Consider the following 63,176-nt stretch of genomic DNA (forward strand, 5'->3'; position numbering starts at 1 on the left):
ATGGTCCTCTCATGGAGGGAGCAGCCCAAGACCACAAGAGTCAAAGCCTGGGGAGAAAATGATAGATGGGGGAGAAAATGATAGATTCCGGGAAGAAAATGATAGATATGGGGAGAAATGATAGATTCCGGGGTGAAAATGATAGATATGAGGAGAAATGATAGATATGGGGAGAAATGATAAATTCCGGGGTGAAAATGATAGATATGGGGAGAAAATGATAGATATGGGGAGAAAATGATAGATATGGGGAGAAAATGATAGATTCCGGGGAGAAAATGATAGATATGGGGAGAAAATGATAGATTCCGGGGAGAAAATGATAGCTATGGGGAGAAATGATAAATTCCGGGGTGAAAATGATAGATATGGGGAGAAAATGATAGATTCCGGGGTGAAAATGATAGATATGGGGAGAAAATGATAGATATGGGGAGAAATGATAGATTCTGGGGAGAAAATTATAAATTTGATGTATCCTCACTGTGTAAGAAAAGCACAGAACTGAGACCTACCCCACTATTCCTGATGCTGAAACCATCTACCTGCCATCCATACTCTGAACTAGAGGGAGGTTTAGACTTCATCAGCAAACAGGAACTCCAAGGCAAAAACAAAACAAATTCCAGTTCTGGGTTAAGTCTCTGTATTTCACAATACTGCTAGTTTATCTGCCTGAAATCTTTACATGGTCTTCCTGCAGAAATCAGAACGGGGAGTTATGCAATCAGGCAGCACTGCACAATCTGGATGTTTTCAGGCACTGGGAGCTGAATGCTGTTTGGGGTGGAGAGGAGGAGGAGGGCACTGTGAGGACCTCAGCAGTGAAGCCAATTCATTGTCCAATGGGAAGGCAGCTGTATTCCTATTTCTGGTTCAGATCTGAAGCTGCCTTTGTCATCTGGCCAGCTTGCCAATGGGAAAACAAGTCAGCATCACCACAGTGGGCGGTTCAGTGTGCAGAAACAAGGAGGGGACACAGAAGGCTGACGCAGGATTCGGTGATGTCACTTGTATGATCATGCGATGTCAGAGGTGTACAAAACAAGACAGTCTCTATACAACTAGCAATCCTTTGGCAGGTAAAGCCATTAAAAGCTGATCATGGTGAGGGAAGCCGGTGATGCCAGAACATTCAGTCCACATCCATCGGGGATCATTTGGCTTCTATTTTCTCAACCCTTCTGGGTTCTAGAGCTACAAGAATGGACAGCTCCTGGAACGGGGAATACATTTCTATTTCCTCTTTATAGTTGTTCTCATTATAGGGGAGCTGCCCTCGTCTTTGCATAATGTGGAGAACAATTTAGTCCTTGCTGGTAACAGAAATCGTTGTCCTCTATGGGCAGGTATCAGAGGGCTGCGATTGGCACTGACCAGAGAAGAGTGCAACCAATGGCTGCCTATGTTCTACACTGCCCTACAGAGAACACACCTACATGCATTGTAGGAGATTGGGGATTGCTTGCCTATTGCAGGTTTGATTTTTGTCATGTGCACTTTGCTTTAAGAAGAGGGATTGGGGGAGGATTGTGGCTCTTTAGATGTCTATTTCAACTATTACCAGCGGTCTCCATTACTGATGCTGGGAGGAGTACTAGTATACAAATCAGCCAATCTCCTGATGACGGCTATGGCATGCAGAGGAGGGGAAACAACCACACACAGGTCCTACCTCCCCCTACATCACGGTAAAAGCTGAACTCCAGGAAAACGAAAGGTCCTCCCTTATGGAGTGGTAGTAACACTGCTTAGCTATGTCTAGGGGGACCGGTGCAGCGGATTTACTTACCTGACCCTTCATGCTTTAAGACCAGTCCCTGAAAGCTTTTCTTCCCTACATCCCACCAGTCTAAGGTCCTCTAACCTCATCAAGATCGATGCAGGGACTATACTATAGCCTGGGACTGGACATGAGGATGAGGGACAGTCCACTGCAGGAGTATTGGCTTTCCCATCCCCCGGTCAGAAAGGAGCAGCTAACCCTTGGGCTGTAAAGGACGCATCAGGAATGTTCTTTATATTACATGATATGTTGTGTTTCACTGGGGTTATGGTAGGAGGCCGGCCCGTGAAGAGGTAACGGCTGCTTGGAGGTTTTTGGGAGAAACACTGAGGCTGCAGGTGCAGACTTCATTCTAACATGCTGGTTGCTAGGCTGTCACATGCCAGTGCTCTTGCTTTATTACCTGGAGTCATTAATCTGGTGTGAACATACAGATAAATACTGCTGGCGTGGCTGTGACCATCCTGAACAGTTGTTCCAGGTCAGCGACAACGTACTGGCAGAGGATCAGCGTAATAACCGGGCAATAGCAACACCTATCATTCTTCCTACAGTGAACACTAATATTCAGATGGAGGACCAGTCCACTTACGGCCCTTCATGGAAAGCACATCTATTTGTGAATGGCACTGTTCATACTGGACCTGTATGGGGGAAAATATACCACAAAAGCACAGTAAAAGGGCATCCTCAGATCCTTTTTCATTGTTTTCAGGACATGCTAAAACGCATGGCTCATTCAAACCAAGATGGAGCCTTCTGTAACTAGGAAAAAGGCCTTCCTATCAAATACTCCGCCCAGAGAGTGAAATGTGTCAGAGAAAACATGCTGTAAAGGAAAAGACGTGGACCATTCGGCAAACTTTTGTGAAGGAGGAGCAGGGAACGAATAAATCCTACATAGACTGCACAAACAGCCACACCAAATCACAATCAACATTTTCACAACGTATCAAAATAAACCACATGATGCAAACAAATGCACGTTTGTTCGTAGTAAACATTTGGCATGGCCGTTACTTCAGTCTACATGGGTTTTCCTTTTCATTGGCTCCACCGCCTACGGTTGGCCCAGCTCTATTCTGGCATCATGGGGGGGGGGTTTGCTTTGTGCACATGACTGCTACCCAATCAGATTATTACAAATAAAGGTTGCCTGAAAGTCTTTTTAATGTTTACTATATATATGAAATATGTGTTCAGATGTCAAGACAGCAGTTATTTACAGAGGAAATTTAACCTGAAAGCAATGCAAAAATATGTTGCTGATATTAACTGGGGGACCAGGCCAGCCTATTACTGATCTGTAAAGGTGTTACTAAAGACTACGAAGCATAGACAAAGCAAATGTAAACCTAGAATATCCAAATCCACTGAAAGTGCACACAACTGTCTGCATCATCTTACCCATCTAGTAACACTAGGAAGACTTGTATGTAATCATTTGTACCTGGGCCTCCTTATTCCACTTTTATATATAACAAAAAAAGAAAAAAAAAATATATAGCAACCCACAAATATTCACAGACTCAATATGGACCCCGTGTCCTCCCCACCCCCCAAACACCCAGCAGTCCTGCTCCTCTGTCCCCACAGACTGCAGCTACAAGACAGGCTGGTTCACACTGTTCCTGCTGTAAAAGATTCATAAGTGTTGGCTGTAAGACATGGACGCTGCAGCCAGAAGACATCGAAGAAACACCTTTCAGCAATCCCCTCCCTTCCCTCGCCAAACGCCCTGGACAGTCTAGTCTGCTTTACTAATACTTTCACATTGTATTGATTTTTTTTTTTTTTGTTTAAAATTGCAAATAAATAAAATGTCAGTAAGTTACCAAAAGTCATTTCTCATTGAGATGCTGGCACATATTAAAAAAATAACATACATCTGTCTACCCATTTCTACACTGTGGGACAAGGACGGGCACGTCGGCAGCTAACATCTACTCTGCGGCCCAGCCATGGACAGGCAGGTAGTACTGCTAGTCCTGAAGTGCCCCAACCCTGCTTAGACACACATTTAAAAGGAAAAACATCATAAGGACCTTAAAATACTGACTCAACACACATTCCTCCTCCAAGCCCCCTCCAAGCTCTGTGGCCAGGTCATCAAAAGGAAGGATTTTTTTTTTTTTGGTACATCACACTGGAGAGTTTTGGAGAAGAGGGGAATCTTCTGTTTGTGGACAGCTGTGTTGGCCCCCTCTCCCTGGCTCCACATTTACATTTGCAGAAGGAGGAGCGCTCCGAAGCTCAGTGTCCACACATACACCTCAAGGAAATCATAAAAAATAAAATAAAGACTGATATCTATGCTTGCTGTGGAGGCTGCTGCAGGCACACACTGGTGTAAAGAGAGTAAAGATTTGATTCTATTTGTCACTTGGCATGGTGCTGGCATGAAACGCCAGCTCACACGTGGAACACACAGAATAAAAGGTTGATTGGCAAAACTCCAGTGCTTACGCCCCTGTCCTGGGATGGTTCTGATCCTGTACGGCCCAGGAAGCGGTCAGACGCGCTTTGTCTTTTCATAGTACCCTCGGTCACAGGACAGCAGGTCACTTAGTCTCTTCTGCCTGGGTGCAGTTCTGGACTGGTGAAGGGAAGGAGACTGTGGCTGGCTTGGGGTCGGGAGGGGGGCTGTTGGCAGTAGCACTGCAGTCCTGGCTGTGGTTGGGGGTCACCTCTGAGTTGACAGGTTTGGTGAGGTCGATATCCTGAATGAGCCGGATAAGACGTTTCACTTTGTCCAAAGAGCTGTGCATGTCTTTTTGCCGGGACAAGATGCTGTTCTTCATTTCTATGCATTTCTGGAAAACACAAAAGAAGCTGTAAAAACCTTGTGGAGACTAAGAGGCCGAATTATGAACACAGGAGCTAAAGAAGAACTGTAGGATCCAGGTCCAGACGTGCCTGTTTATACTTGCAGCAGCTTTCAGTATCCTCGCCCTCACACAAATGCTGAGCTGGCTGTGACAGGCAAAACGCCAATACTTGTGGGCGGTACCAGAGCTTGATGTAAAGCCCCTTCCATTCCTACTGGCCCATCATTAGGATGAGCTGCCTCACTGACCTGTAGGAATGTGTGGAAGGAGGGAGCCGAACTCTTAGCATTCTGGGTACTGAAAGTGGCAGCAGGTTGAACCAGTTTTTATTAGTCTGTATTCCTACTGGGGAGATTGTGCAGCACTGTAAAAGGAAGTGGAGGAAAGACAAAACAGGAAATGATAGGTAAAGCCAGCCATCCAAGGAACAGAACTGTTAGCTGTGCTTACACTGGCTTCTGTTCACCCAACAAATAAAAAAAATCATACAATGCCCATTCCACAACTATGCCCCATGCTACATCACCAACCCGATCTCAATATATTACTCATCCGTCTTCTCCACTTCTTCCACGTCCTCCTGCGCTCTAGTCACCGGAGCCTCTGTTCCCCTATGGAACTCCCCATCCACCGATTTTCTGCTTAATCTGTCTTTAGGTGATCCAAGAAAGCTCATTTCCAGAGAAGTTATCCCTCCTCCACCCAAAAACTGACCTTTTACTTTCACCATCAGCAAAGCCCTTACATCAGGGGTGTCCAACCTTTTGACTTTCCTAGGCCACATTAGAAGAAGGGGAGCGGTCTTGGGCCACGCATAAAATACACTAACAATAAGGACTGCCGGTGAGCAGAAAGTCGGTCAGATCACAACGATCGGTGATATAGATAATATACCTGAGTAATAAAACTTAATTTTGTTTGTAATATTTTTTATTATAAAAGTAAAACAAGGCAACATAAAACTAATCCGCTATTTGCTACAGTGTTTGATAAACTAAAGCATCAATATCTGGTTGGATGGATGCAGCAATTCTCCATGAATTCTCAGATTTTTTGGTTCTAATTTGCCCTTCGTGTGCTTCATCCTGGAAGATAGTTGCTCACAAATATAGGTGCTGCCGAAAACTGATGACATGAATAAGGTGTGATTGTGAGGAGTGGGAGATTTTTCTATGGGAAGACAGAACTTAGAAAAGTCCAGTAAAGAGACAATATCAAATTCAACATTTTTAAATATATTTAGTTTTGTGCTCGGCCGCGTTCATAGCTGTCTTCGGCTGTATGGGGCCGCAGGCTGGACACCTCTGCCTTACAGTTTTTACACTTTTCTTTTAGATTGTAATCTCTGGCAATCAGGGCCCTCCCTTTCCTCTTGTATTAAACTGCATTTTAACTCTATGGTCTCCCTTTATATTGTAAGGCACTGCCCAAACTGTGGTCACTATATAAATCCTGTATAATACTAGCAACCCGCACATCCTTGCAGATCCTCTATTATTATTACTACAGGTACTTATACAGCATCATCAATCTATGCAGAGCTTTACATATATATAATACAGTATTTATATAGCGCCAAAGGGTATGCTCAGCGCTGTACAGTAGCAAGGGGGACAGAACATGAGACAAGACAGTAACAATACACTACACGAGGGGTTCGAGGGCTCTGCTCTTTCGAGCTTACAATCTAGGATATATGGTACATTCAAATCAGTGACTGCCCTCAAGAGCTTACAATCCAAATTCCCTAACTCACATTCGTACATATACATACTAGGGCCAATTAACCTAATAGCATGTCTTTGGAGTGTGGGTTTCCTCCAGGTGCTCCGGTTTCCTCTCACACAGGCAGAACATACAAACTCCAGGCAGGCAGTGCTGTGGTTGGCATTCGAATCAACAACCCTGGTGTTGTCAGGCTAGCGAAAAGATGCTAGTGGAAAGATCAGTATTTCTTCAATTCTGAACCTAAAATACTCGCAGTTTGATATGGATCTAAATTTCTTTTTATTCCCTAAATATTATTGAAAATAAAAATTGTAACTAATTTAATGCAACAGTATGTGGGAATATGAATAATGCAAACCTAAAGCAAGCACTGGTCAAAAAGGACTGATAAACTGCTGGACTAGTTACAACACAGGCAGAGTCGATACTGTCCCTGGAAAAGTAGTAATTATGTCATGAGGGATTCCTAGTCCCGTATCCTCAGAAGCGGGGATGCCAGCGACAGCTGTAAGCATGGATCTTTATTAATGGGTTAATCCAATTTCCTGGCCGCTTACCGTTATGGAGCTGCTGAGTTGTTTCACTTTCTGCTCTAGTTGCTCTCGCTCCTGTTTCAGCTCTGAGCTCCACTTGAGTAATTTTTGCTTCTCTTCTTCTTTTGCTTTTAAGAAAAATGTTAAATGTTGAATAACAGGACAGTCTCTACAGTGAGAAAACACATACACACAGTAATCAGGATGATGTACACAAGACCTTTTGCCTTGCCAGCTGCCCAGTGTATGCGCTTCTGAGACCAAGAAGCATGCATGAGGGTACATGGCAGCTTACTTATCATGGGAGCTACTACTGCTGGTTTTGTAGAAGTCCAGGTTCCATGGTGGGCAGCCTGATTATTATTATTATACAGTATTTATAAAGCGCCAATGGTTTGCTCAGCGCTGTACATTACAAAGGGGGACAGAACATGTGACAGAACAATACCAATACAATGCAAAACATGAGGGGATCGAGGGCCCTGCTCTTTCGATCTTACAATCTAGGAGGGAGGGGGTGGTGGCACAGGAGGAGATAGCTGTGGGGGATGGAGTGGTAGGAAGAGTGGAGGAGGTCGGCAAGTTAGCAGGGGGTAGGGTAGGCTTCCCTGAAGAGATGGGTTTTCAGGGTGCGCCTAAAGGAGAGGAGAGTAGGTGATAATCTGATGGGTTGGGGCAGGGAGTTCCAGAGGATGGGTGACACCCTGGAGAAGTCCTGGAGGCGGGCATGGGAGGAGGAGACCAGGGAACTAGAGAGAAGGAGGTCTTGTGAGGAGCGGAGTGTGCGTGCTGGGCGGTACTTGGATATTAGGTCAGTGATGTAGTTCGGGGCAGTATGGTGGACAGCTTTGTACGTCAGTGTTAGGATTTTGAATTTGATCCGTTGCGCTATCGGAAGCCAGTGGAGGGATTGGCAGAGGGGGGTGGCGGAGATGGAGCGGTTGGAAAGGTGAATGAGTCTGGCAGCCGTATTCAGGATGGACTGAAGCGGGGATAGCCAGCGGCGAGGCAGGCCAGTGAGGAGGGAGTTGCAGTAGTCCAGTCGTGATATGATGAGGGAGTGGATGAGCTGTTTAGTGGTTTCTGGAGTTAGGAACGTGCGGATTTTGGCGATGTTGCGGAGGTGGAGTCTGCACGAGTTTGTTAAAGATTGGACTTGGGGCTGGAAGGATAGGTTGGAGTCCAGAATGACACCAAGCACTCTGGCCTGCGGGGCGGGTTTGGCCCGATTCTGGCTTACTGTTAATACTTAGTGATTCACTCACCTAGGACAACTATGCATGTAAGTGAAGTGTAAAACTTATGTCCAGCATACTTGTTTTCAAGTCAATGCTTGACTAGGTAGTGCAGCCAGAATGAGGGTGGCGGAAACTACAGTTACTAAACCAAGTTAGCAATGGCAGCTCCAATACATATAGATAACAGGTCCCCTTTATCAACATCTGTGGCATACAGGTTCCCATGATTCTGTCAGCCTCTTACCCAGACACTGAGCTTGTGTAATTTATAGGCATCAGCAACTCAAGGGACAACCCGGCCACAAAGTGATTATAGCCAGCAATAAGGAAAGGGCATGCCCCACTAGTTGATAATCTATCCAGTACATGAGCACATCTATACAAATTGGAAAATGTACGTCTCACTTCTATGTTTTATTACTATAACTGGAAACGACATCTGAAGTGTCAGCTTGTGGGGAAAACAGATACAGTGATGGATTTACTGAAGGTAAATAGTACTTTACAACTGCAGTTGTTCCAAAGCCAAGTAATGAGGCGAAACGCCATTTTGCAAATACCCAATCAAATGCAAGGAAAAAAAAAAAAGAAAACCACATTTTTTCTTGTACATGATTGGATGATGGAAGTCAGCAGAGCTTCCCCTCATTTACTAAGCGCTGGAGAAGCACTTCCAAAGTGTAACGTCTATTTACCTTTAAGTAACTCCACTCCACTGTGTCAATAGCTAAAGACCTCCAAACTTCAAGTGTAGAGAGCTTCATGGGTTTCCATGGCTGAGCAGCTGCATCCAAGCCTGACATCACCAAGTGCAATGCAAGGCATCTGATGCCGTGGTGGAAAGCACGCCGCCACAGGACTCTAGAGCAGTGGAGACGTGTTCTCTGGAGTGACCAATCATGCTTCTCTGTCTGACAATCTGTTGGACGTGTCTGGGTTTGGCGGTTGCCAGGAGAATGGAACTTACCTGACAGCATTGTGCCAATTGTAAAGTTTGGTGGAGGGGGGATTATGATGTGGGGTTGTTTTTTCGTGGGTTGGGCTTGGCCCCCTAGTTCCAGTGAAGGGAACTCTTAAGGCATCAGCATACCAAGACATTTTGGCCAATTTCATGCTCCAAGCTTTATGGGAACAGTTTGGGGATGGCTCCTTCCTGGTCCAACATGACTGCACACCAGTGCACAAAGCAAGGTCCATAAAGACATGGATGAGCGAGTTTGGGGTGGAGGAACTTGACTGGCCTGCACAGAGTCCTGACCTCAACCCCATAGAACACCTTTGGGATGAATTAGAGCGGAGACTGTGAGCCAGGCCTTCTCGTCTGACATCAGTGCCTGACCTCACAAATATGCTTCTGGAAGAATGGTCAAACCTTCCCATAGACACCCTCCTAAACCTTGTGGACGGCCTTCCCAGAAGAGTTGAAGCTGTTATAGCTGCAAAGGGACCCTACGGACTAAGACTGGGATGGGAGTAAAGTTCATGTGCGTGTAAAGGCCGGTCGACCAATACTTTTGGCAATATAGAGAAGGTCTTTAGGCTCCATGCTCACTAGTGCTTTAAGCTTAAAAACCACTGGATAAAAAACGTTGGTAATAGTGTGCTTTAGTAGCATTTAGGAGCCTTAGCTTTTTTGTAGATTTTTTTTTCCTACATGTACTATAAAAATGCTGTTAGGAGAGTTTTAGTAGTGTTTTTTTCCACCAGAAAAACTCCCAAAATGTCTACAAAAACAAATTTCTCTGCTGCTAAACGCTGAAGCTTGAAAAACGCTACTAGCCTAAAATAGTGTGCATGGAGACATAAGACAACACTATTCGCTTCTAGGAGCAGAAAAAAAAATACTGATAACAGCTTTATGACCTTAACAAAATGCTAGTGTGCATGGAGCCTAAACTGGCACAGGGGTCCCATTTTTATTTCAGAGAAGGTTGTAGGAGGTGGGGAACACTTTTTTACATAATGCACAGGTCACTGGAACTCTTACAAGGCTGGTGAACTAGAAGCATGCATGCTGAACCTATTTTTCGTCTTGGCATAAAACAAGAACCACTACAATGGGCTTGATCCTGCTGTGATTTTATGGCCAATGTAGTAACACTCAGGTGAGGATCAGGATATTTAGGAGTAACCCTAGAAATTGATAATAATCATTTTGAAATTATAAATGCACTTAACACACAGAGGTTTTCCAACCTCAAAAGACCAGAAGGTGTTTACTGCTCCAGTTGGTTTAGGCTGCATATCTTAGAAGACCTCTCATAGTTGGACTGATGTTTCCTAAGGCCATGCTTCAGTATGGTTAGAGGTCTGCTGTTTATTACCTCCTATGGGGTCCTCATGCACAAGCTTTGAAGTATGACAGAGAAGACCTCATACCCACCTGCTTTATATGCAATATATGAGTGAACAATAGCCAACGTTCCAGGCCAGGGAATTGCTTCCTCTTTTTTGAGCATCTGGAAGAAAGAACAGTTTTAAAAAGGATGCTGCAAATATCATTTTCAAGAAATCAGATCTGCATAGGAAGCAAACTTGTCTACAGGATTACAAAAAAAAAAAAACAAATAATGAAAAGACTTAAAATCAATGTTAGACAAATGTGCAACAGATTTACTCATTATCATCAATCTAAAGTCCTTTGCAGCTTTAATTATTGACTTCCTGCAGTTACCAACACATACACAAACAACACCTGGCCAAACCTATTTCATCCAAGCCATAGGTGACCTGCTCTGAAATGAGCTCTTTTCTTCCAATACATTTACTGGTTTTAGAGTGGAAAAGGATTAAAATACCTGTCAGGTTTTTATTGCTGTCTGTACCCTCATTAACGAGATTCACCCTCTCTAGTTGTCCTGTTTACCATTCTCACCGAGAGAGAAAGTAAACCCAAAGGGTTGTCCCCAAAACAGTAATAGAGGGGAATCTTCCAAAGCGGAAACTAGTTCTGGTGGCAAATATGAATTCCTCAAAGTGATTTCCTCACTTCCTGTTTTGGCAATGGAACAGGAAGTGAAGTGAAAACTACCCAAATGGGACACAGAGGCAAAAGCAACAAAACCACAAAAAAGTGACAGAAGTTATATCCCTTGCTTACCCTTCTACTTTAAAGCGGATATTCACACCCTCGTTCTTGGCCAAAGTTGGAACATATATATATAATTTTTTGGGTTGGGGGCGGTTTGGGAGCAGGTACCTGGTTTTGACAGGTACCCGTTCCCTCTTCCACACAGATTGTCTAGTCCCCCATCCAAAACCTTCTGGGACATGTCACATGTCCCAGAAGGCTGCAGGACTAATCACACACCGTAGTGCAGCTCTCTGTCTGCGAAGCCACAAGCAGTCACAACCGGCACTGGGGACCCGAAGACCAGTGAGGAAACTGGCCTGGATGAGGATGGTGTTGGATCCTTGAACAGGTCTTTTTATTAAAAGTCAGCAGCTACAGTTTTTGTAGCTGCTGACTTTTTATTTTTGCTGAACTGACTGAAGAACCTGTTTAATATTCAGTTTTGAATGACTGCAATCACGCCCCTTCCCCACAAAAAATGAAATTTGTATATTTAAGAACATTTTTCCATCCTGCTCCTTTGTTCATCTTCAACTGAAGTGACGAGATAATTCAAACTAAATTTTTCAAATAAACGTCTACTTTATAGCCAAATTCTGTGATAATGCCCAAGATGGATGATTATGTTGGCAATAGTTGCCCCCCCCAAACTGTAAAAGTAAACATTGTTCTTTCCATCAAGTAATTCTGCTTTTTCATGTGTAAGGTGTAATATTTCCCAAAGTACAGCGTATTGCACAGTGCCCCATCTGAGAAGGCCTAATTGTGCTAAAAGGCCTAATCTTATTTGTGAATACTTTGCACAATTGACCTCACATATTTGGTGTTCCATTACAGTCAATGGCATGGGAACATCATGGAGATGATGCAGAGATGAAACCGGTCTCAATATTTAGAATGCAGCAGAACTCATGTTGCACACATTTACAGCACCAAAGCTGCACAAGTGCAAAACAGGACCTTGCTATCCAATCACACCCATGTGTATGCATTATTGTACCAAGTAGTGCATGCTATCATGCGTCTATACAGCACTTTCCATATGCTTTTTGTGTGTTTACCAGAGAAGGGACCCATCTCCATACCACAAAAGCACATGGTATATCACATAGGCTGAGTGCGCCCAAAGGTTTTTCCTTGCTGCCTAGCAGAGGGGGTGACATGGCTGCACACACTGCACAGTTTTCGGTCAACTAAAGTCTTCACGTTTTCGAAATATTTTCTTTCTTTGCATAATCTTGAGGGAGCTTGGCTACAAACATCCAGTTCTAAGGAAATCCCAGGCTAATTTTTTTTACATTATAGCTTGCAACCATGGCGGGTGCAATACAACTTATTCATGTCCTTTAGACAGAGTGACCAGCAGTTAAAATCAATGGTCCGATGCTTCGGACTCGGCACTTTAAAGCCAAGAGCCAGTGGGAAAGGAATCCCCTGTAGGAAGTCCCCCTAAAAACAACCCAGCTACAGGTTGTCTGAGGAAGAACACTTTAGAACCGTACTTTAATGAACCACTCCCCACTCTATAGCAGAAGTACTGCTACAGGGTTGCAGGGATGCACAAAATCATGTATATATAAGTGATTTGCATTTCTGGGTAGGGGGCGCACCCATGCCGCTATTGGCTGACGAACATGTCAATCACTGCGTCCTTGCTGGCAATTCTCAGGCGGGACTCGGGGATCGTCTGCAGAGCTGAAAGGGAAGAGACCTGTGTGTAAACAACACGGGTCTCTCTCCTGTCACCATAGACATGCCGCTTTGCATTTCTCTGCACAGCAGAGAAATACAAAGCAGCATGTCTCCCTAGTAAAACACAACACAGCACATAGCATAAAACACACACAGCACACAGTTAACCCTTTGATCACTCCAGATGTTAACCCCTTCCTGCCCAGTGTCATTAGTACAGTGTCAGTGCTTTTTATTAGCACTGATCACTGTATTAGTGTCACTGGAGATGTCAGTGACAGTTAGTCAGTTCCCCCCCAGTGTCAGAATGCCCGCCGCAGTCGTGCTATAAGTCGCTGATCGCCGCCGTTACTAGTATAAAAAAAATATAAACATAAAAATTTCAGGATATATACTGCCATTTGTAGACGCTATAACTTTCACGAAAACCAATTAATATACAGGTGTTGGGATTTTTTTTTTTTACCAAAGACATGTAAGCAGAATACATTTTGGCCTAAATTTATGAAGAAATTTTATTTTTTCAAATTTTTTTTACTCGGTATGTTTTATAGCAAAAAGTAAAAAATAACTGGGTTTTTTGTTTTTTTTTTAATTATCGGTCTTTTTTGCTTATAGCGCAGAAAATAAAAGCCACAGACATGATCAAATACCGCCGAAAGAAAGCTCTATTTCTGGGGGAAAAAAATTACAATTTGTATTTACGTACAGCATTGCATAACTGCACAATTGTCAGTTAAAGTAACACAGCGCCATATCGCAAAAAACGGCCTGGTCAGAAAGGGGGGTAAATCGTTTGGAGGGCAAGTGGTTCATAACCAGATAACCAGTGGGGATCGAAAGTTTGGGCACCCCAGCTAAAAATTTGTATTAATGTGCATAAAGAAGCCAAGGAAAGATGGAAAAATCTTCAAAAGGCATCAAATTACAGATTAGACATTCTTATAATATGTCAACAAAAGTTAGATTTTATTTCCATCATTTACACTTTCAAAATAACAGAAAACAAAAAAATGGCGTCTGCAAAAGTTTGGGCACCCTGCAGAGTTAATATCTTGTACTGCCCCCTTTGGCAAGTATCTCAGCTTGTAAACGCTTTTTGTAGCCAGCCAAGAATCTTTCAATTCTTGTTTGAGGTATCTTTGCCCATTCTTCCTTACAAAAGTCTTCCAGTTCTTTAAGATCTCTGGGCTGTCTGTCACGCACTGCTCTTTTAAGGTCTATCCATAGATTTTCAATTATGTTGAGGTCAGGAGATTGTGAAGGCCGTGGCAAAACCTTCAGTTTACGCCTCTTGATGTAATCCCCCATGGATTTCGAGGTGTGTTTAGGATCATTATCCATTTGTAGAAGCCATCCTCTCTTTAACTTCAGCTTTTTCACAGATGGCATCAAGTTACCATCCAAAATTTGCTGAAATTTTATTGAATCCATTTTTCCTTCTACTCGTGAGATGTTCCCTGTGCCACTGGCTGCAACACAACCCCAAAGCATGATTGATCCAACCCCATGCTTAACAGTTGGACAGAGGTTCTTTTCATTAAATTCTGTGCCCCTTCTTCTCCAAACGTACCTTTGCTCATTCCGGCCAAAAAGTTCAATTTTAACCTCATCGGTCCACAGAACTTGTTTCCAAAATGCATCAGGCTTGTCTATATGTTCATTTGCAAAGTTCAAACGATGATTTTTGTGGTGAGGACGTAGAAGAGGTTTTCTTCTGATGACTCTTCCATGAAGACCATATTTGTACAAGTATCTCTTTATAGTGGAATAGTGTACCACAACTCCAGTGTCTGCCAGATCTTTCTGGAGGGATCGTGCAGTCAAACGTGGATTTTGAATTTTTTTTCTCACAATCCTGCGAGCTGTTCTGTCTGATATTTTTCTTGGTCTTCCAGATCTTGCTTTAACTTCCACTGTTCCTGATGACTGCCATTTCTTAATTACATTCCGAACAGAGGATATTGACATCTGAAAACGCTTTGCTATCTTCTTATAGCCTTCTCCAGCTTTGTGAGCATCAACTATTTTCAGATTCAGTTTTCTAGACAACTGCTTAGAAGAACCCATGGTGCTGATTGTTGGGGCAAGGTCAGATGAGTCTGGGCATTTAAAACCTTTTAGATTGACATAACCTGGTCTTCCCAGACGATGATTGAGAACGATCCATGACACTGGCAGGTCTCAGCTTTGCAAAGGGGGCAGTGCATGCTATAAATTCTGCAGGGTGCCCAAACATTTGCAGACGCCATTTTTTTGTTTTCTGTTATTTTGAAAGTGTCAATGATGGAAATAAAATCTAACTTTTGTTGACATATTATAAGAATGTCTAATCTGTAATTTGATGCCTTTTGGAGATTTTTCCATCTTTCCTTGGCTTCTTTATGCACATTAATACAAATTTTTAGCTGGGGTGCCCAAACTTTCGATCCCCACTGTATATACTCTTGAGGATAAGGTCCCAACATGTAAAATGTACCACACAACTAAGCAGAACAATGTTTTTGATCTTCCAAAGTATATGTGCCTAGAATCTGCAAGCCATCATACAAGGAGACCACCACTTCACCGTACTGCACACCCAACATGGCTCACATGTCTAACGGTGCACAAAACTAGGAATTGCTTTCTTCTATGTTATTGTTACTTGGATTCATACTGAGCTAAAACCACGGTAATTCAAATTATTTATCAAGTTTTCCATTTAAAGGCACCTCCTTTAACCAAAAAATGTAAAAAGAGTACTACACACTGCCATGTAACCCATACACAAGCAGCAGTATAATGCTACAGACAGAACACAGTGTTTACAAAGCATTCTGTTCTGCAATACATATTTTCTATAAAGCTAATAGGGAAACAATCAGCCCCACTTCAATGAAATCAGGTCTTTTATCCGGCTTTATTAAAACCAGACATAGGACTCTGCTGAAGCCTGTGTGTGAGCATGTTACAGTGGGGCGCTCCCAGGCAGGAATATTAGGTCGCTGGAGGCACTTACTTACTCCTGGAGTAATTGCTGTTTGACGCTCCCTCCAGTGATGACCAATTAACCAAAAGCCCAGGCATTTGGCCACAGGATATCTGCTCAAGTGAAGCATTGGCTTAATCTGAGGTTCTATGCTCTTCAACAGAAATCAAATGCCTAGGCTTTACGTTTTGTGATCAGCACTGAAGGAAGCCTTTCGTAGAATTTCCTGCAGAAAAGATACATATAACAGCCTTTCCTCTCACGTGTTGGTTTGCCATCCCACGCTATTAACACAGCTTTACATAACAATTATAGGTTTAGTGCTAGCCATACACATTGATTTTTTTTTTTTTTTTTTATTCTGTCCACCAATATTCACCTGGAGAAAAAAAAAGTTACTTTTGGATGGATTGACTCTTTACCACTTTAAAATTAATGCTTATAAGCATGGCTCTGGTCATTTAAAATGATGAATTTTAGCAGCATTCAGATTAACAGGCCATGCCTGGCTGTGGTACTGTGAAGCAATGTGTGGTCTGGGATGTGGAGTAACACTTGGCTGCCATATTACAGTGCTGCTCGTCAGTCAGACCTGAAGAGACAATTCTGCAGTGCGATAAGACTGGGGGATTGGGCAAAGCTCATAGGAGATCTAGCAATCCATAGGGCTATTCAGTGCTCCCTGTATCTGTCTATCACACGGTACCTGGTCTTGGCATTTGGGACATATCCACATGCCCTTGGGAATGGATTTCAGAGGAGGCTCCAAACAGTCCAGGTGGTATACACGTGAACATGTGTCGCACATCAGTAGCTGTCCGCTCTTTCTGCAGACGCTGCAAAAATCCTCATGGATATCAGCCTAAAGGAGTCACAGGAGAGAGAGGAGGCGAAAAGAGGGGTCAGCCCAAAAATCTGACAACTGCCCTTCTTTACTGTTTTATGAGCTGCAATTAGTATCTACTGATCTAGGGGGGAGGAAGGGAAGGGGTTCTTCCAGAATAGACAGATAGAAGGGACACAGAAGGGACTAGTGCACTGCAGAGCAAAGCAATGAGCGGGAGAGTATTGGACAGCAAGGTAGTAGAGATAAAAGAGCTGATGGAGTAGTATAAAGCACACTGGCGTGAAGAAAGTTTACCACCACCAAGAAAATCAGGGTATTATTCTGAATGCCACAATACATCTATAATCACTATTAGTATCTAAAGCAGAATGTAGCACAGGTCCTTCAGAAGTTAGAGAAAGGTGTAGTATAAAGTTCAGAGAGAAAAGTTCTAGATAGAAAGTTAGTTCTCTAATCCTCATCATAGAAACTTCGGGGAGCGTTTATTAAGTGACGCAGGCTGAAAACTTTTATGTGTCTCAGGACAAAATGGCAATTTTGCTATTGACAACTTTACAAAATAATTATAAAGTGTGCAAAAATCAAATCAGTGCGTGATTTAGAGAACAAATGTTACCACTTTGGTGAAATAGCAGATATTGTCCATTTTCAGCATACGCTAGTTTTATAAAAGCCCCTCCTATATGTGAGATACAAATACAGGAAAAACGCAGATATTCGCCAATGTATAAAGGTAAATAAAGACAACTGATGATTACAAAACACCATCATTGCTGATTTACTTACTAAGCACATTTTAGTTTATTTGTTGGCTGGGATGAGGCCCTGTCACTAACACATTTCCAACCCATCTGCTAATTTCCCTCCTACTGTACAAGGTTTAACCCAGGGGTGCTCAACCTTTTGAAGAGCGAAGGTCACAATAAAATGAAATGGATCAGAATTTCACATTTTTTCTTTTGAATAGCAAAATAAAAACATTTTCCTCCTGCGACCGCTTAATGCTGGGGGGGAGTGAAAGGAGGAAAAGCCAGCTTTCATCAGTCACAGGAGGGAAGTGGAGTAGATCGGTTCCTCTAAATGCCACCCCTGTTGCCCCTCCTTCCAAAACAGAATGTGACAGGTAGGCCGCACGGGCCCCCTGCAGTGGGATAACCATTGGGACCCCTGGCACTAAAGCAATGGTTGGGGGGTGGGGGGATTTGTGTTAAAAACATGTCTCAATTATGGGGTTTTACTGCCCCCAATCCACAAATGTAAAGAAACCCTTACTGTCCTGAGCCCCCCTAAGGCTACTTTCACACTAATACTCTGCTGTTTACCAGCGAGTGCAGCAGAGTGTACCTGCGGCTTTCCTGGAGGTTTTCTGTATTTTGCCATATACAGAAAGCGCACCAAACCTGCAGGATATATTAGAAGTCTATGGCTCGGTGCAGCTAACCAGTAGGAAAGCCGCAGTTGCACTGCATTGAACCCACAGATCAGTGTGAAAGCAGCCCAATAGCTGTTAATCCTTTTATAGGTGCCAATATGCCTACTTCAAAAGTGCAGTGTGTGTGTTTAATACACTGACCTTTTCCTCTTCCAGCTTCTGATGGTCCCAGGCGAAGTGCAATCGTTATCACTCCTCCTGGGACAGAAGCCGTGGCTACAGAGGAAGCATCAGCTTATGTGGATCCTGCTCCCTCTGCGGCTGCCTGCTTCTTCTGTTGCTGGGGCCATTTCGATGCACTCTGATGATCTGGGAAGGCGGGTCGGCAAGCCCAGATAAAAATAAATGAGTTGCCGACCCTGGGAAAGCATTTCCCTAGGTTGAGGTCAGGGGCCACATCAGGGCGCTACATGGGCCTCGGGGGTTGAGCACCCCTAGTTTACCAGTCAACAGGCCTGATTTGAACATTTTGATTCTGTCTTGTGGCCGGCTGAGACCACAGATGACAAAACAAAGAGAAATTCTATTATCTGGAAAACAGAAACCAACATCTAAAAGTAGAACCAATTTTATTTCCCAGTAGATGGAAAAAAAAAAAATTCCAAAAGGCTCGTTGACCCCACTTCGTTTCAGCTGTGTTGATCAGCACAAAGGCTCAATGCCAGGACACACAGAAAACAATATGTTTCTATGTGCTCTGTTCACACAACACTGCCTTGAGGTGGGATGTAGTGCATACCATCTTCACTGGCTTCAGCCGCCAAGTGCTTTGTGCAGGCAGTCCATTTAAGTGCATGGGGACACAACCACTTGTCCTAATTTGACAGGTGTGCAAGTGAGGGGCCCTGAAAGCATACAGTGCGAGTTTGGAGCCACACACCTGCAACTGTCAAATTGAGATGAGTGGCTGCATATGTGCAGCTGCTGCATCCCCATACACACATGGGCTACCTGCTCAAGCTGCAGAAACACAGCAGTACATTTACAGTCTATGGGCCTTGATGCCTGTGTAAATGAGGCCTCTTCCATTCCACGCCCAACCAGGTTTGGTGCACTTCAATTCCTGTTTTTATTCACTAAGGCATGATGTGTTAGGTGGCCACCAACCATTTTAAATGGGCTATGAATGCACCTAAAGCACAAAAAATAGGTCCCGTATTCACATTTACATCTGTGCACTACTGCAGATGCCGTACTATACATCTGTGTACTATATACAGAAAATAATGATTTGATCCCCTGCAGATTTTGTAAGTTTGCCCACTTAGAGGGCACATATCATATGTGTATTTTAAATGATAGACAGAATATCTACAGAAAAAACACGATACAAATGTTGTAAATTGAGTTGCGGTTCAGTGAGTAAAATAAGTATTTGATCCCCAAGCAAAACACGACTTAGTACTTGGTGGAGAAACCCTTGTTGGCAAGCAAAGAGGTAAGACGTTTCTTGTAGTTGTTTACCGGGTTTTACATCTCAGGAGGGATTTTGGTCCACTCCTATTTACAGATCTTCTCTAAAGCCTTAAGGTTTCTTAGCGATCACTTGGCAACTCGAAGTTCCAACTCCTTCCATACATTTTCCATAGGATTAAGGTCTGGAGACTGGCTAGGCCACTCTAGGACTTTAACGTGCGTCTTCCTGAGCCACTCCTTTGTTGCCTTGGTGGTATGTTTTGGGTCATTGGCATGCTGGAAGACCCATCCACGACCCGTCTTCAGTGTTCTGGCTGAGGGAAGTAGGTTCTCATCCAAGATTTTACAATACATGGGGCCGTCCATTAGCCCCTCAGTGTAGAAAAGTCAGCCTGTACCTTTAGCAGAGAAACAGCCCCAAAGCCTATTGTATCTACCTCCATGCTTGACTGTAGTGATAGTGTTCTAAGGGTCAGAGTCAGCATTTTTTTTCCTTCAAACCCAGCAAGTCAATGCCAAAGAGCTCAATTTTGATCTCATCTGACCACAAGAGTTTTTCTCAATCCTTCTCTGAATCATTTAGATGTTAATTGGCAATCTTTAGACGGGCCTGCACATGTGCCTTCTTGAGGAGGGGGACCTTGTGGGTGCTGCAGGACTTCAACCCATGGCAGCGTATTACCAATGGTTTGTTCGGTGACTGTGGTCCCAACTGCCTTGAGATCAGTCACAAGCTCCTCCTGTGTATTTCTGGGCTGATCTCTCAATTTTCTCATGATCATCCTTACCCCATGAGGTGAAATCTTGCATGGAGCTCAAGACCGAGGGCGATTGATGGTTATTTTGTATTTCCATTTGCGAATAAGCGCTCCAACAGTTGTTTCCTTTTCACCAAGTTTATTGCTGATGGTCTTGTAGCCCATTCCAGCCTTGTGTAGGTCTACAATCTTGTCCCTGACATCCTTTGAAAGCTCTTTGGTCTTTCCCAATGATGGTGAGGTTTGAATGGAAGAAAGAGATTCTGGGGACAGGTGTCTCTTATACACATAAATGTGTTGTCGTTTGGGACACCTCCATAAATTGACAGGACTAATCTGTGTACTACATGAGCTCATAGCCAGGCTGTGGGAGCCAGAATTATTGTTGGTTGGTAGGGGATCAAATACTTATTTTACTCAGTGAATGGCAACTCAATTTATAAAATTTGTATCATGTATTTTTCTTGATTTTTGGTTGATATTCTGTCTCTATCATTTAAAATACACCTATGATAAAAAGTATAGACCCTTCATTTCTTTGTAAGTGGGCAAACGTACAAAATCTGCAGTGATCAAATAATGATTTTCCCCACTGTATCTTCACAAAAGTTTGCCTTTACCAATGAACGGCAATGTACCAAAACACTTAAATAAAATGCATTGCAGTAACAAGTGTTAAACATGCACTGCGCTATAAAGGGGCCTTTAGGATTTAAAAAAAAAAAAAAGAAAAAGAAAAAAATGAATTCCTGAAAGGAAAATCATCCCGATATCACAGGACGTGTGATACAAAGAAAGTTACAGGATAATACAGAGAAAGACTACTAAATAGGACAGCCACTGAACAAACTCCACAGAACCTCCACAGAATAATAACTACTCTACTGAAACAGCCAGCGATGCCACGATGATCAATATTGAAAAGGACTGCAGGAGGTCAGTGATTAGGAGGTTAGTAAACAGAGGAGACAAGAATTAAACAGCAAGCAATAGACAATCTTGTAAAGCATCCGTCAACCTAAAAGTGATATTTCAGGTATAGATGTACTTTGGTCAGCCATGTCAGTCATGAGATCCCAATTCCATAGTTTATGGCCCCATTTCTTTACAGCTCGGGGCAGAGAGGGATCATGTATGTTTTTGCCATGCGCTAAAGCATGTTATATGTTGCATTAAGGCAGCCAATTTAAAATAATGGGCTGCCAGTATACCCAAACATCTCTAAAAAAATAAATCTGACATGTCACAAAATGTTGTAATGTAACACACTGATGCGTTGCCTTAGTGTTTTGGGAGTGCCAATCAGAATGAATGTCACTGCAGTAAACAAATATGTGTTGCCACAAAACGGTAGTTTCAACGTGGCCTAAGTGTTCATGACTGTCTTCTTTTGCAGTCTTCTAATATAAAGAAGAATGGGATATTCTTGTCATTTTTATAACAGGAGTGCAGATTGGGGAAATCAAGAGCAGAGCTCTCACCACCAGAGCTCCAGAGATATAGAAGAAGCCGTTAGGCACCTTTTAAAATCATGGCTCCAGACCAAACTCGAGACATGAAAACAAAGGAAAAACTAGTGGCATAAATGGAAACAAGGGAAAGGTGAAGCAATGAAGAAGGCTGTTTATTACTGTTTAGTGATGATAAGGAAGTAAAGTGATATACACAAGAGAACATTATCTCCAATTTATATTTTTACATCATTTTCTTCCAGAAACCAGAGCAGCAAATCTACTGCCCCACATCAGATGTTGTGAACCCAGCCTTTATGTTGCAGCCCCAAATGCCAGTGTACCATTTGCTGGGACCCAAAACTGTCAAGTCAAATACCGAAAGCCTACAATTACACCAAGTTAGGGGAGAAAAAAAATCCCTTGTATGGGGCCCCCCTCCTCATTCCTGCACTGCAAGTGTTTATTGCTCATTTGGTATAGGTGTAAAGGAATAGGCTGTAATATTTACTCTAATCTTCACACCCTCCTCTTCTGGGCTGTGGGGAAAGGCCCTCACCACCCTCACGTACAAGGCAGGATTATTGCTCCTGCATTGATTTGATGACATCAGTGTGCGACTGCCGACTGGAGGCTTTGTGGAACCTGTCACACAGATGGAGGAAGCTTGCCAGTGCAAGAAATAAGGTAAGTATTACCACCTTATCCTTCTGCCCCTAGATAAAATGACCATTAAACCCTTGCAGTAAAGGGGTGTTAAATGCTTTAATTCCTGAAGTTCAGCTTTAAAAGATTTTGCAACGCTAAAACTACATTTAAAAAAAAAAGAAAAAAAGGAAAGCTGGATTGTGGTGAGTAAGAAGGAAAGACGACAATTTGCTATTCACATGACAGGTGCAGACCATGAAAGAAAGGTTACTTCACAAGAAAAGAACATTGTACAATTTAGATGAGGTAGAAGGCAGAGCAGAGAGCAGTTTAGGAAGAGAACATAGCACAGAATCTAGCAGAACCTAAAGAAGTAGAAGATGACATTCAAATTACACTGCAGGTAACAAATTTATTGAATTTTTCAGAAAACTAGGCAATGGTGACACTAGTAGTCAGGTTTAGAAAGATCCTAAACAACTAGAGAAGACCTTTTCTCCATTTTTGAACTGAATAATTTTGGGGAAACACATTTACAAAGTTAAAGAATGAACACTAATCTGCAAAGTCTCTGAGAATAACTCACATAGTTCTAAATGAAAGCAGTCATGTATCCATTAACATTAATTTAAACATAAATAACATTTGTACGTTTAGATCATATCACACACTCCACATAAGCAGCATTAATATGTATAACAGGCTGTTCGGGAAGCATGCATGGCCAGGGTTGGTTACAGGAGATCCCCAAAATCCACTCTGCCTGTACACATGCTGCTGCTGTCTATACCAGGACAAAGGGTCTTTCAGCTCGCCACACATTAGGACCCTTCTGGATTTACAGTCCCTTTCGTATTTGGAGTTACTTACGTCCGTGGAAATAGGATTAGGCAAGGACACAGGCAGGATGCTTGCAGGGAAACTACATGTGATCTGGGTCTTTTCGCTTTCAGGGGAATCAGGATGACTGGATGGAGGGGAGGTGGGTGGCAGGGCGCTCAAACCCAGGGCCGTGTTGTATTTGGGAGGACGACCTATATGTTAATAAACACAAACAAAACAAAAAAAAAAAAAAAAGAAACAAAAATGGGGGGATTTACATACCTTTGGCCAGTGTTCCTCATTGGCTAGCATGGAAAAGGAAATTATGCAGATGAGGAAAACCAATATAATATTACAGAAGTGGAAAGGATAGTCGTTATGACAATTAAAAAGAAAAATTGGTAGACCGGCAGGAGAAAAAGCAGTAGTCAATCACACAGAGAACATGCATGTAGCAGAATATTAAGTAACTTCAAACGTTGGATTGAGCATCCAAAAGGCAGACACTTGCAACAGGTGACACATTACAGATATGTTACTGGATGCTACTGCTATTGGATAAAGATGACCTGAACGCAAAAAGTGAAAGTGTTGTTTGTGTCTAAGCTGTACCTTGAAGAAAAAAAAAAAAAATACCCTCTGGGATTATTGCTGAGAAATAACTGTGCACTCCCTGGTATGGGAGGGTACCCAAGCATTCCTGTGCCTCCAGCCTCATAGCTGTACTGTATATTCTGCAGTGTAAGATCTAAGGCACTGCTGCCTCTGACTGCTATTGCCAAGAGATTTGGTGATGTCACTACTGTTCTGTTCACTGTTCTGCTTGCTGGTAGCTCTGACAAGAACCAAAGTCTTATCAAGATGGCCACCTCCACACAGGCAGCGAAGAACAAGGCATGGAAAGTCAGTAATGGAGAAAGATCAGCTGCAGGGAGATCAGGTAATAATGATAGGACTGGTAAAAGTAATAAAGAGCAAGAGGATGAGCAGTTACACATGAAAGAGACTGAATGATTGAATAACAGTCTAACAAGGTAAAGGATGAAAAGGTGTTGTATAATTTAAATAAATAAACCTTCCAATAACAAACACCCTTTATGTAGTAGTAGTAGTAGTAGTAGTAGTCACATTGAACTGGACTTGCTCTATAATGTTGAAGACCTATCAATACAAAGCCAAGCAGCCTAAATTCTAATGAGCATCATGAACATACCCAATAACCACGCTGGATCATGACACTTATTAGCAGTAATGAGGCTACGTAGATAACTAGAAAAACATTAATTATGTTCAACTGGACTTGTTCTGAAATGTTTAACTACCCATATTATGACCTAGGTAAAGGAGAAGTCTCAAAAGACACCCATTAAGCAGCACTTTGTGAATCGTGCAACTGAGGTTTACTTGCTAGATTTTTGTTCAGTATATGAAGATGTGGCACATTTGGAACTTGCAGAGAACAGTGTGACCAGCAGACAGACTGGTAAACTAGTGGAGAAGCAGGGTGCTGACATCACGATCTGCGCCTCATCCAATCAAAGAACTCTTTCCATTCATTGAGAGAATGCAGGCTGTTCTCTAAATGGCACCTGTGCTAAGCGATCAATCCCCTCTATTCACTAAGCAGCACAGCAGACGCTCAGCACAGGACCTAGAAGCTTGCGGCAATAGCAGTATTAGCGGGGCTTGCTACAGGGACTTCCAGAGATGCAGCCGCTGTGTATAACCTGTATGTGGCATCGGCTATATACAGTATACAGAGCGGTGTTTCAGTAGTGGGATGGGGACTTCCTGTCCCTTTACTAGAACAAATTTGAGTCGGGCTGAATGCTGCTCAGCCATTCACATTAAGTTTTGTATTTTCTGAATACAAGGCTTCCTATAATTGGCTGAGGTGGAAACTGTGACATCTCTCTGCCCTAGCCAATCAGAGGAAGCCTTGTATTCATTCATCTGCATGTGTTATTGAAAGAAACTGTTAATTTCAACCAGGCTTGTCCAAACAAACTATTTAACCACTTGAAGACCGGGCAATAGCCATATGATGGCTACAGCGTGGCCGTCCAGTTCTGGGAGGGCGTCATATGACATCCTCCCAGAACTGTGCCTCCAGCGCACCCCCGCAGCACGCTCCGTGATCGCTGTGTCCGGCGGACATTTGTGCAGAATCATCAGCACCCATTAGTGCAGCCAAAATATTACCTGTTTGCAAAATATTATAATAGAAACTAAGGGGAAAAAACTTTTTTTTTTTTTCTTACCTAAAACGCACTGACACTAAAACCAATTTTAAAAAAAACCATCCTGACCCTTGACCCTGACCCAAACACTTATCCTGGCACTGAACTAGATCAAGCCTAGGTATTTATTTATTTTTAATATTTATCTTTTTTTTCTTTACAGTTTTTTTTTCTCTCTGCAAAGAGATAGAGAGATACAATGTATCTCTCGGCTCCATTCAGAAAGAAAAAAAAAACAGAAGGCGGGCTTCACAGTGACTGATCACTGTGATAGCCAATCAGAGGCTATCACAATGATGTGACCTGGAATCAGGAGTCCTGGATACTGATTGTTAGAACGGGACCAGGGGCTCTCAGTGACACCCGGTCTTTGTGCTGGGAGCGCACTGTGCGACATGCTCCCAGCACAAAGACAGGTACGCAAATCTGCAGCCCCACGGGAAAAAAAAGCCCAGTTCTGTGAGGCCGCATATTTGTGTGATGTCGGGGGGAAGGGGTAAAGGAAGGAAAAAGTTGGGATGGGATACTTGGAATACAATCAATACTGAACAACCAAGAAAATCTATTCTGATAAATTCATTCGCAAGAGGAATTGATCAATAGAATTCAGGGGAGTTCAGAGACCCTCCAGATCCAACGGTTTCTCAATCCAGTCACAAGTGGATGATCATTTTATGTCTGTTGGCATCTTTTAATTGGTAATTTAAAGTGGGTCGAAAAACTGGGCAAAACAGATAAATCCCTTTATACAGTGGAGTCTGTGTTGACGTTATTTTAAATCAGACTTTACACTATTTGATGGATATAAATTGTGACATAGAAAAGTATCTGTGCTACCTGTAAAAATTCACTCTCTAATATGTGCTGTTGATGCGCATAAATGGATTCCCTGCAGTTTTAAAAAATTAGTCTAGTTTACTAAAGTAAAATTAGACTCCCTCATGATCACTTGGGTATAGATTGAAAAAGGTAATCCAGAAGACTTACATATTCAGCGTGGGGTGCGGACATTTGGCTAATAAGAATAAGGGATGAGATACAGAACAAATGGAAAACAGCAGGTGCACAGTCTATTCAGAAAGAAAAAAATGGACACAAAGATTCTGCAATCTGCTGAGACTGAGATAGAGAAGCATTTTATCCAACACTAACTGGCAGCAAGTCCTGAAAAGCAAATATGGACAATAAAACACTTAGGAGAAACACCTGCTGTTTTGTTCCTGTGTGAGTGAGCTCACCTACTCGCAGAGAAAACTGCCCTCCCTAAATATGCTGCTGACAAAGTAAAATTGCAGAACAATGACACAGACAACACACAATCAAAACTCAGAGTGCACCTGCAGTTCAGGGAAAGTTCTGCAAAAGCAGGATATTTAGGATAAAATTATGTCAGGTTTAAAAAATAAATGTCATGTTTATGTACTTTTCTAGAATTTCCCAACCAGAGCCACTGACAGGAGCTGATCCAAAGGATGAACGCGCACTCAAAAATCACAAGCACCATACAACCAACATTTGTAGTGGATTCTTGACCTTCACACCCATTTCAACTTGGGACATCCTAATCAAAAGTTGTGAGCATTAATATGGTGCTGCACCTCCCTTTTCTGGACAACTACACTCTTATTGAATGGCTTTCCCCAGATTTGAGTGGTGTCTGTGGGAATTGGTACCCATTCAGCCAAAACGGTTACTGCAAGGTCAGGTACTGATGTTGGAACAGTAGACCTGGCTCACTATCTACATTCCAATTCACCTCAATGTGTCCAGTAGGGTTGAGGTCAGGGGTCAGTCCAGTGTTCCTCATGTTCCTCCACAGCAAACTCAAACCATGGGAGAGATATACTAAAATTGGAGCACTCAGAATCCGGTGCAGCTGTGCATGGTAGCCAATCAGCTCCTAACTTCAGTTTGTTCAATTAAGCTTTGGCAATAAATGCTGGAAGCGGACTGGTTTCTCTGCAGAGCTGCACCAGATTTTGCACTCTCCAGGTTTAGGCTTGGTTGCGGGTGAAGGAATCGCACCTGTTTCCGCAACCACTTGAAGCTGAATCGTTCTGAATGGCACTCCCTTCGGATCTCACCCCACAGCATGATCGCAGGTGTGGGAACCAAAGGGAAACCGCATGGTGAAAAATACAATGCGGTTTCCTTGCGAACGAGTTTTTGAAAAAGGTATATGCACCTTTTTCTTACATGAAACACGGGCACAGCAGTCTATTCAAACGAATAGGCTGCCATGCCTGTGCAAACACGGGCCGTGTTCACACTAGTGTGAATCTGGCCTTAGTAAATAACCCCTCATGTCTTTAAAAAGCTGGCTTTGTGTATGGACACAGTCATGCCAGAATAGAAAAGACACTTTCCCAAATTATTACCATGAAGCTGGAAGAGAACAATCATCTAAAATATCTTTGTTTGCTTCAATGGAAAAACATTCAATAATTTGGAGAAGTGTTCACTAAACTCTGGCCATATAGAACAAGTGTTTATATCCACTTAATGGAGGGGAGAGGGAAGAAAAATAGCAGCAACTGGATAAAATATACCAACTCAGACAAAGGATCATAATAAAAAAGTCAGCCTACAGGTATCACGTGGCCCCCACATGGATTTTTCTAGGTACCTTAACTGCTTCCCGAGCGCCCTATAGCAGAAATACTTCTACAGGGCGGCACGGGTGCGCAAAATCACGTATATATACACGTGATTTGGCATTTCTGGGTAGGGGTCCTGGCCGGTGATTACTCGCCGGCGCGCGGTGATTGGCGAGGATCACTGACGGGGAGAACTGCACAGCACAGCCATACAAAGCAGTGTGCTTACAGTAAAGCACAAACACACGGCCCCATAGTAAAACACTCCCTGCATCACCCCTCATATTAACCCCTTCCTACCCAGCGCCATTAGTACAGTGTCAGTGTTTGTTTGTTTTTTTTAGCACTGATCACTGTATTGGTGTCACTGGGGGTGTCAGGGAGTCACTTCCCCGCAGTCCCGCTATAAGTTGCTGATCACCGTCATTAAAAAGTATATATACCACCATTTGTAAACACTAGAACTTTCACGTAAACCAATTAATTTACACGTATTGGGATTTTTTTTTTAGCAAAGACATGGAGCAGAATACATTTTGGCCTAAAATTGACAAAAAAATTTTTTTTTTCACTGGACATTTTTAATAGCAAAAAGTAAAAAAACATTGTTTTTTTCTCAAAATAGTCTTTTTTTTTTTTTTATAGTGCAAAAAATAAAAACCGGCGATCAAATATCACCGAAAGAAAGCTCAATTCTGGGGATATAAAGGACGTTGCATGACCATACAAGTTTCAGTTAAAGTAAAGCAGCGCCGTAATGCAAAAAATGGCCTGGTCAGGAAGGGGGGTAAATCCTCAGGAGGGCAAGTAGTTAATAGAGTACCTGCAAAGTGGGACATTAGACTGCTTACTAAAACTAGTGCCTAGTTCTTAGTTCACTGATTATATTCTCTGAAATATCTGTAGATTTTAGAGAATGTTTCCTCCACTGTATGTGTGCATCAGATGTACTTAACTCTCTATCTTGATGAATATGCACCACATAACGTGCTGCTATGCACACAACCTGCGCAGTTTAATACAGTATAAATGACAAATCTGTGAACCCACATCCTTAGGCCTAAAGGATTGTGATTCTGTACCTGGGAACTAGTAACACTGGTTCTAACCAATGATCAGAATGGATGGAAAGTAATGAAATAACAGGACAGTGGTTAGTAAACAATGCATTGCACGGTCATACAAGCCAACTATGCCTTCTCACTACTCCAAGGGCATAAACATAATGAAATTATGGGGAAATTAATAAACACCGGTCCGGCTGAGAAGACTACCAGAAAAAAAAATGTACAAGGGGTAGTTTGCATCAAATGTTCAAACTAAGAGACTGCAATTCTTTTTTGCAAATTCCTCCCTCTAGTGGTCAGAAATAGCTACTCCTCTAACATAACATTTCTGACCAAGGAGCATATTTACACATAATGCATCTATGCCCAAAACTTGTCTTTGTTAGTTTTGAATAGAATGGGGAAAGGCTACAACCCCTGTCAGATTTACTGCTATTCTCACTTTCAGTTCTGAGAAAACCTTTTACTAGACTGCATGTTAAGGATAACAGCTGTAGAGAAACAGACAATAAAAGGTGGAGAGCATTTCCCTACCTAAAAAAGAACCAAAATTCTGCTGCTGTTCGCTGAGAGCAGGCAGGTTTTTATTGCAGCAGACATGCAATATCTCTTCTGCAATAAAATACACTTACCTGCCTGTTCGCAGTATCCCATGTGTACAGAGCTGTGTTCGCGCAGCTTAGCTTACAGCAGCCAGCCCAATCTGTGTGTTCTGGAATGACTGCCTCCTGTGCATGCGCCATCCCATGCGAGCCAATGAAGATGGCCGAAAACCAGAACACAGAAGATGATGCTGTCGCCAGATGGGGACCGCTGGAGAAAAGGAAAGTATAAGCTGCCTTTGGTTCCACTTTAAAGTGGACCTTTACTCTAACTATGAAGTTGTCCTACTCGGTTTCATCCCACTTTCATCTCATTGCAGAACCAATAAAGAACTTAGAAAATAAAGAATGTCAGTTGCTAAGCATGAGCACTCTCTCATCTAGGCAAGACTTTGTCACCGCCCATGGCGCATGAGCAGATGTCCCATAGAGCCCGGCTCCTGAGAAAGACCTGCGGCATATCTGTACATGCGTCAGGACACCCAATTTCTGCATAGTCATGGGTTTTGCCATGTACGGGCAAAGACTGCTAATAGAGAAAGTAAAAACCTTTCCTGTCTTCTTGTATTTGCAGCATTTCCATGGCACGTGCACAGATGCGCTGATAGGTTCTAGCAGGACCCGAAGGCTGGGTGGAGCCCATGGGCAATCTACACATGCGCCATAATGTGGCGGCACCTTTAATTCCTGCGCTGCAAACAACCTTTTTACCAGACAGGAAGTGAAGGAATTGCTCCAGAAAAAAAAGGAAAAAAAAACAAAAAACCTAGAGGACTGCTAATCTATCCCCATAGATCCAAAACTAAAAAGGTTTGGCTATAGATACAATTTTAAATCTTTGAGCAAATTTATGAAAATGTGCTGGCTGCACTCATTCATCATACTTATAAACACAACAAATACACACTCCATGTGTCAGCCATGACTACATCTGCTGGCAAACCCTTTAGCATTAGGAAGGTGATCTGACAGGGGTCTACAACAATGTGGTATGACGCACCAGTTCCCAGCCCTGTTATGCATACCCCAATGTCAATGGTACGGGAAGCAGGTAAATTGGGCAGCCCTTACCTTGTAAACAGCTAAAGGAGTACCTCAGACCAACTGACAGTTGTTTACGTGTGGAGGTATGAGAGAGTTAAAGTGTTTGTAAAGACTTAAGGTTTTTTTTACCTTCATACATTCCCTCCCCTTCCCAGTCCCCCTAATACTTACCCCATTGAGCCCCATTGCGATCCAACAATGTACACGTGAGCCTCGGCTGTCCTGGGACTCTCCCTCCTCACTGGCTGAGACAGCAGTGGGAGCCACTGGCTCCTGCCACTGTCAATCACAGTCAGTGAGCAAATGAGGAGAGAGCAGGGGGTGGGGCTGAGCGTCAGCTGTGTTGAATGGACACAGAACAGCAGCTCAGGAGCTAGTCTGCTTGGGTGCCCCCATAGCAAGCTGCATGCTGTGTGGACACTTGGCAGGAGGGATGAGTCAGGAGTGCCAGCAAGGGACCCAAGGAGGATCGGGGCTGCTCTGTGCAAAACCATTAAACAGAGCAGGTAAGTATGACATGTTTGTTATTTAAAAAAGAAATCTGCCTTTTCTATCACTTTAAAGCGGAGTTCCACCTGAAAAAAAAAATAAAAATCAGCAGCTACAAAAACTATAGCTTCTGATTTTTAAAATACAGAGACTTACCTGTCCCTCGGTCCAGCGATGTCCTCACCACGGCTGGTTTCACCGGCTGTCTTCTCTCCCTGGCGCCGGCATCTTCAGAGTGGGCACCTGGGTGAGACAGCCTGCGGCTTTCACAGCCGGGTGCCCACTGCGCATGCGTGAGAAGTGCTGCGCTTTGGGAATGGCCCCGTAGTCTTCTGGGACCCGTCACATGTCCCAGAAGACTACGGGGAGTTGGGGGGGGGGGGGGGTTGGAGGACAACTTCCGCTTCCGAATGCCTATGCGATCGCAGAAGTGAGAGCGGGTACCTGTCAAATACAGGTACCCGCTCCCCAAAGGTGCCAATCCTTAATGGGGAGCGGGGGATAAAGACCTAAAGCGAGACTTCCCTTTTTAGGTGGAGTTCCACTTTAAATGAAACTCCCACTAAGTAGAGGGCACCTTTCAGTGCATAAAATTAATTTACCTTCTCTACTCCTGCACATTGCCCTGTAGCAACCCCAGAGTGATCCCAGCAATGCCAAGTATGAGGCACATATACATACTTCGCCTGTTGGGTTGGCTAATGCATAACATTTTGCAGCATCAGCAGTGCAGACAACAGCGGAAGGCAGGAGTGGATAGTTCAGGTCTAATATTTATTACAGGCTCATAATACAAAAATAAAACACACACTTGGTTAAAAGTATTTATGTCCCATGCTGGAACCTTATTCTCCGGGATCTAAAAACAGAACATCAGTTTTAATGGCAAAAGGGAACTTTGAGGTGTGACGCTGACAGCAATATATCTGGTACAAATGCAGTGCAGGATGTGATTGTGTCCCTGGGTTCTCGGTGTCCTCACTGACTGTAACACCACATTTGGTACAAGCAGTATACAATGAAGGGTGTGAGTGGAAAATGTTTTAGCACTGATGGATGCTGGAATCATACTGCTCTTCATAGGTGAAATTGTGCCTGCCATGGCAGGAGGAATTTGTCATGTGAACAGGGTAAAAAGGTGTTCTAACAAGAATATGGCTATCTCTATAAAAAATATTTAATACATGTGTCAGCTGATCAGCTCAAAGAGTTGCAAACATATTAACTTAACAAGTGTTTAGATGTATTCCATTCTAAAATTGTATTTAGGATTGGATTGACATCAACATACCTTACAAAGCCTTCTACCGGTGTGATAAGCCATAGATAGATGCAGATAGCCTCTCATTCCCAGGCTGCATGCAGCTATTTGGCTACACTGTAAGTGACCAAAATGCCCTACCCAGTATGCTGGCTATGTTTCCACAGATGGCCAGCTGCCCTGCAATGTTTTTCACATATGTATTTCACTTTATGACACATTCTTTATCCTTCCTTATCCTTTAGCACACTGTAAGTAAGAATGTTAGTAAAACGAGACCAGCACAATCACGCACATTCAATCAGGCCCCACTGCTGCTGCAGAAAAGTACACAATGGTGGGACGAAGCAACAGAAAAAGAGCAAGAGGAAAGTGAAGCTGATAGCACAGGGGTGTGCAGGATACCTCTCTTCCTCGTCCCTGGATGCACCGTGCTGTTCAAGTACGTCACCGCACTCTTCTTACGCTGCAAGTAAATAAAGAAAAAATGGTTTATTGGAATTGTTATCACATTGACTGTCGGAGAGCTGACTACTGGCAGAAGGGTTTGGTGTCTAAAATAACCTCTTAATTCTAATTAGGTGTACATAACTTATTTGTGCTCAAAGACCAGACACCTGAAAACATTGTTTTTGAATGCCTTGGCTTAAACTGACCTTGCCAGTATGTTTGATATTCCACTATTAGACAAATACAGTGAGGCCTCAATTTGTACCAGCACCATCTTGTCCCTCTACAGTACAATAAGAGAGCCTTCATTATCAACTGAGTTCCTGGCTTTGATTAGTAATAGGAACAGGACTTGAAGCTGGCAAAGTTAGAAATCTTAAAAGAATGGCTAGAATCCAAAGGTTTCTCAGGGACATAGAAATAAACAAGTGGATTATCAAAGGGTTTTGCAGGCACAACAGGGTGCATTGTGCTGTACTCATTGATATACCGGACAGGTTCACTTTTGAGATTGCTGAACGTCAGTGAGAGCCATCCTCTGCACAGGGCCTGTCCCCTCTATTGTATCATCCAAGTGTCTGCACACAGAAATAGAGGATACAGGTACATGAAAAGTGAGCTACTTTTGTTGTTTGTGCTTAGCTATGATATACTCGCGTCAACTCACTAGTAGTTATCACATGTAAGATCTGGAGTAAATATCATGAATTTTGTAATTATGGGCAGTACATACAACAAAAAATGAAGATAAATAATTAGGTCAATTCACATACAAAACAAAAAAAAAAAAAAAACAAAAAAAAACACATTTGTGATTTATCTCATGGTACAGGCCATCAATATTTTTGGAATGCACAAAGTAACAGAGAGGTGAACTGGTCAGTAAGTTAAAAGCACAAGAATGGACAGCATGCTCCTATGCGATTGTTTTTTTTTCACATGTAATCCAGATGCAGTGCAATTTCAGCCCACTCATTTAATTAGGAGGACCAGATCACACCAAAAGTAGTACATGCACTACTTTAAAAAGTGCACAGCAACTAGATCGCATGGTACTACTGTACCAATGTGATCCAGTGCATGCAAACACAGTGCGTTTTTTACCTGCATCTGGGGTGATGGTAACACTGACAGCCACTGCAGATCACATATGCAAAGTGCTTTGAACGTGGTGAGGGAAATGCGCATGGAACGTGGGTTTCCTGCACCATATTCTGGTGTGAACTGACATTTAGATCAGGAATGTAAATAAACTAAAGTCTGTGCACTGTGCCCAGCTGCAGGTTTTCTTTCCGCTCTTCCTCTTCTCAAAAGCTACACTGACAACAGCAGGAGCCATCAGCTACTGCAAGATAAATATCTGTCGCACTAAGAAGAAATACAGGTGTATACTGTGAAGGCTGGTATATTAACCACACAACTAAAGACCTTAAAATCCAAAGGTGGTTAAGAGGTAATCCAACAATGCTTGACTCAGTGGCAGCCAATTCAAAAAGGGCTAGAAGAGACTCTGTGTGAACCATAAAAGAGAGAGGAGCAGCACCATTTAAGTACAGCAATATAAGCATATAATTACACAAAACTGGCAACTCAAAATAAAAGTAGTCAAATGAGCGCTTGTCAAACTGGTGTCAACCACTGGCTGGTCCCACTGCAGGCAAGTCTCCAAAGTGCTGTCCTTGGTTGTGCTGGTGGTTCCCAGTAGTTTGAAACCAAAAGGTTTTTGGAATAGGATGGATAGGGCAGAAACTTGTCCTTTTAGTGTACTAACAAATGGATGCTGACCTAGGCCAAACTAAAGGAAAAGGCCAGGATGCACCTGTCATTACCACCAACCAGTGAGAAGGAACAATTTCCCGAATTCAAGGGCCAAGTTGTAAATCCACTAAGACAGGAAAGAGTTTTTGCCTGGCTGGATAGTAGTAGTGGATGATCCAGAGAAGGAATCTACTTGTCTCACACTGTGAAAATGTTGGGTCTCAAGTGGAACAGGGCAAAGGGGAAGACCTTGAAGGGGGCTACCATGAGGCTTCGAACCATCATGCAAAACCGAGTTGTGGAACGGCTGGATGACCTGAGATCCCTTAACCACCATTTGGATTGGGAAGCAATCTTTTCCTGTAGAAGGAAAATATTTGCCAGGGTCATGTCTAAGATTAGCTCCAAATACTACAATACAGACCATGGGAAGGCTGGAGGGAAATTACAATGGCATCAGACACTGCACAGCTAGCACGGCTAGATTTGTCAGCAAGTAGACAAATGCAAATCTATGAGCATCTAGGAGCAAATTGTATCATGCTTTGCTGGTTTTTTTTGCCTTCCTCTGGATCAACTGTGGGTATAGGAATATAACTTTTTTTTTTTTCTATGGTTGAACTGGATGGACTTTTGTCTTTTTTCAGCCGGACTAACTATGTAACTATGTTGTAACAAGAATTAATCTGAAAGAAATAGATAACTAACCATGTCCCACTAAAAAAACAAAAAACAAAACTGGCTTCACTATTGTCTTCACAGACGTGTTGAACCTGCTGGAGAAATTCACATTATTTCCTGACCCAGTAACCGAGCAAAAAGCAACAGGAATTTTCCATAGAACGGTCAGAGATATCAATAAGAACCTGACAGAAGTTCCAATCTTCTTCTCATACAAAGCAAATGTTGTACTAAAAAATGGTTGAAGTATCACTTTAAAGAGCCCAACCTGACCCACTATAAAAAACAAGCACCATAGAGGAAATCCCTTTCCCTCCTATGGTCCAAAAACAGAGTGGAAGACATTAGGGCGATGGAGAGTCTTCAAATTTGCTGAAAAATACCCATGACAAATTTACTGCCACATGTACAGATGACTTGAAACGCCTACTTTCTGGCTGATTGTAAGGTCCTTCTAATTAGTTACTGTAGTGGCTTGCTGTCCCCACCAGGCTTGCTGTACTGTCTGGCACACCTTGCTCACCCTCCTTCTGCCTTCCCTAACTGTCTTTTTCCCAATCTATGCCTAATCCTCTCATTGCTTGGCTTGCTCACCCTCTCTGGCTACACCCACTCTTGAAATTTCTATCCCCTGTGTCTGCGTATATAAAGACTTTCATAACCCATCTATAGCATATAGGAACCCTCACATGGAATCAATCCCAGATCTTGCAGTAATAATGTAGTTTGTGATCCATCGGCTTTACATTCCACATAGTGGTATCCAGCTACATGCTCTACCGGCTGTAGACCATTTCCTCCTATCACTGTTCTACCTACCCTGGATCAGGCTATAAGCCATTCATCCGCTCCGAATGTTGATCATCATCTGCAATGATCATTTTGGTTCTCATGTCCCGAATTATGAATATCATGTTGATAAGTAGTGTATATTTGTACTATATATAATAAAGAATCCATAAAAAGAAAGAAAGAAAAAAAAGCAAAAAAAAAAAAAAAACTAACAAGAGAAGCATGCCAACGTTTTTTATGAGCTAGTTCACACATACTGAGGTGACCTCCATTTTTTCCTCCCTGGACCAAAGCACGCCAGTGCTAGGGCACATAGAACACTACAATGTTCCTTACTTACACCACAGCACTGGTGTGATGTGTGGCACAGTGTGGAAAAATGCAGACAAGCTACACAGCACTGGATGGCACCCACAGGTCACCTCACTGCTGTGTGGAGACCTGAAAAGATGGTACACACTTTCAATAAAGTTAAAAAGGAAACCAAAGTACAGCAAATAGTGCTTTAAAAATTGTAAAATATAAGGCACTGCTCTTCACATCACCGCTTCTACACAGCATATACCAGCCCCACGCTAAATTAACAAACAAAAAAAATAATTTTCGTGTGCGGCTGGTGCAAACGTACCTTAAAATTTAAGGAATCATGTATAAAAGTAAAAGAACAAAACAAAAAAAAACCCCACACATGCAACATAATTCAGACTTGTGTGCATGTACTCACAAGAACACATTGGAACTATGTTTAGAGATGTTCTAATGTAGTCAGATGCATTGAAGGCGGTGCATTCAAGCAGAACTAAGCCCAACAAATTAACAGTTTCCCAAAACAGTTGCATTCAAGGCATGCCATGAATGAGAACTTTCACAGCCAACTGTTCTCTCAATCAAACTGTCAATCCAACACATGGCTGGTGTCACATGTGCAGCACCATAGCAAATGCTGATCAAACACAGGCTAAGATGGCGGCTTCCACACATAAAGTTAAGGGGGGTTTAGTTCTGCTTTTACTGCATAGAAATTACACTATCCATGTCCAACATTCCTTCTTTAACAGCTGAGAACCAAGGAAGAGTTACAAGTTGAGAGAAAATACATTTGTAACCGTTTGCAATGTTGAATACACTGCACAAACTTTGTTCTCTAGAATCGTGACAAAAGATGAATTGCATCCACACAAACAGGAAAACACTCACCTCGGGTTCAAATACTGCCCCACTGTACACTGGGTTGGCGGTTGTTCTTCTTTTCCTTTCTTGTCTTTTACTTTGAATTTCTAATGGTCAAGGGGGGGAAAAAAAAATGACATTTGGAAAAATATTATCACAAGTCATGATGTAGTGCAGTTATAGGAAATAATTATCATAAAATGAGGTAGTGTACAAAGTATACCAAAAACTGAAAGAAATGTGAAATTATGTAGAACACATCACTCTCTGCTTTCTCATGTGTCTTAGGGATTCTGCTGGTGAGGTCTGTGCATTGGTTCTCAGATTTGCACACACGGCAGCATTAAGTGAAGGCCCTGGTCTACCTGTCCACTGGTACCTCTAGGTGGGTGGGAATAGAGCTACGGTTCAGGCATAAAGCTTCCTCCATAGGGACAATTTAGAAGAAAAGATCTCTCTCTCTCTCTCATCAAAAGAAAATAAGGTTTTTTTGGAATTCCTATAATACAATTTGCTCCTGCACTTGCTCAGATGCATGTCATGACAAACTCTTTCAAGCAGGATTCTGACATGTTTCGTACAGATAAAAATCTTTTTGCTACTCGGCGCTGCACTAATTCAACTGATAACTGCATGGTCATGCAACGCTGCACCCAAACTAAATTTACGTCCTTTTTTTCACACAAATAGAGCTTTCTTTCGGTGGTATTTGATCACCTGTGCGCTTTTTATTTTTCACGCTATAAACAAAAAAAAGGCCAAAAATTTTGAAGAAAAACAATATTTTTTACTTTCAGCTATAAAAAATATATAGTAAACTCAAAGTTGGTTATATATATATTTAGGCCAAAATGTATTCTGCTACATGTTTTTGGTAAAAAAAAAAAAAATCCCAATAAGTGTATATTGATTGCTTTGTGTGACAGTTATAGCGTCTACAAACTATGGTATAGATACTGCAATTTACGCCATTTTTTTGCTATACAGCGCTGCGCTAGTTTAACGGACAATTGCGCGGTCATGCGTTACGGTAAATAAATGAAATTTACATAATTTTTTTCCCACAAATTGAGCTTTCTTTCGGTGGTATTTGATCGCCTGTGCGGTTTTTATTTTTTGCGCTATAAAAAAAGCCAACAATTTTGAGGAAAAAAAACTATATTTTGGACTTTTTGCTATAAAACATGCCCAGTAAAAAAAAAATTTAAAAATCAAATTTAGTCATAAATTTCTGCCAAAATGTATTCTGCGACATGTCTTTGCTAAAAAAAAATCCCAATACGTGTAAATTAATTGGTTTATGTGAAAGTTATAGCGTTTACAAATGGCGGGAAAGATACTGGGATTTTTAGTTTTTTTTATACTAATAATGGCGGTGATCAGTGACTTATGGCGGCGATCAGCGACTTATGGCGGGACTGCGGCAGACATTCTGACATTGGGGGGTACTGACTTGGGGTCACTGACATCCCCAGTGACACCAATACAGTGATCAGTGCAAAAAAAAAACCACTGACACTGTACTAATGGCACAGGGGAGGAAGGGGTTAAGTTTATTATTCAGGGAAAGGGTTAACTGTGTGAGGGGAGTGTTTTACTAGGGGCTGGGGTGTGTACTGCAGGGAACACCGCGCTGATCAGGAGAGAGAAACTCTTCTGTCCCGATCAGCGTGTCCTGGAGCTGTCAGGGAACTGACAGAAAGCACAGCTACTGCAGCTGTGCTCTCTGTCAGTGATTGCCGCCGATCGCCGGGACATAGCCGGTAACGACCGGCTGTGACCCGGCGACTGACATTAGCAGCTGTGATCGGCGGGACAGGTAGGGCGGCGGCGCGCCCCCTACCTGTTTACAAAACACGCTTTTGCCCAGCTGTGCCGCCCTGCCGCCGTATTTATACAGTGGCTGGGCAGCATGTGGTTAATGTTGCTGTAGTCCTCTTGGCAGCCTCCAGGACCAGTTTTCTTCTCGTCTTCATCAATTTTGGAGGGATGTCCAGTTCTTGGTGATGTTACTGTTGCGTCATAATTTTTCCACATGATGAGGACTGTGTTCACTGTGTTCCATGGTATATCTAATTTCTTGGAAATTTTTTGTACCCTTCTCCTGACTGATACCTTTTAACAGTGAGATCCATCTGATGCTTTGGAAGCTCTCTGTGGACCATGGCTTTTACTGTAGGATACGACTAAGAAAATGTCAGGAAAGACCTACTGAACTTTATTTGGGAGTTAATCAGAGGCACTTTAAAATGATGGGAGGTGTGTACTGACTTCTATTTAATATGATTTTTAATGTGATTGCTTAATTCTGAACACAGCTACATCCTCAGTTATAAGAGGGTGTGCACTCTTATGCAACCGCATTATTTTAATGTTTACTTCTCCCTCTAAAAGATTTCAATTTGTTTTTCAATTGAGTTTCACATTAGGTCACATTAAAGGTGGAAACAGTTTTGAAATTATTTAATCTTTTTCCAATTTGATTAATTCACTGAAATCTGACATTTTAACAGGGGTGTGTAGACTTTTTATATCCACTGTAGATAAAGGACATCGGTAGATAAAAACAAACCGTGCGCCTCTGATTAAAGTTGAATGCCCGTGCTATAGGTGTAGGCCATTTATATACCTCATGAAGCCTGACTAGAACACTCCCAGGACATTTGCCAAGAGAGGCCTAGCTGTTACGGTTCACCATCACAGGAATAAGGTCTCAGACTCTGAGCTCAGGGCGACCGCATCAGAGGAGAGAAAGCTCATGGGAGGGGGTTTGAATCAGAGAAAGAGCGCACTCCTGTGATGGTGAAGGGGAGTAGTTATGAGTAGACCTGCTACAGACGATTTTTAGTAGTTTGTTCTTAAAATGCTCTATTTTAACAGTAGTTGCTATAAATTTGTTTAAAACGGTCAATGCAATATGCCAACCTGAAGGTGTTCTGTGCACCCCCCCTTCCTCCCTAAAGCTTGCCTGCTAAAGGGATGCAGACCCCAGTTTCCCCATTAGACCCACATTAGACCACACAGAAGTATACTTAAAGTGGCAAGCCACTCAAAAGCGGAAGCTCCGCTTATTTGCCTCCTCCCCCATTCCACTGCTATATTTGGCACCTTTGGGGGGGGGGGGGCAGATACCTGAACTGAGCCGGAAGTTCTGTCCCCCTCCTTCCACCTGCAGTCTCCCGGGAATGTTCACAGGTCCCAGAAGACTGCCGGACCAATCAGAATGCGCAGTGCGACTCGTGCATGCACAGTGGCACCCGGCTGTGAAGTACCCTTGGGGTACACCACTGACAACCCTAGACCATTCAGAGTATGAAGCATTAACCACTACTCTTTGAATACGATCTTTTAGCCAGTTTTCTATCCATTTACATACGGATTTTTCCAAGCCCGTAGACTTTACACCTTAGCCGTGTGGTGGGAACGCTTTTGCAAAATCCAAGTATACCACGTCCACAGCCACCCCTCTGTCCAAGGTTTTGATTGCCTCCTCATAAAAAGAAAAAAATCAGATTTGTTTGACAACTTCTGTCTTTCATGAATCCTTGCTGTCTGTTGCTTAAAATATTTTTTCCAGCAAGAACTCATCTATGTGGTCTTTTATTAAACTCTCCAGTATCTTCCCAACTATAGAAGCTAAATTAACAGGTCTATAAATTACTTGGTAAAGATTTTAACCCCTTTTTAAATATTGGCACCACATTGGCCTTACGCCAATCCAGTGGTATTATGCCAGTCATTAAAGAGTCCCTAAAAATTAGAAACAATGGCTTTGAAATGACAGAGCTCAATTCTTTAAGGACCCGTGGGTGTATGCCATCTGGTCCAGGTGCTTTATTCACCTTTATTCTTTCTAAATATTTTTGGATCATATCAATTGTGAGTCAATGTGGATCATCTGGAGCTGTGTCAGTGCCGTGCCCATTATGGACAAGAGCTCTCCCATGCTCCTCTGTATACACAGAGCTGAAGAAGGTATTTAATAAATTTGCCTTCTCTTTGTCCCCAGTCACCCACTTTAGATTATTTTGTAAAGGGCCTACATGCTCGTACTGGACCTTTTTAATATTATACTATATATTTGAAGAATTTTTGGGGGTTGGTCTTGCTATCTTTTGCAATCTGTCGTTCGTTTTCAATTTTTGCGCCCTTTATTTCCTTTTTGCATATTCTGTAATATTCTTTGTAGTGTTTAAACAATGATAGTGTTCCTTCTTTTTTATATTCAATAAAAGCTCTTTTATTTTCTATAGCTTTTTTTTAACTTTGGCAGTAAGCCACATAGGTTTTTTAGCCTTTTAAACTTGTTGCCCATGGGAATATATTTTGCAGTGTGTTCACATACAGTCTTTTTGAAAAACTCCCATTTCTGTGTTGTGTTCATCAATGCCAATATTCCCTCCCAGTCGAAGTCTTGGACAGCAGCTCTCAGCCTTGGAAAATTAGCTCTCTTAAAACGGAGTGTTTTTATTTTTCCCGTAGGTGCTTGCTGTTTACAGCAAACAATAAATGAAATCATGTTATGGTCACTGCTACCCAGATGTTCTTTTATATGCACATTCGTAATAAGCTCTGCGAGATTACAAGTTGGCACATAGAATAATTGCACTTGTTGGACTTACCCTCTAAGTGGTCATGTGTAAGCAAACCTAGTGCCATCATGAAGGCGAGTTTCTAACAAAATGGGAAAAGAGAATAAATGTCACCATAGAGTTGGAAACATCATTGAACTTGACTTGAAACTTTCATTGTGACCCTACCTGTGGATTCTCCTCTCGTTTTGGCTTGGAGGCAGGTGGCACTGTCGTACTGCTTTCAGTTGGCTTCTCTGGTTCCACCTGAGTTTTAGTCATCTGGAAGAAAAGCAAAGACATGAGCATTTGATCAAACACAAGGTATTTATTTAAAAGTAATCAGACTAAAGGTCAACAGAAAACAAAACAGGGGCAGTCACTTCTAATTAGCATCCTTCCTTAATTGAAAAGAGGGCCTAGGTTCAGTCCAGGAGTATATATAGGAGAGAGCACTCACAGTTCAGTTAGCTCTGAGGAAGAAGGGACCCCCTTCGAAACGCGTCAGCTGTACTGAACACCTACTCCCCTGATGGGACTCATGTTAGCTTCAAGTCCCTGTGAGGACTTACATGCCTGATTTTATTCGCTGTTTGTGAGTATATTTTTTACAATTAATAAATTTTGGTTACTGAGGTAATGCGCAAGGTTGGTGCGCTTCTCGTTTTCATTTCATTCTGCAGTCTTAATTGAAAAGAAACCAGTCATATTCTAGTGATAATCACCACGTTGTTACTCCTATTCTGTAAACTAACCTTGCACATATACGACAAAAGGCATCACTCTCATTGGGATCCCGTAAGGAAGCTGAGAAACCGGTGCTCAAGTTGGCGGTGTCGCCACTGGCACTCAGTATGAAGATTGTCATACGACTAAGGCCTCATGGCCAAAAGCGTAAGCGTATTCATGTTGCATTCATACCCGTAGCCAATAAATATTTCTGCAATGATACCGAGTTGCAGATTGTTTATCTCTTTGAGCCTTTGCTAAATTCAAGTAACACTGCAAAGCTAAGGGTACAGAATAGATAGCTATGCTTTATATTGCTGATATTTATTACTATAGATTTAGCCAGTATGTCTAAAGCAAGCACTGCTCTGTCCAGTGCCGGGAGAATGGTCCCCTGCTACAGGCCAGCAATTGTACTTCCCACAAGCCATATGATATATAGGCAAAGTAACAGATTAGGCATGCCATATTTTTCCTTTAGTTTTCAAAGGTTCCATAAATACGAATGGGATGAACCCATACTGCAGAAGCAAATTTCATTTAAGTCTGCAGAATGTTCATGGACAAATGCAAAAACCACTAGACTTTTTGCCGGTCAGGATGTAAAACAATGCGGGAGGCTGCCGCCACTGGAGGAGGCGCAAGGATGGTTCAGTTTACTGTACTGAGAGGGTAGGCTAGAGGAATTTTTTAATAATTAATGATAATATAAGAAAAAGCAAGGGTCACTCTATACAAATTTTTTCTAGGTTTGGATAAAGCAGAAAAGAGTGAAACTTTATGTTCAGTTATTTTTTCTTTCTGGCATCTGACTGAGCAGTTTTCCTATTACTTCCTGTCTATGCCACCCATAGCAGAAATGGGGCATAATGGTTTCACCAGGAGCGGGAGACACAGACAGCAATAAAGAAAAAAAAATATACTACTAAAAATCAGCTTTTTTTCACCCCAGTTTGAAAAATTTCCCCCACTTCCTATTTTGACAGACAATAAATACAGCAATAAAAAACCTGATTGAAGTTATAACTCATCCTCTATCCAAAAAGAAATAAAAGTATGGGCTGTATCTAGGCTTTACATAACTTCTGAATAGATGGCCATGGACTTTTACCTGCTTCTCCACATTTAGTTTTGGAAGTTGCAGAGTCTGCGGAGCTGCCAGTCTCGTGCCTGGTGCTGCTATGACGATACTGGTGAGCTGTGCTGTGGGGAAGGCTTTGGAAATGGCTGTGGGTTGCCCATTTACAATGCGCACAGGATGAATGGAGTTCTGGGAAGTGGGGGTTAGCTTTGTGGTTAGCATGACTGGCCGTTGGATGAGCTGTGGAGCTGCAAGCATGGGGGGAGGAGCAGGGGCAATGGGAATGTTGTTTTGTGCTGCTGGCTTTGGCCGCACCTGTAATCAAAACATTAAAAACATTACTGAATAGATAAGAAACAAATATCCTTTATTGGTTTGATGAGCCAAATAGGCTTTTTAAAATTTAGTGCACTAAATTGTCTAAGTAACTATTAATCCAACTACACACACAAATAAATTTCTCACACAAACACCCAACAGATTTGTTATAAAACCTTTCCTTTCAGAATCAACATTTTCTATTGGGACACTATACTACAAAATACTCCCACGAATGCGGGCCATTGATTGCAAACAAGATTTCTTTAAAAAAAAACAAAAAAAACGTATTTTCCTAACATTCATTCAAGACCATATTGCAGAAATGAATACACCCCAATGAAAGTCTTAGGAGCAAAGCTACATTTTAGACAACAAAATCCTAATTAACAAGAATCCAACTACAAGCGAGTCTAAATATTCATTTAACAGGTGCCCAGCAGACAGTTGAAATTTAAAAGGGTGCTACTTAAAGAAAACCCCTTCCCATTTTATGCTGTCAGCAATGGCACCACATGGAAGAGAAATGTCACAAGGCCTGAGGAAGAAAATTATTTCTTTACACAAGAAAGGTGAAGGCTACAAGAAGATGAGCAAAGCTTTACTTATCAGTCAGAATACTGTAGCAAAAGTGATACAAAAATTTAACAAAGATGGAACAACAACCATCTCACAGAGACGTCCAGGCTGTCTACGGAAGTTAACAGCTCAACAGGAGCGTCTTCTGAAGAGAAAGGTTGAAGAAAATCACCATGTAAGTTCACTGCAGTTAGCTAAAGTAGAAAGCCAAACTGGGGTGGTTGTTTCCCATGACAGAACATGGCGAGCACTGCAGAGGAATGGCATGCAAGGGTGTCCTCCACGAAGGAAGCCTCTACTAAAGCCCATGCACAAAAAAGCCTGCCTAAATTTTGCCAGGGCCCATGCTGAAAAAGAAGAGGACTACTGGGCCTCTGTATTCTGGAGTGATGAGACAAAGATAAAGGTTTTTGGGACTGATGGCTTCAAAACTGTATGCTGTCGCAAAGGTGAGGAGTGCAAAGAAAAATACATGGTGCCCACAGTGAAACATGGTGGTGGCAGTGTCCTCTTGTGAGGTTGCATGAGTGCTGCTGGTGTCGGGGAGCTGCATTTCATTGATGGCATATCATGAATTCACAGATGTACTGCTCATCAACATGACAATGATCCAAAACACACATCTAAGGCCACTGTTGCATTTCTGAAGAACAACAGGGTGAGAATGATTCAGTGGCCAAGTATATCTCCTGATCTGAATCCAATCAAACACCTATGGGGAATTCTGAAGAGAAAATTTGAGCATCACTCTCCATCCAGCATCCAGGTTCTAAAAGAGGTCTTTCTTGAAGAATGGAAAAAGAGAGATGTTGCATTATGTCGCCAGCTTGTTCATTCCATGCCTAGAAGTCTTGGTGCTGTCCTTACAAATCATGGAGATCATACAAAATACTAGATGTAGTAGTTTTTGTTGTGGGGTGTATTCATTTTTGTATCAACTAATTTGAGTAAAACTGAAGATTTTGTAATCTAAGTTATATTATTAACCTTACTCTTATGTAATGAACTAAAACAAAAATTTCGGAAATTGTTCTCGTTTGCATTGAGATATTGATTCAAATCTTACTTTTCAAAAGGGGTGTACTTATTTATGCTCAGCACAGATCGATCAGAGTTTGTTTTTTTTTACTTTACACGCACACTTTTTTTTTTCAAAATCTCACGATACATGGCCCCATTCATTCTGTCCTGTACATGGATCAGTCATTCTGGTCCCTTTGCGGAGAAACAGCCCCAAAGCATGATGTTGCCACCCCCATGCTTCACAGTAGGTATGGTGTTCTTTGGATGCAACTCAGCATTCTCTCTCCTCCAAACACGACGAGTTGTGTTTCTACCAAACAGTTCTATTTTGGTTTCATCTGAGCATATGACATTCTCCCAATCCTCTTCTGGATCATCCAAATGCTCTCTAGCAAACTTCAGACGGGCCCGGACATGTACTGGCTTAGGCAGGGGGACACGTCTGGCACTGCAGGATCTGAGTCCCTGGCAGCGTAGTGTGTTACTGATGGTAGCCTTTGTTACGTTGGTCCCAGCTCTCTGCAGGTCATTCACTAGGTCCCCCCGTGTGGTCCTGGGATTTTTGCTCACCGTTCTTGTGATCATTTTGACCCCACGGGGTGAGATCTTGCTTGGAGCCCCAGATCGAGGGAGATTATCAGTGGTCTTTTAGGTCTTTCATTTTCTAATTATTGCTTCCACAGTTTATTTGTTCACACCAAGCTGCTTGCCTATTGCAGATTCAGTCTTCCCAGCCTGGTGCAGGTCTACAATTTTGTTTCTGGTGTCCTTCGACAGCTCTTTGGTCTTCACCATAGTGGAGTTTGGAGTGTGACGTTTGAGGTTGTGGACAGGTGTCTTTTATACTGATAACAAGTTCAAACAGGTGCCATTGATACAGGTAATGAGTGCAGGACAGAGGAGCCTCTTAAAGAAGAAGGTACAGGTCTGTGAGAGCCAGAAATCTTGCTTGTTTGTAGGTGACCAAATACTTATTTTCCACCATAATTTGCAAATAAATTCTTTCCAAATCAGCCAATGTGATTGTCTGGATTTATTTTCTCATTTTGTCTCTCATAGTTGAGGTCTACCTATGATGCCAATTACAGGCCTCTCATCTTTTTAAGTGGGAGAACTTGCACAATTGGTGGCTGACCAAATACTTTTTTGCCCCACTGTACTTCAAAAAATGCTTGCTATTAACATTCAAGAGTAAATGGAGCTATCTGAAAAAACAAAAAAAAACAAACAAAAACACATTTCAGGTTTACTCTTTCACTTAAACTGTTTGGACCGTCTTGTGATTTACACAAAAGTGCCAGCACTCTTCTATTGCACTTTTCAATGGCACCTGCCATATCAGGCAATAAATAAGCAGTACTTGGATGCCAGTTTAAAGTCAGATAGGCAGTTGACATAGAAAGTTGCAAAGCTGAAATGGTGAACAGTGGAGTCATTCTTATCATATATATCCGTGGTTGTACAGCATGCATTTATACACATTGGGCAGAACTTGAAAGGTATACTCACTTGTGGAAGAAATGTAGGACGGGGAGTTAGCCGGGGAGGAGGAATGAACTGGGGAACTTTGATAGGCTGAGAAGTTGTTGCCTGGACCTGCTGTAAAAAACAAAAATAAATCAATAAAAAATAGATTATAAAAACAGAGAAGTACTGTTAGACTGAACACTGTAACAAGGAAAAAAATAAATTAATTAATTAATTAAAAACTAACCAACTAAAAAAGTACACAGGCTCATCACTCACCAAAGTAACAGCATTTTTTGCCAGTATCTGGAAAGTCTCTGTTCCCTGATTGGCGATTTTGTTAGTTGTCTGCAGGTTCACTGCAGTGCTTTGGGCATCTGCGCCGATAACTGCTTTCTGGCTGTTGATGGCAGTCAGCATGGCGATGGTTGGCCGTTGCCCCATCACTGTAGTGGGCATAGATGCTGCTGCAGCTTTCAACACAAGAGGTAGAGTCTTTGCCGTGATCATAGAGGCTGTGGCCACAGTCTTCTGACACAAAAATACAAAGATTCAAAATCACAAACTTTTCACTACATCTGGGATGCCATAAATCCATGAAACAGAACTAAGCTAAAATAATAAAAAGGTCACATGTACTTTGTAACTGCGGACAACAGAGACACTTCCCAGCCAGTGAAAGCAAGCCTCCAATCCACACTTCAAATTGTTACTAACTTGAATTCTAACAGATTCTCAAATTACACTAAACCAGGAGGATTGTTTAGGATTCTAATTAGTGGATGTAGAAGTCTTAGCTGCATCACTGCATTCACTCTTGCTGTGCAAAGTCTAAGGGTGTACAATACAGTAATGCTAGTGTAGGACCGGGTTTTCCCATACATAGATGCACTGGTGTTCCATGTTGGTGCAAGTGCACACGGGTCCGTGTCCCCGAATGCACCCACACAGATGTCATATTGACACAGAGGCTGTGAAAATGTATACAGGGAGGACCAGAGCAAAGGGGAACAACATTTCACAGGTATGCTATCGTGATGCCATTTTACTTTAATAACGCATGTCACAGTAAGAAATATTCTATGTCTACACATTATATATATATATATATATATACACACACACACACACACACACACATACAGTATGTGTATATATATATATATATATATATATACACACACACACACACACATATACGTACATACACACACTGTGTAAATCCAGTGGAAACAAATCCCAATTAAATCAATTTGAAATGTCAGCCTACAATGCTACAAAAGGCTAAAAAGCTCAAAAAGGGAGTGTACCCTTACGTTAGCCACTATACTGGTTATTTTTGTGAAAAAACAAACACTGAATTGAACTGGCTGCTATTAAAGCGGAGCTCCACTCAAAAGGGGAAGTTCCGCTTTAAGCATTTGTCCCCCGCTCCCCATTAAGGATTGGCACCTTTAGGGAGTGGGGGGTACCTGAATTTGACAGGTACCCGCTTCCACTGCAATCGCCTAGGCGATCCAAAGCGGAAGTTATCCCCCCCCTCCCCCTAGTATTCTGGGACACGCAACAGATCCCAAAAGACTACGGGGACATTCACAAAGCGCAGTGCTTCTTGCGCAGTGGGCACCCGGCTGTGAAGTTGCAAGCTGTCACAACCGGGTGCCCACACTGAAGATGACGGCGCCAGGGAGAGAGGACGGCCGATGAAACCAGCCGTGGTGAGGACACCACAGGATCGAGGCACAGGTAAGCGGCTGTATTTTAAAAGTCAGCAGCTGCAGTTTTTGGAGCTGCTGACTTTTGTTAATTTTTTTTCCAGGTGGAACTCAGCTTTAACAATTACTTTTTCTTCCACTATCCTTAGCATGCTGTAAATTTTTGTGGAAAAAGGGATCTTGGAAATTAAAAAAAAGAATTCGCAATAACTCTTATTAGCAAGCAAAACGTTAATAATTCAAGTAAAATATGGTATGTAAAAAAAATAAAATAAGTGAATACAGCGCCAAAAAACCATAAATTATATTATTGTGTTATATTCAAGCTGCTAGACCTCACCCTCTAACAAAGGTAATAGTATAAATCAGAAAGAGCAAATAATAAGCGCTACCTTTTTTCTGATTTATATAAAAAAAAAAAAGAATTACATTTACAGACAGAGCAGACCACTGGGAACTTCCACAGAACAACCCTACTTTGTGTTAAGAGCCCTGTTTTGGCCTATACGGCGTTGCCACAATATTCTTAATTCATTAGAAGACCTGGATCGTAAAGTGATAGAAAAAATAAATTGCAAAGTAATTCCCTGCCAACAATCACAGGTCTTTTTTTTTTTTAAAGAATTTTATCACATTGTATGTGAAGTTCTTCTAACACCCACGCAACTGTGACTATTTCCAGAAACAAAGTTACTGGATATCCTCTCAGCCAACACCTTTCTCACAGGCCTCTACAATCAAGGCACGACAGGTTAGCAGATTTAATATAGACAGGGAAAGGTCATTAAAAACTCAACATCTCAGCATTCTTATTACTGGTACAAGTGCTATTTTTGTGTTACTGCATACATCTTACATTCAGAAAAGAACTGCTTGAGCTAAACAGTCTTAACAGGGAACTAACTCAAGAGGTCAAGGTATCCAGCAGGGGGTGCTAACACCTGTAAACACAAATAAATGCTCTGGAACATAAAAGCTGAACTCCGGGCAAAATGTTTTGTCACTCTTGGAAAGTTAACGTCATACCTTCAGTCAATATTCTTCTGCTCTACAATGCAGTTAGCTAGCCAATTTACAATCCCACCTGAAATCCAGCATCATAATGTCTCAGTGTCTATTATTTCTTATTCATAAGACCAGTGATCACTATGCTCCCCCCTACCCCTTCCCCAGTGGCTGTAGGTGGTGTAAATGCCTCCTATTATTCTCTCTTCCAACCACACCATGCCAGTTAAAACGCCTGAAAGTGCATTACATCGATAGAAAGGATAGATGCAGGAATTTCGGTTCGTTCCCTCTGTAGAACGTCCTTTTAGGCGTTTCAACCCCGGGACCCGTTCATTTCCTCACAGATTCTTCATAAGGGGTGTGCTGACTGACCTGGTGGGGTTGGGGAAAAGGTGATTGATCACTCGGACCTTTGGTAGGGGACAGCTCACTATAATCTGAGGTGAATACCTTGCTTGTAAGTATGTACTCCACTGGGATTCACATCAATTTTGTATAATCTGATCAAACTATTTTAACCCCTTAGTGACTGAGGGTACAACAAATCTTAATGCCTGAACACAATTTAGCAACTCTGACATGTATTAGTAAAATTTTACATATCATTACAACTACTTTGTGCATTATACCTTGTTTTTTTCAGTACAAATTGGGCTTTCTTTTGGTGATAAAGAGTAACATATCTCCTGATTTTTTTTAATCAAAGGAAAACTGGCCCAAAATAGTAAAAAAAAAAAAATTTTTTTTTTTTTTACATTTAGCAGTATATTTCTTGCTACTACTATATACTACAAAAAAACATTCCAAAATACATTCTCCTGCTCCTGACGATTGCACCAATACCATATATGTGTACATTATTTGTTGTTTGCACCCATAATAAGGCCCAGAAATAATAATGGGAATTTTCCTTTTTTTTTTTTTTAAACCTACCTAAAAACACACCGACACTAACTGACATTCACTGACCATGACTTTTGACCCTGGCACTGGCCTAGATCTAACCTTGATCTAGATCGTTTTTATGTGTTCTTTTATTATTTATTTTTACATGTTTGTTTACTTTCTCTCTGCAATGCGAGAGTGATAAAATGTATCTCTCTCGCATTAAGAGAGAGAAAAAAAACAGGAGGGAAGGGCTGCACAGTGACTGATCACTGTGATACCCAGCCAATCAGAGCCTATCACAGTCAACGGGTGACCCAGAATCGGGAGTCCCAGGTCCTGATCATTAGCACGAGATCCAGGGCTTTCGGTGAGAGCCTGGTTGTCGAGCTCCCAGCACAAAAACAGGTCCGTATATATGTGGCCCCACGGCAAAAAGCCCAGTTCTGTGCGTTCGCATATACGTGTACAGTTGAGCGGGAAGGAGTTAATATGCTTTTGCTGGTTTATTTTAGATGCACATTCTAAATGCTCTTCAGATGTGGCTGTAATATATACTGTTCACTCTCTTATCTTTCACAAAGCATTTAAGTTGCTGGGGTCCCAAATAGTAGATGAGATCCCCAAAACATGTAGGCCAACTTATGCAACGTTAATTTGGTGATCAGGGTGTTTGTGTGCAGGGGCGGACTGAGAACTCATGGGGCCCCCGGGCAATAGGGGATCATGAGGCCCCTGTGTCCTTGCCCACACTCAAAAAAGCCTATAAAAAAAAAAGGTACCAGGGTCATTTCATGGGGCCCCCTACTGACCCCGGGCCCTCGGGCAGTACCCGAGTGCTCGAATGGTCAGTCTGCCCATTTGTGTGTGTTTTTATATATATATATATATATATATATATATATATTAGATTTATCATTTATTAGATACCCACACATACACACTGTATTTACACACACTTTTTTTGTTATGGGGCCTAGGAGCTGCTAGCCATAATGTGCTCGTATGTATATAGCATATTCAAACATTATGGCTGCCAAGTGATGAGCAGTCAGCACTCCCACCAGGCACAGGTGCTACCATTTTCTCCCAATTTTTTTTTTCCTTCTGGGTTATGAACCTTTGCCCATTTGGTTGGCCGTGCCACGATGATGTCACTTCACCATGGAACAAAACAGTTCTGCAATTGTACTCTGAGCTGTGGATGCAGTAATAGTGTCCCTTTTGTCATAAAAATCCTACGTCAGCATTTTTTTCAGGTTTAAATCAACTTTAACAGTTCAAACTATACTTTGGATATTGCTGTTAGTGCAGAATTTAAAGCTGGACTCCAGAAATGTAATCACTTTTTAAAATGGTCCAGTTTATTATGGGTTAATTCCGACAAGGTATATGCCACCGCTATGGATATACTTCCAGGGCTCCAATGCTGGACCTTCCACTCTCAGCTCCAGCAGCTGCAAAGTTGTTCTGCCCACCCATCTTCTCCACTTGCCCAATCAAGGAGCACTTTGTATTATGTTAACCTGTTCACAAAATACAAAGCCTTCTGTGAATGTACAGCAGCGGGGAGGGGTGGGCAGAGTGGCTGCGGTATGAGAAAGTAGCATTGTTCCTGCCACAGCACCAGGAATATAGTGATAGCTGCACTCCCAGCAATCAGTAAAACTAAATTGTAAATAAAAGAGAGAAGTGTCCAAGGTGGCATACACCTCTGTGGACAACCTATTGTAAACAAGCTCATTTTTAAGCTGGCTAAATTCCTGAACTTGAACTTTAAACCTGGGTACTTTTTTCCATAAGCAGATTTCTTAAAATACAAGAGGTGATTGTAGCCATATTAGTGCATTTGCGACAGAAACAATTGAGTACTGTCCGTGATACTTTTTTTATTTGCACTAACATACAATTTTGAGGACAAGCTTTCGGGGTATGTCCCCTTCTTCAAAGTCCAAGCAGTACTCCTTGGACTTTGAAGAAGGGGACATACCCCGAAAGCTTGTCCTCAAAATTGTATGTTCGTGCAAATAAAAAAAGCATCACGGACAGTACTCAATTGTTTCTTAAAATACAAGTAAATCATAGTTCATCTAGGAATCTCTGTCCACGATACAGAGGCCTACTAGAGCAGATGAGGGCTGTAAAATTCAGCAAATTTCTGTTGCCATAAGACCTCAAGAGGTTTTTCATTTTGTGCTATGGACCTTCTACAGTCTTATGCACTCACCTGTACACCACTCAGGCCTGGAAGAGGTGTTGCAGATGCTTGGGACAGCTGCTGGGGTTGGAGCTGTTGCAATTGTATCTGATGTGTTTGTTGCTGCACTTGTGGTGTTGGCGGTTTGCTTTCTAGTTGGAGAAGAGGCTGGAAAAGAAGTTTATTGTCTGGGAGTTCCTGTTTCACTATGAGATTCTTTCGAAGTTGCTCCACTACAAGTTTCTGGAAGACAAAATACATATGCCATCAGCCAATGTTATGTTCTTAATTACAGCATTTTCAGGAACACCGCTTATACATTACTTCAGTCCACTGACAGAAAGTTTGAATCTATGTGCAATGAACATTTTTTGCATGTTATTTACCTGTACGATTATCCCTTGTGCAGGTATCCAAAAAACCCGAGACTGTTGCTGGGTGCCGCCATCTTGGATGTGATGTCAGCAGTCCCTGCAGACTGTCACTGAAGTGGCACTATAGTGTTTCCCTTGTGTTTCCCCTAGCAGCTAAAAAAAGGTTATGCAAGGGGATGATGGGAAGGGAGGATGAGCTGGACCAGCACAGAGAGTGATTAGACACTCCCTGAAGGAGGGAGGGCTATGCCATTCAAGGAAGGAGGGGGCTATATTAAGAAACTGACCCTTCCTGAAGTAGTCACATTTTATAGCTAGCTCAAAATGCATTATAAAAGTAATAAACAAATAATTTCTAGAAAGGAAAATACTGCAAGTAAGCATTTAAAATACACGATTTTGGTCTTTTACCTGCAATTTTTTAAGCTGGTGGTGGGGACTCTTTTACACAGTTTTAATTTAATTGTGCTGTTCACACCATCCGTTAGTGCCGTGGTGTACAAATAAAAGAAAACCTTTTGTGAGCTTTCAGGGCTTGTTTATACTTGCATTCAGATTGCTCTTCAGAGAGCATTTGAGAGGCGGCAGAGGAGGCATTGTATTGCCTGTTTTAACCCCCTAAATACCGGACTGCCACAAGGTTGTAATGTGGCCTTATTCACTTGAATCGGTAATGTACAGCAGGCGGTAATGCTCACCATACAAGATGGGGGTAGAATTTCTCCCCCAGCCATGAAGCAAAGCATCCCAGCCCCAGATTGTGTACAACCAGCCAAGGAAGGGGGGGGGGGGTCACTAACTGCTAGTGGTGGTTCTCCAGTCTACTGTGAAAAAAATAAAGTCAGCAGCTACGAAAACTGTAGCTGCTGCCTTTTTAAAAAACAGCCACTTACCTGTTCCATGATCCAGCGGTGTGCTCATCCCATCCGGGTTCACCTGCCGTCTTCTGCCTCCGATGCAGGCATCTTAACTGTGGGCACCCGCCTGTGACAGCTTGCGGCTTCACAGCCGGGTGTCCACTACGCATGCGCATTGTGAATGGTCTTGCAGTCTTCTGGGACCTGTCAAGTGTCCCAGAAGTCTGCAGGGAGGGAGGAGAACTTCCGCTTCCGATTGCCTAGGCAGTCAGAGCTGAAACCTGTCAAGTCGGGTATCCGCTCCCCCACCCCCACAGGTGTCAATTCTTCACGGGGAGTGGGGGACAAGTCTTTAAAGCGGAACCTCTCCTTTTGGGTGGAGTTCTGCTTTAAACTGATTTCCAGTCTTACTTACCCCTCTGAGTTATTCCCATAGGTTTTAATATAGGTTTTTCAATTTTAATGCCACCAAAATATCGGTCTACTGGACAAATCTAGCATGGTGACATTCAGATATGATGATTTCCTATCACCACCATGAAAGGGACTTTAGAAAATCTTGTTTCTTTGTTGCAATACAACACATACTGCAAATAGGAGCAAAGCCTGTGTAGTTACAAAACAGCAGAGTCATGAACCTTCCAAACAGTACTGTAGACATACACAATTCACAACAGTATTTGCAAACCAATATGTGTCATCAGATCTGGACTATTTATATACAACTCATTGCATCGTATAAAATGATTGCAGAACTTCCAGGATAATTATAAAAAAACAACATTTTGAGAGTTCAATAAAAGGACTGTGCAGATCGTCATCGAGCCTCTCCACTCTGACAAAGACTCAGTGGCTGCAGCTGAGAGATACAGGGACATGCTGGACGATGAAGAAGTACAAAAAAAGGAGGCAACATAGATGGGGGAGGCCTGGCAATACAAGCAGACTGTAGTGGCAGCCAGCTGTCGTTTACCAGACAAATTTTGAATAGAAGGCTGCACAGGTACTAAAGAAGGAACAAGAACATCCATTCTTTTAGTAAAGTTTCTTGGAGACCTAATATCCTTACTGAACTACTGACGGATATGCAAGCTTCAACAATGCAAGCCCTCTTTCAGCCTACAGTGCCTCAGCAGAAGGGAACAGTAGGAAGCAGGTTGCTATAAGAATGATAAAGCCAGATGGTTTTAACAAGAGAAGACCAATCAGAAGATGAATTTTGACGGCAGGAGTTAAAGTGAGTCGCCTCACATTTTCTAACCCCCCCCCCCCCCCCCCCGCCTTTTTGCTGCTTCAGAAATGAAACAAAACCTTCACAAACAGAACAAATATGCAAGCAAATTTTCTTCGGTAGCAGAATGAAAAACAAATCTCACATCTGAATGCATGCATCAGAGATAATGAATGCAAGTCAGCTCCTAGACTCAGGCTTGATATTTACAGAGGGTGGTCAGCTGGCTTGCTTGCCTGCAGCCCTGTGTGGAACGAACTGAAAGACCTGTTCCTGTGATTTTTTTTTTTTCCCCCGCAACGTTAACAATTTATGAAAAGAAGACAGAACAGGCACTGAAGGCTGAGAGGCAGTAAGTGGATGAGGTTACTGTGAAGCACAAAATTAGCCCCGAGTTCCACATCAGTTAACAAGTTCTAAGCTATGTGTAGATATATCTACACACAACACACAAGAAGTGCTGTACATGTATTCATGTACTGAAGAGGATTGGCCAGTGTGGTGACGAAAAGCAAACAAAAGCTTAGGAGGCCTGAAAATAAACAAAAACACAGAAGTGGCATGACATACAAAGTATCTCCACACATGTACATAAAACTCTGGGGGGGTAATTTATTATTATTATTAATTTTCCATGTTAATGTTATGCAAGCTTTGATGCAAATATGTTTTATTAGGATTTAGGGCTCATGCACATACACAGACGCATTCCTCCCTACCGGGTACACACTGGCGTATTTTGGTGTCCGGGAGCAGTGTATGGTTTACCATGTGTATGAATGGGTGAAGGTAGCTGAAAGCAGGTATGTGCCGCTACTGGCATAAAGGGGCAACTAGACAGCACCAGGGGCTTCCAGGCATCAAAATATGGCAGCGTGTTTGCGGTGTACGGAGGAATGCACCCTGTCCATGAGCTCTTAGCATTTATTTTACCTGTATAGATGTTACAATATTTAGATGCCAATACAAGTATTTCTTCTTTCATGGTGGTGGTAATGAACAATGAAGCATCTAAGTATGCGCTTCTTCAATGCTTATTTTCACCTGGTGATCCTGCCAGTAAGTTTGTTTTTCAACAGAACAAGCTGTCCTGCAGATGTAGCAGAAGGCTGAGACAAACCATTTACCACCGACAGAGGTGCTTGTAATGGTCAGCTTTTATTTATGTAAAACATTTACCCCAAAGGGAACAAAACTGCTATAACTGCTTAAAAAGTGTTAGCTGGAATTTTGCTTCAATTTGTATCTAAATCTGCTAGTACATCTAACACCCCCCCCCCTCCTTCCTACCTGTCCAAAGGTGTCTTGCTTCAATTTGTATCTAAATCTGCTAGTACATCTAACACCCCCCCTCCTTCCTGACTGGGTGTCTCCAAAGGTGTCTCGCTTCAATTTGTATCTAAATCTGCTAGTACACCTAACACCCCCCCCCCCTTCCTCACTGTCCAAAGGTGTCTCGCTTCAATTTGTATCTAAATCTGCTAGGACATCTAACACCCCCCCCCCCTCCTTCCTGACTGGGTGTCTCCAAAGGTGTCTCGCTTCAATTTGTACCTAAATCTGCTAGGACATCTAACACCCCCCCCCCTCCTTCCTGACTGGGTGTCTCCAAAGGTGTCTCGCTTCAATTTGTACCTAAATCTGCTAGTACACCTAACACCCCCCCTCCTTCCTCACTGTCCAAAGGTGTCTCGCTTCAATTTGTATCTAAATCTGCTAGTACATCTAACACCCCCCCTCCTTCCTGACTGTCCAAAGGCGTCTCTGTTGCTCCTGCATTCAGAATGGAGGCACTCCTAATAAAACTGGTGTGCCCAGGTGAAAAAAAATGGAGAAATGTCTAAAAAGAAAACCAATGCAGTCACCACATCTAATGATCTGTAAGCTCCCAAATATGCATTCCTTTACTTATATCAAACTCCTTTGAAGGCAGGGTGTGCGAACCCCCAAAATGCACTGGGTTTCCCATTTTCTTTCAATAATAGTCAGTACTCTGGACACATCTCCTTTTTCTCCACAGACTGTCAAGTCTCTATATGGGATGAGAAGTACTCCTGACACTCGGAAGGGTTGGCTAGAGTTGTTTAGTTCAGTTAGGTTGTTTAGTTAACCCTTGCATTGCCCAATAGTCAGAGCCATTGCTCTAATCGGCCAAGTCACTTTTACCATTCTGTGTACGACTACCCTTCGTGTAAGCAGTACAGCTATATGCAAAATATCTAGTTGAATGAGTTGCTTTTTCAAAATTACAAAACAAAAAAATACAAAAAACTTCCAATGGTCACCAAATTAATAAAATGAAATGCCATTAACTGTAAGCCGAATATGAATTGAGTCCAATGTACATGGACTTGTATAACTGTCACATTTTTTTCCTCATCACTTGTTCATCTATATTTACAAGTTTTGTTTTTGGTTTTTTTTTTGGATTGCTGCATTATTTTGTACATGAAAGTCAGTTCACAAAGATTAAGGGTTTGTCATATGTTAAAATACCTTCTGCCCAGCAAGAAAGCCTAACTCCAGGTTTCATTTAACGTCAAATAGTTTAGTCCAAACTGGTCTAAATGAACAATTTCCTTCATTAATACATATGCCCCTTGTCAGCGCTGTTTTAAAGTGTTACTAAACCCCGGGCCCTGCATTCACTATATCTGCTCTCCCCGGACCCTGCATTCACTATATCTGGTCTCCCAGGACCCCGCATTCACTATATCTGGTCTCCCCGGACCCTGCATTCACTATATCTGGTCTCCCCCGGACCCTGCATTCACTATATCTGGTCTCCCAGGACCCTGCATTCACTATATCTGGTCTCCCCGGACCCTGCATTCACTATATGTGGTCTCCCAGGACCCTGCATTCACTATATGTGGTCTCCCAGGACCCTGCATTCACTATATGTGGTCTCCCCAGACCCTGCATTCATTATATCTGGTCTTCCCAGACCCTGCATTTACTATATCCGGTCTCCCCGGACCCTGCATTCACTATATCTGGTCTCCCTGGACCCTGCATTCACTATATCTGGTCTCCTCGGACCCTGCATTCACTATATCTGGTCTCCCCGGACCCTGCATTCACTATATCTGGTCTCCCTGGACTCTGCATTCACTATATCTGGTCTCCCACAGTACACAGAACATGAAAATGCAATTATTTTAGTAAATATAAACTGCTAAATAGCTTTTCTCATCAGCAGTATATAGCAGTCTTGTGACTTCTATCAGTGTTCAGCAGAGCACTGGTTAAAGCTTGTAGGAGGAGGAGTTCTCTGGGGAGGATGCAGAACCTCTGACCTGTCTGGACAGCCCTGATTGGCCCTGTGCTGATCACATGCACCCTCCCAAGAAAAAACAAACAAAAAAAAAAAACCTCTCTAGCAATACACACCAAATTGAGCATGTGCAATATCTCCACATGATATGTCTTATCAGGAGATAAGAGGGAGACACTGGAAGTATGGGAGGATCAGAGAAGTAAGGATCAAACAGCATTTTTACACAATGCAGAGGATTAACCCCTTTGGTTCCATGGTGAGTATAACAAACATTCGTTACTGCATATACAGACTGATTTTACTGTTGTGGGTTTAGTAGCACTAACTATATGCAACACCTGCTACAAACAGTATACAGCGCTGTGTTCCGCCTCCCCACCTCAGGCCAATCAGAGGAAGCCTTGTATTCATTCATAAAATGCAACGCTTCCTGTGAATGGCTGAGCAGCACTCAGCCTGACACAAGTTTGTTCTGGGGACAGGATGGAAAGTGTCTGTACCACTGCAGGAACACAACACTGTGTACTACATGCAGCTGATGCTACCATATAGTTTATACAGTGCTGACGGGGTGTATGTATTAACCTCCCTGGCGGTATGATTATTTCAGATTTTTGGTGCTGAAAGCGGTACCATTATTTTGCATGGAAATATGTAGTTTTTTTATTGTAGGCTGTAATTTTTAGGAATAACTCACTGAAATCTGTCCGAACAAGAGTCTATTAAACATCCCGGGTAGGATAAAATTTGAAACACGAAATCATAAATTATAATTTAATAAATAATCATAAAAAATAATAATATAATAATAATACATTTAATTCAATAATATAATCAAACCAAAAACACTGAAATTTGAAATATAGTGCCAAGTTTGCACATTGCTGAGCAAAATCGCAAAATCACAAAATCGTTTTCAGTGTCTGATGACGAATTTCCCCACGAATCATTATCACTCAATTCTGCAAGTGGTTCTGATTTACTATCGCTGTTCTCTAGCTGATCTAAACCCGCTTTAGACCTAAAGGGACACTTTTTGGACGCCATGGACGTTTCTCAGTTTCCAGGCAGAAAGAACAGACAAAACGCAGGCAGGGCGCAGGACAAAGCACTCGGGACAATATGTATGTGAAATGGGTTGATACAGTAATGTTATACTATGAAAAAATGTGTTTTGAAAAAAATGACATTTTTAAAAATTTTCAAATTTCCCGCCGCCGCCCGTACGTCCCGATGTCACAGGGACCGGAACACAGAAGCTGGATGCCGGCATCGGCCGGAGGAGATGGCCGGGGACGCTGCAGGGGACACATCGCGGGAGCGAAGGACAAGGTAAGTGCTGCAGGGACTCCCTGAGCAACGCCGCATGGTAACCCCGAGTGTAGCTCGGGGTTACCGCTTTTGGCACTGACATTTTACCCCGAGCTACACTCGGGAATACCGTTAGGGAGGTTAAGAAACTAGTTTGTTTGGACCAGCCTGTTCCAAACAAACTAAAGTTAAATTAAACCTGGAGGTAGGCTGTAAAACAGAGGTTCTGTGAAGTGTCCATCAAGGAGGCCAAAAAAAAGAGCCATTTCAGCTAGCAATAAATATATTATACCTAAAGATAAAATACGGATTCCTGAGACAAAAAAAAATGGCTGTTGGTTAAAACCTATTTCAAGAAAAATAAACACATAAAAAGCTTCTACACTGTAAAATCTGAATTTTTTTAAGACAACAGAAAAACAAAACAAAAAAACAAAACAACACCACAGGTATACACTGTGTGAATTGCCACTAATTAGGATTTTCCTCACCCTAGGCCTTGTGCTATAAGAAAGCTGAACAGCTCTGCAAACATATCAAAATCTTACTGCATCCGAAAGACAACTTTTTGCATCATGTTTGAAATGTTCTTAATTTTGAAGATCAGAGCTTTCCCACGGCTTTTGAGGACATATTGCAAGACTGAATACCGTCTAATTCCAGCTTCATGACCACGTTCATTTTACACCCCTATTTAGGGTGACAGCGGGGATTTTACACACAATCTGCAACCACTGGGATTGTGTGACAAATCTGACAAGCTTACTCCTGCTTGTCAGGTGGAAGCATTCGGGCAGCTGTGCTGCTGTCCCATAGCTTCCACTCACCCCCGCTTGCCTATCTGTGGGCCCGGGACCGACACAGCAGGTGCCACTGGATAGAGGGGAGGTATGATAGTGGACGCACCTCAACTCTGCTCCCCTTCTTGCTGCTGACCCAGAAAGCGAAGGGTATTACATCACTTCTGGGTCACCCTGTCACTTTCCCCGGCTAGCATAGCCAGGAAGGAATGTATTGTAATGCGATCTGCATTGCATTACATTCAGTGAAGCACAGAGGGGACATGGAGGGTCTTTATGACATTGCATGCCTCATTAAAGAGAACCTGTCACCAAAGGCCTCCCACCTCCACATATACAAATGTAAATGCACATCTTGGGGGCGTCTATGCATGAAACCGACGATTGTGATGCACAGGTTACATATTGCTGTTTACACTGAGAGCAATATTTCTAGTACCAGACCTCCTCCGTAAGGCTGATGACTTATAGGGGACTTTTGAAGTGTGTAGTTTGTTGCCATTTAACAGGCACACAAAGTTAAGGTTTGACATGTTGGGTATCTATTTACTTGGTGCAACCTTGTATTTTATATTTTACTAAACATTTGAGTAATTTATTGCTTTTGTTTGCCCAAAAATTCACCTTAATGTATTTACTGAAATTTTGTGTTTCCTAGACATGTGCGTAATACTGCGCTAAAAAATTGGAACTACCACTATTTTCTTCTCTGGGGTGTCTGCTTTCAGAAAATATATTTTGGGGGGTTTATGTAATCTTCAGACCTAAAATGAATTTTTAATCATTTGTGCAAAAAACACAAAAGGGTGAAAGGATTAAACCATATTAATAAAAGCTGACAGTTGCAAGCAACTGGTAGTGTTTACATTACATTACATCGAGTTTATATAGCGCCAAAGGGTTTGCTCAGTGCTGCACAATATAGGGGGGGACAATACATGAAACAGTACAGCAACTACAAACAGCACACGAGGGGTTAGAGGGCCCTACTCTTTCCAGCTTACAATCTAGGAGGGAGGGGGTAGTGGTACAGGAGGAAGTGGCTGTGGGGGATGGAGTGGTAGGGGGAATGAAGGAGAATAGCTGTTAGGTGAGGGTGGGATAGGCTTCCCTGAAGAGGTGGGTTTTCAGGGAGCGCCTGAAGGTGAGGAGGGAAGGTGACAGTCTGATGGATTGGGGTAGTGAGTTCCAGAGGATGGGGGAGGACCTGGAGAAGTCTTGCAGACGTGCGTGGGAGGAGGAGACCAGGGAGCAATATAGAAGGAGGTCCTGTGAAGAGCGAAGGGTACGGGTAGGGTGATACCATGGAATTAGGTTGGTAGTTAGGGGCAGCGTTTATCCCTACCCCTTTAACCCCTTCCCACCGGCGCCTCCTAGCCCTTTAAGAGTTTCAGAAGCCGGGACGGGCGGGGTTTAGGGATCATGTGACCACCGTGACGCGTCATCACGGCAGTCACATGATCGGGAAAGGTCCCGATCGAAAGATCAGACCGGGACCTTTCCGTGAGTACAGGACATGTGTGCTGGGAGCACACAGGGTGCGTGCTCTCAGCACATATGTTTTTTGTTAATTGCACGCAAATGTGCGGCCGCTCGGCGTCTAGGCCCAGATGCCAGGAGGCCGCACATTTGTGTGCTGCCAGCGTGAAGAGGTTAAGAATTTGCTGAAAAAGGTTTAATCACAAAGTAAATGTGGAGGAAAAAAAAAAAGCCTCACATACTGAATACCATCATTCTGCATACAGTTATCAGAATACAGTGGGTTTTTTACACTATAGTGGGCCTGCAAGGATGAAAGAATTCACTCATTAGGGTCAGAGCTGCTTTTTAGAGGTGGATTGTCGCACATATGTGTAATGCTATACAAAAGGAGGAAACACTTTCCACTCTCAGCGCAGGTAATAGGAGCGGAGTGGTTTAACAATCCATCTTCCCTTATAATTATGCTCCATTAACCTTCTATGGGAGAAGCTCCCCTGCATCTGTACAACAGCAGCACCAACTGGCTACATTTGATAAGGCCTTTTGGAGTCTGAAAATCCGACGCAGATGACAACGGGGACGTTTTAATAGTGCAGACTTAAGCAAAAACTCAATACAGCTCTGTTACTCGCAGCAGACGTGCTCAGCTCAATTATACATGAACGTAAGGAGGAAAGAGAAATACATGAAGTGCACAATCAGGAGGATAAATGACTTGGACATTACTCTGGCAGCAAGTGATTCAGTGCATTACACATCACATTTAATACACTTTGCCTCTTCATTACAGCTCTGCCTCCAGTGAAAGGCAGTTTTGTCGGTGATGGACAACGGTGTGACAAAACAATTAAATGATAGGAAGTCACACACAACACGGCCTTATTTGGAAGTCTG

The 63,176-nt window shown here is 42.4% G+C and overlaps 1 protein-coding gene across 1 annotated transcript; it reads right to left on the bottom strand.

Moving 5' to 3' along the window:
• Positions 1-2,938: 2,938 nt before the first annotated feature.
• On the bottom strand, positions 2,939-54,223 carry PHF21A (PHD finger protein 21A). The gene is made up of 14 exons (XM_089686744.1): positions 54,215-54,223; positions 52,978-53,190; positions 47,422-47,673; positions 47,185-47,274; positions 43,786-44,070; positions 42,135-42,227; positions 41,997-42,048; positions 37,402-37,481; positions 32,929-32,989; positions 23,272-23,435; positions 16,556-16,711; positions 10,497-10,572; positions 6,900-7,003; positions 2,939-4,599 (listed from the first exon to the last, which is right to left on the bottom strand). Exons 1-14 carry the CDS (start codon positions 54,221-54,223, stop codon positions 4,348-4,350), a joined length of 1,887 nt encoding a protein of 628 aa, XP_089542870.1. The 3' UTR covers positions 2,939-4,347.
• Between the last annotated feature and the right edge of the window lie 8,953 nt (positions 54,224-63,176).

Source organism: Staurois parvus, unplaced genomic scaffold (assembly GCF_062004578.1).
Source record: "Staurois parvus isolate SC_StPar_1 unplaced genomic scaffold, SC_StPar_1.0 ptg000410l, whole genome shotgun sequence".
Taxonomy (NCBI): Eukaryota; Metazoa; Chordata; class Amphibia; order Anura; family Ranidae; genus Staurois; species Staurois parvus.

Coding starts and splice junctions, on each gene's coding strand:
- PHF21A (XM_089686744.1), bottom strand. Junction 37,482..41,996: donor TACACATGACCACTTAGAGG/GTAAGTCCAACA, acceptor CTTGACCATTAG/AAATTCAAAGTAAAAGACAA. Junction 10,573..16,555: donor GTCCCAAATGCCAAGACCAG/GTACCGTGTGAT, acceptor TCTTTCTTCCAG/ATGCTCAAAAAAGAGGAAGC.